This window comes from Mytilus edulis, chromosome 7, assembly GCF_963676685.1.
Source record: "Mytilus edulis chromosome 7, xbMytEdul2.2, whole genome shotgun sequence".
In the NCBI taxonomy this organism is placed as follows: Eukaryota; Metazoa; Mollusca; class Bivalvia; order Mytilida; family Mytilidae; genus Mytilus; species Mytilus edulis.
Window position 1 is genome coordinate 41,014,408 of NC_092350.1, and position 65,692 is coordinate 41,080,099.

The 65,692-nt window shown below is 32.0% G+C and overlaps 2 protein-coding genes across 2 annotated transcripts; one reads left to right on the plus strand and one right to left on the minus strand.

Moving 5' to 3' along the window:
- The first annotated feature begins 683 nt into the window (after positions 1–683).
- LOC139481477 (peroxidase-like protein) lies at positions 684–42,911 on the plus strand. Its single transcript, XM_071264844.1, has 13 exons — positions 684–697; positions 28,791–28,958; positions 29,581–29,794; positions 30,746–30,939; positions 31,241–31,429; positions 33,059–33,116; positions 35,711–35,811; positions 36,366–36,467; positions 37,013–37,099; positions 37,360–38,074; positions 40,513–40,682; positions 41,364–41,466; positions 42,765–42,911. Exons 2-13 carry the CDS (start codon positions 28,820–28,822, stop codon positions 42,892–42,894), a joined length of 2,202 nt encoding a protein of 733 aa, XP_071120945.1. The 5' UTR covers positions 684–697; positions 28,791–28,819; the 3' UTR covers positions 42,895–42,911.
- A 5,594-nt stretch (positions 42,912–48,505) lies between these two features.
- LOC139482879 (uncharacterized) lies at positions 48,506–55,832 on the minus strand. Its single transcript, XM_071266910.1, has 6 exons — positions 55,693–55,832; positions 54,384–54,540; positions 52,870–53,312; positions 51,386–51,490; positions 49,478–49,581; positions 48,506–48,810 (listed from the first exon to the last, which is right to left on the minus strand). Exons 1-6 carry the CDS (start codon positions 55,778–55,780, stop codon positions 48,619–48,621), a joined length of 1,089 nt encoding a protein of 362 aa, XP_071123011.1. The 5' UTR covers positions 55,781–55,832; the 3' UTR covers positions 48,506–48,618.
- Positions 55,833–65,692: the final 9,860 nt, after the last annotated feature.

The window sequence follows — 65,692 nt, forward strand, 5'->3', positions numbered from 1 at the left end:
TAATGTAAAGTGCTCCTGACGGTTATACTTATGTGTACAAACCCGGATACAAGACTAGTTCTGTAGGTCATATTAGTTAAAAGGGTTTGAGATTGTAGTTACGAAATAAGGAACATATCTCTCATCATATGTGAAACGGATATTCAATAACGGTCAACCAACTCGTGACGGCGTCCGTAAAGTTTACGAAGGGATTTCACCATTTGAAACACCTTTTTAGTAGCTTCCTTGTGAGCAGCAACCCTATGTTTTGGAAATAATGATGTTTATTAGTTTCTAATCACCACTGCTTTAGATATGATCCAATAGTGCAATAATAATTAAGAATTATTTGTAATTTTTAAAACATCGAATGAAATTTCCGACATTACAATTTACTAAAAGAGTAAAAAGTTCAATAAATCTTTTATGTAAAAGGGTAATAAGTTACATTTTTAATTTCAGAAATAAATTATTCGTTAATAAAACTCTTTATCAATATTTTGAGGGGCCATTTTTTATGATAAAAGAATAAGTGTATTGAAAAAGCGTGTATTTGATGTCTAAATATCAGAAAGTTCACTCAGAAATAGATGTATAAATTGTTTTATCGATACAATCACCTCCGTAAATGTTACAATGTAATTATGTATATATATGACAATACAATCATAGCTTGACATTTGATTAAGACTGTCAGGCAACATACAAGATACAGGTAAGGGAAGTAATTGTATTCCAAAACCTTGTTTCTGTGGAATCTTGTGAAAACGAAACGCTGCATACATAAAAATTTAAACTGGGTGTCGGTGATGAGTTCATTCAAATTGCATAAAGAAATTGAATTGAATTGTTTCAAATTTAAAGGTAAAAAAGATCACTTCCAAATTTTTACATAAATTATGTATCTTATCTTGTATGATATCTTCAAATCTAGAAAGCGAATAATTCTAATAGAACAAGCAAGCACTAAATCAAAAGCATATGAAAAGAGATAAATTAAGAAATACTGTTTTGAAGAAATGCAATTTAAAAAAAAAACTCCGAAAGTAACGACAATTGCTTTCTAAAACCGTAATATTTTTCGTGGATGAATATCTATATATTCCAAATTTATTATTTGATAGGTCGATCAATTCAATCTATAAGTTATGTATATATTCTTGGAACAACCTTCTATTGAGGCTTTTACAGTTACCAAAGCACCACCATCCGATCATAAGCATCAATATATGTTTGAAATATATGTTAAAGTTAACCACAACGATTGTGGTCTATGTCGAGAAGAAATTACGTCATCACAATTAACGAAGGAAAACTACAAGTGCTGCAAGCAATATTTATAGTATAACTAATCGCCGTATTTGAATATCAAAAATAAGACAACGCGTGACCGAACGACGCATGGATTAAACGAGTGCGCAGCACGAGTTTAATCCATAGCGGCGTTCGGTCACAAGTTGTCTTATTTTTGATATTCAAATACGGCGATTAGTTATTCTTTTTATTACATTGGCAAATGGCTTTTTTTTATGAAATTAATGTAGAAAATGTAAGGAACTATATCTTTTTCCTACGCATTGACAATTTGTTTTGATCCGACGTTATCGACGTCTTGACAACGCCTATTGTTGTATGACGTCAGAGAGTGAAATAACCACGTTTATTTCACATGTGAAATTATCGGTTTTTATCTAACTGGGAAATCAATGTAATTCATTTCAACCAATGTAATAATATACTTTAAATTTGTCGATATCTTTTTTTTTTCGTTTTGGAGCCATATTTGAATTAATACCTGACACTGCATCTTACATGTCTGAATCAATGGAGAAATTGAAACAGTTAATTTTCGTTCAGAAGTGCTTGATTGTCTTTTCAATTCACGGATGAACCAGATGAAATATTTCTGCTGTTTTTAGTTTAAAAAGTGTCAAACATGTAAAGAAGTTTTGTTTTTGTTTCAGTTCTAAATTATTTCTGTTTGCATTATACGCTTTAAATCACAAACCCTTGTTATGTTCACTTAATAATGCCCAAGATGAAATACTTTTCCTCACCACCAAAGATCAACCACAGTGCTAGATAATTTTAGCGTTAAGTTTCAGTGATGTATTGTGGACTGTCGATTTGTTATTCAACTTGTTGCTTTGGTAATGGTGGTATCATTGTAACATTCTGTCAGAATTTATTATTTAATAAGTACAGAAAGTAATATATATATATATATATATATATAAGTGAATATAAATAGCAGCACATGACATACAAATCTATGGGAGTGTGGATTAATCAGTACAGAGATTAATTCAATTACACAAATAAAATTATAGATTGCCTAACAATGTAATTTTTACACACTATTTAGTATGTAAATATAAGAATGTTTAAAATATTTACAAAATGATGAAAATAAACGCAATATTTCGCTAGACCAACTAGCTTTATCAAGCGTGCATCTATCCAGGTGAAATTGGATGTAGATGATAAGAAACTTTTGCAGCTCAACGTCTATGTAGCACTTGCTGCCTTTAAAATAAGAAAATTTTGCAGCTCAATGTCTATGAGCTTTTGAATTTAGCTGCTTTGAAAATAAGAAAATGTTGCAGCTCAATGTATATGTTGCACTTGAATTTAGCTACCTTAAAAATACATAATTGGTAGTTAGCAACGTCCATAGGCCAATATTACGGGATAAAAAGGACGATGCTTTGTTTTAAATTATTCTTTATCTTTCCTGTATCTTTTTTCGTCTTTTACGTTAAGACCATCAGGTTCTAAAGTGTGGAGTTGGTGGATCCAAAAGTTTTCTCTTCTCCTTCTCGCTGTGGTGTCCCACTCGGTGTTGACTTCTATAATTTGGAAAGTAACATTATCAAAAGGATGTTTCGTTGAACGAAGATGTCTTGTGAGAGGACAGTTTTTGTCGGTTTTGTACGATGAACGATGGTTATTGAGCCGAATATTAAATTTGTCCATTGTTTCTCCCACATACTGAATGCCACAAGTGTCACACGTTAATATATAACTTGAGTTCTCCGTTTTCCAGTTGGAATTGGAGTAGATGGTATAATTTTGTTTAGTAACGGAGCTGATGAAAGAACTGCTTGTATTGGCAGCTTTACAACACAAACAATTCCTTCGACCACATTGTTTGTAGCAACCGGGCGATGGATTAGGCTGCTTTGCTAATACAGATGTCACTAATTTGTCACGGATGTTTTTAGGTCTTCTGAAGGCCATGACTGGTGGTGATGAAAATACTCTTTTTAGATTTAAATCATTTTCAATAATTTGCCAATGCTAAAGTTCGATGGTTGTTTGTTTGCTTAAGTACGACGGTATATCACACTAAAGTGCGATTGACCAAAAGGGTAAGATTCGAGAGATTAAAACATCGAGGTTTAAAAAAGGTAATATGTTAAATCACTTCTGAACGAAAATTAAAGTGTCAAACATGTAAAGTGTCAAACATTTACTTTCAAATGAGAAAGGTAAATATGCTAGATATACTTACTGGAGGTGTGATGAGATGATTGAAGCTGTTAATTTTCTCCTTGATAATATTTATGTACGTTTCGGCAACAAAGTTTATCGACAGGTTGTAGGTATCCCCATGGGCCCTTATTGTGCCCCTTTAATAGCAGACTTGTTTTTGTACTGTTACGAATCACAGTTTATGACTAAACTCAGTAAAGACCAGTCGAAATTGCATTTAATTGATAAATTCAACAACACTTACCTTTATCTTGATAATATTTTTTCGTTAAATAATCAAGAATTTTCTCAATATACTGCTGAAATTTACCCCAGGGAACTTACTTTAAATAAATCAAATTTATTCGGTAATAACTGTCCATTCCTGGATTTAGATATTTCGATTTTAATCAGGAAACGCCACACTAAAATTTACGACAAAAGAGACGATTTTTCGTTACCCATTGTTAATTTTCCATTTTTAAATGGTGATGTTCCTTTGGCACCATCTTACGGTGTTTATGTTTCACAACTTGTTCGCTATGTCCGTGTCTATTGTGACGTTTTTGATTTTAACGAACGCAACCTATATATTACTGGTAAATTATTAGACCAGGGATATCGTTACTATAAATTACTAAAAACCTTTACTAAATTTTTCCATAGATATAAAGATTTGGTTTTGAAGTTATTTCAAACGTGATAGCACATCCTCATTTTTACGGAAATGTTGTTAACCGTTCCCGGACATTTAGAAATGATCCATGTAAACTTGTCGCTCCTTTAAATAAACTTATTCTAAAAGGCTACCTATTCAACACTGTTATAAGATCATTGAATATTGTTTTTATTGGTATAAATATTAATTTTATTATCAGTAAATTAAAAGCTAACTAAATGTTACTAGCATGTTATATACATATACATATTCATGGATCTACATTCTGTCGATACCTGTAACTTGGCATTTCACAGGTCATGTTTTTCTCTGGCTGTTTATGACGTCTTTACACTAAATCCATTGGATGTTGGATGTGTACGGATTGATAGTGTAGTCTTAGATGCATGATTTTTTTATTAGTTGTTAGTGGCTTTGAACTAGCTGTCAGATAACTGTGAGAACTCTCAGATCTGTTCATTGCTTCTTTTAGTGTCGGAATGTATAAGTACCCGGCTACGTCCACTTGTATTTTTGTCCATCTGATGAGTTAAGACTTTTTCAACTGATTTTTATAGTTCATTCTTATGTTGTACTGTTATACCACTGTCCCAGGTTAGGGGGAGGGTTGGGATCCCGCTTACATGTTTAACCCCGCCACATTATTTATGAATGTGCCTGTTCCAAGTCAGGAGTCTGTAATTCAGTGGTTGTCGTTTGTTTATGTGTTACATATTTCTTTTTCGTTCATTTTTTTTTACATAAATAAGGCCGTTAGTTTTCTCGTTTGAATTGTTTTACATTGTCTTATCGGGGCCTATTATAGCTGACTATGCAGTATGGGCTTTGCTCATATTGTTGAAGGCCGTACGGTGACCTATAGTTGTTAATGTCTGTGTCATTTTGGTCTTTTGTGGATAGTTGTCTCATTGGCAATCATACCACATCTTCTTTTTTATAAGGCTTTATAAATTACCGGTAGGCTTAAGAAATTGTTTCTAAATTGAGAAGAACGACCACGTAATAATTGCTAAAAGGGTAATTTATGTGTCGCAAAACATTATATTTCATGTAAAATGATTTTTTAACAATCCGGATCGGAGTTTATTGCATATTTGGATAATTAGTGTAGGTTGCTGTTCACATCAAAGTTACTACCTCCCTTACAGTCGTCCTTGAAAACAACAAATACAAAATTCGTTCATTGTCGGAATATGCAACATTTATCATTATAAGATTTAATAGAAATCATTTTAACGGGGATCGCAAAGTAAACTGTCATATAAACACCGATTGAAATATATTCGTTCGCTTCAAGTTGTAGCAGGATAAGTTTTCGTATACTGTTTTGTCATTATATAGTAATATGGTCGGCTGTAGGATACAAGTCATTCTTCCAGCATTCGAAAAACTATACATTGTCATACAGCCGACAAAGAACGATTAAGTTTAAATCAATTTCTAGTGAGTCATGGACATTTGGTGTAAAAGTTGTTAATCAAATATTCCTAATCTATTTTCCGGCATGTTCATTTTTGGTTTGTATGTACGACTGTTAACGTCATTATCAAACTACGTTTATAACGTCTATATTTTCGCGGAACATCGGACTTTAGCGTATGGAAGCATCGCACTTTAGCGAATGGATGCATCGCACTTGAGCGTAGACCATCGCACTTTAGCGTGACCATCGTACTTTAGCGTCCCCATCGCACTTTAGAGTCCTATAAATATACCAATGAATCGGTTTGTTTAATGTTTTACTGAAGAATAAAAAAAAACAATGTTCTCAGTGTCAGAATTCTTATCAATAAATTTAACACGTTTACACTATATTTACAATTGAAAGACATTCGTCTCCTAATATCTTGTATAAAACACACGTATTATATTCAAGTACATATAGTTCATATGTAAACATATAATGTATAACAGAACAATGAAAGGAAAGACTTTTCAAGGTCATTAGTCACTAACACTTGTTCGATACCTCTGCTGGTGGTCTGTTATAACCGGGTTATCACAAGCCTACAGATCAGTTCTTTGCTGCTTGTATATATATGCAATGCGAATATTGTTTTAACAACATTTATAAAAGTTTGAAAATCATTTTGTTTTAAAAAAGGTAATAATATTTCTTGTGCAAAGCTTCAGACCCATTGACAATACATGTGGTCCTTAGTTAGGTTAATCAGCTCATTGATGCTATACATGTAGTATTTTTTAGAAAAGAAAGGCGAACGATACCAAGGGCAACCTGACATTAAATCTCATAGGTACACAACAAAATGAACCGTTTTTGGTTGTTGCTGTAGAGTTTTCTCATGAACAATCCTACTGCATCTTATCATTGTTATATTTACAAGGGTATGGCAAATAAACAAAAAACGACAAACAGAAACATACCCGTAAACAACTCACGAAACTTACAAATGAGCAATGCGAAACCACTTTTAACTGGAGGGTTGATCACCTTAATCTTTATTGTCATAAAGAGAGGAACTGCCATAACTTTTATCTTATCATGAAATGTATATCATAGCGCCTTACCGCCATGCCACTTAGTTCCAATATATTTAGAAAATCAATTGAGGTTGAAAATCGGTTTAGTCTTTATTTATTTTTTGTAGTGTCTGTTGTACTTTCATTTGTCTGTTTGTCTTTTTATTTTTAACTATGGCGTTGTCAGTTTATTTTCAATCTATGAGTTTGACTGTCCCTCTGGTATCTTTCGTACCTCTTGAATTGATTGATTTAACGCTGAGTTGATCTTTAACAATATCCTAGCTAGTAACACACATATATATGGGGACGATTGTAATATTACTCATATTTTAAACCAGTATTCATCTCTCATTTAGATATAATACAGAATAGTTTGAAATGTTAAAAAATCTAATTGAATATTGATGTTCAACTTTTTTCATGTAGAATGATGACACTTAGAGTCGATTGCACCTATGACTCGAACTTACAAACTAAATTTTGAGATACTACTGATACGTCACCGAGCCCCCTTTTTAGTGTAATCATTGATTTTGAAATATGGAGTATAACCAGAAAGAAACAAGTTTGCATATAAGTGAATACGTGTCAAACAGTTGATTGGTTTTTAATTCAAAAATATGTAGTTGTGTACAAACACATGTTTTGCAGAGGCCGTGTGTACGTAATGTTTGGCTGTGAAATTTGTATTAAAGGGAATTATATCAATTTGTTTAGGTTATATATATATATATATCTTATATAATATCCTTAATTGTCGTTTTAATTGTAACTGAGACATGCATGTCTTCTTTGATACAACCGTCTGGTGGGTATGTGCGTCCTTCGATATGCAGGTGCAATTTAGTATGCACTAGTTCCTTGCAACCTTTAATGACAATCCTCAACATCGCATATTTACGTAATTCTATTGATTGATATCTATTCTTGATATACATGTTTTGTATGATATTGTACGCTAAACCACCAATCCATCATTATTATGACACTGAAAAATTGATGAGCTACGATCTATATTTATGTAAACTTACAGACGGATTTGTATATAATCTAATCATTGATACCTGCCATATAATGTGCATGTGTTAATTGTTGCCTTTTTAATGTTTTCCATCATTTCACATAAAAATCAGAGAATTATGAAGCTGTCCAATGCAAGTATATACACAATACCATTTCTAATTTGAGTTATAATTTCACAGATTCAAAGATACAGCGTATGCACTTATTTGATTTATCTTCATTGCCATAAAGAAAGACACTCCAACATCCATGAACACAAATGTACCTCCCTGTTCTATTGTTTTATCATATTTAAGGAGAAGATTGAGTTGATTGCTGAACGATCTAACAAATTATTCTAGATTATTCTTATTTCTTTATTGGAAATATATTTGTTACGTTTGGAGGACACGTTTTTCAACAGACCATCGGCATTCCAATGGGTACCTATTGTGCCTCTCTTCTTGTCGACTTTTCCCGCTATTATTATAAGGCTGACTTCATACAGGAACGTTTTATGAAAAAAGATAAGAAGTTAGCAATATCCGGTAACTTACGTTGCGCTATATGGATGATGTTCTCTCACTCAAAATCTGATGACTATGTTGAACGCATTTATCCTATCGAACTTGAGATAAAGGATAAATAGACACAGATAAGTGTGCCTCATATGTTGGCGTACATCAAGAAAAGGAAAATGTAGGTCAGTTGAAAACAAAACTTTAAGACAAAAGACTTCAGCTTCCAAATTGTGACCTTTCAATTTCTATGTGGCAAAATTGCAGCTGCGCCTGCATACGGAACATATATATCCCAATTGATACGATATCCCCGGGCTTGTATTTCCTATCATGATTTCCTTGATAGACTGTTGCTGCTAACAATAAGGCTATTAAACCATGAGTTCCAAATGGTGAAGCTGAAATCATTCCTTTGTAAATTTTACAGACGCCATTACGAGTTGGTTGAACGTTATGGAATAACCGTTTCACAGATGATATCGGATACTACAATCTCCTTTCCTTTTCACGAATGCAACCTACCGATTTAGACTATTTATCGGATTTGTTATAACATGAGCAACACAACGGGTGCCACATATGGACCAGGATAGTCTGACTCTTTCGGAGCACCTAAGACCACCCCTAGTTTTTTGGGTTCGTGTTGCTTAGTCTTTGGTTTTCTTTGTTTTTTCTTTTGTACTATTATTTGTCTGTTTGTCTTTGTCTCTTTTTTTCTTTTTTTTCCCATGGCGTTGTCAGTTTATTTTCGATCTGGGAGTTTGGCTGTCCCTCTTGTATATTTCGCCCCTCTTTTATAATAATATTTATCTTACCTCCTATAGATTTATAGAGATATGATTGGTTAAAGGACTACACGTGGTGACTATGTATATTTCATATAGGGTGTCCTAAAATATATAGGGTTAGTTACCATATGGAGTTAGTAAGGAGTTATTTCCCTTTCAAAACAAAAAAAAGATGCCACAATCCTTTATGAAAACACGGTGTTGAAGAAAATCTAAAAGAATTCACCAGACGAAGAAATTGATGATGAAATGTTAAAATTAGTTCATAAGCTTCGCTCTCGCCCCATATGGAATTTACTGACCCCATATATACCGTATTAGGTCACTAACACACCATGCAACTAATTGTATGCGTACATAATCACATGGTCCGGCCATGTGTGTATGGTCCAAATAATTATATTGTCAGTAGCATAACTAAAAATTTCAGCCAGTATTTATGTGACACTAAAATACAATGCAAAACAATTTGAAATGTAAAATCATCTAATTTAATATTCATCTTTACATCTAAATTTTATGACGATATATCTTCAATTTAACATGACAATTATTGTATAGTAAAATGGTCAAATAAGATGTCAAATAAACAAATCATTTACATATCATTAAAATCTGGTTATTAATTAGGTCAGTAAATTACAGATATGTTATGATTTATTTTTTCTATCCATCTACTTAAACTTAATTTTGTTATTTGATTTAGCTATGCAAATGTAAAACTACAAATTAAATGTAGTATGTTTTCTTTCTCGTAATTTATGTTACATATTTCCCACACAGATAAAATCAAGCATACTAATAAAGCCGACTTAATGCAGTTTGTTTTTGGTTGCAAATGCATTTAATAATTGGAATTACAAAAATAACGAACTCCGCTAAATGCTAAACGGAAAGTCATATAGTTAATATACATCATATAAGATTGGTTTGACAAGTTTCTTTGTTTGATTGTTGTGACTTTATTTAGTATTTTAATATGTTCTTAATTGATAGTGTTATTCAATTCTTTATATCAAAAATTAAAACTTTAATCCTGGTATATTTGATGAGTGGTTTTTAATGGTGTTATATTTATTTTCTTCATACAAAATAGTTTAATGATAATTAAAGTGAGTGTTTGTCATTAATTGATGAACATGCGAACATATTTTTAATGTACGATACTATTTTGGTGGACATGAAACCTGTTTCCGAAATAACCTTAGCTTTATCGGATATTTTCGAGATATAAAAAAAAAAACAGGAATGCCTAAGATATAGATATATATTTATATATAGTTTATTGAAATTAAAATTTACGAAATGGCCGTAAAGACAACAGACAAATCTTTCAACATTTAATTTACATTAAACAGTTGTCATTTCAATCATATCAATAACGAACCAATGGCTATTTTGTAGTTACCTAGATCTGGTTTAATTTTGTTGAAGAGTTTGGTGACATATGATTATGTTCAAATTATTTGATTTTACATGTTTTATGTTCGTTATTCAGCATCATAGTGATTGAGAATGAACACATTAGTCATGCGGTTTCACAAATTACATAATATCTGATATATTTGATAAACATATATTGTATTTAGTGAATACATTTACATAATATAATACTTCAATTATAGTATTTTAATTTTTGGAATCAACTGAACTTGAAAATAGTCGTACTTATGCCTTGATATACTTTAAACGCATTGCACGACTTTCATTGAGTGAAATAAGGTTGAAGAGGCATTATCTGTCAAATTCATGCTCAACGATTTTACTTTAATTATCATACTTGATTTAGAATATACTAAAACGTATATTGAAAATTAAAAAAAATGTCGAAAAGAAACAATTAACAACGCTTGGACATACTATAATGTGGATTTATTTAGTGACTATTTTAGACCTTATTTCACCTCATACTGCTTAGAATTAATATCAGAAGACTGTCAATGGTCATTTGAAACCATTCAATCACTAATATAGATATAAACGGACAGTCAATCACTTGCAATCGTACAATTACGATAGTTTTAATCGGCTTGATAAAATGTTATATCACAAGAAAATATATATACATCATCGTTTAACTGGTATAAGAATATTAGTTACATAGTGTGTTAGTGACCTAATACGGTATATATGGGGTCAGTAAATTCCATATGGGGTGAAAGCACACTATGTTACGAATTTATCTTACCGACTATCTTAACGTGTAAAATTTAGACTAGTGACCTATCAAAATGAGCAAGTTTTCAATACAGTTAGCATTAACATGATTAAGAAACTACTTCCTTTGATCCTACAAAAACAGATGCCAACAATGACAACTTGTTAGATTCAAATGTGTTATGTGAATTTATTTCACTTTATCATCATTTTCTTCGTCTGTTGAAACCTTTAAGATTTTTTCTCATTACTGTTTTGTTTTTCAAAAGGGACGTAACACCACTACTAACCGTGTATGAAATAAGCCCCACCTCCTTATTACCTTATATGGTATATAAAGGGACGTAAATCCACTACTAACAGTGTATGAAATAAGCCACGCCTCCCAACTAACCCAATATTAAATATACATGGTTTCCACGAGGACGCTTTTAACCAATCATATTCCTAGAAATGTATAGGAGGTAAGATAATATTTGACATTTAATTATTTATATAATTTGCAGCTAATCCAAGGCCGGCACTCGAGAAATTGGTCGGTTAATCTATATGAGTATGCGGCTATATCGGCGGTTGGTCTGTTAATCCGGTTGGCTAAAGTCTGTTAATCATTTGTTATCGAGAAAATCATTGCAAGTTCAGTATGTTTCATTGTATAACTTTTAAAATATATTTTTATCATAAAAATTATTCATGTCTGACAAAATAATTTAATGTACTGAATCCAGTGGTGTCATTTTTTTTTCTAGCTTCGATAAATAAACTCATCATAGATACCAGGACTAAATTTAGTATATACGCCAGACGCGCGTATAAACGATCTATGAAATGAAAAGGCGGGTTACTCATCAATATATATTTTTACACATTTTACACACACACATTGTACACAAAATGACACGTTGGTTGAATTTACTTGCATGCACTATTTTGAACATCGGAAAAAGACATGCATTATGTTTGTTAACCATATTAATATCATTGTGTGAAAAATCTACACGAAAATCTGAATTTTGGTGACATTAATCAATTTTTATTTAACACCAGGTCTGTTAATGGGTCGGGTGTATACAACCCGGTCTGTTAATTGGTCTGTTAAGAGTTATGAATGGCAATAAAAGTATAACTTTATTGCTATATGGGGTATTATCGGATCAAATGGATAGGCTCAAGACGAGCGGCTAAAATAAACGGAAACAACACATGGACAATGAACAATTTAGACAATGGAAATTGAAAATTGATAAAAATGGTTTCAAAAAGTGTAATATTAAAGTAATATTAATTTCATCCAAGAATGGTCGCATATATCATGTGGATTCTGTTTAGTTGTCAAGAATGACACCAATTTGTCATCTACATTGGTAACCAGTATATAAATCAGAGATAAACGTCGTAATGTAACTAAACATCAGGAAGTAAAATATATTGAGATGCTAGAATATAAGAAATAGAGAGAGAATAATGAGTTAGATAAATAAAATGTAGAGAAAAGTGGCATAACAATTTAAAGAATACAGAAATAAACAAAAAGCCCATTCCGGATCCTCATGGTATACACAAGAATCTGAATGGAGACGCAGAATATAGAATAAGAGATAAGGAGAGTAGAGAGTGATGCATTGCTTAAAAAAAAAGAGAAAACAATAATAACGGTTTAAGAATACAGACTTGAAACACCCCTGGGTGTTGAAACAGTAACGGATTGCGATGTACTCACATTAGTGACAAATGCTAGAAGTGTACATGCGGACAACTGCAGTTCTCCTCTGCGCTAATGAAGAAAGGAATTAAACTTAATAAAATGAATTATTACTTAAGATAACAAAATGTTGCTCCATTCGCTTTTTTCAATTTACTTCTTTATAATGATTCGTAAACAACATATGATTAAGTAATAGAAGAAAAGAACAAAGAAGATGATGCTGACGAATTAGGGTTTAACGTCCAGTAACAAATATCATGTGCATATGAGAACGACAACACGTTATATGTACCCTGTGTTGTGTTAGAAAGACACTTGCAGTCGGATTTTATAACATGCTACTTTGAACAGACACAAACATTAATGCCGATTGAAAACGTTAAAAATAAATACATGCATATTCCAGCGGCCAATCCATTTCACACTATATTGAAGTGACACACCCTTCAATAAAATGCAAAGAAGTCAAAATAAAAACTGGATAGATACTGTTGCACCGTATTGTTTTTTTTTTTACCTCAAGAACATCTCATTCTTAACTTTTTCAATGGGAAAATATAAAGGTAGCAAAACTATTGTCGTGGCTAAATAATTCTTTACTGACACAATTTTAATTGTCTAACTCATTAACAGACTTTATTCCCATAATTTTCACTAAAACGTGGTACTATTCATAAAAAAGAAGATGTGGTATGATTGCAAATGAGACAACCGTCCACAAGAGACCAAAATGACACATAAATTAACAACTATAGGTCACCGCACGGCCTTCAACAATGAGCAAAGCCTATATTGCATAGTCAGCTATAAAAGGCCCCGAAATGATAATGTAAAACAATTCAAACGAGAAAACTAACGGCCTTATTTATATAAAAAAAAAATGAACGAAAAACAAATATATATAACACATAAACAAACGACAACCACTGAATTACAAGCTCCTGACTTTGGACAACATATACATAAATAATGTGGCGGTGTTAAACATGTTAGCGGGATCCCAGTTCTCCCTTAACCTGGGACAGTGGTATAACAGTACAACATAAGAACAAACTATAAAAATTAGTTGAAAAAGGCTTAACTCATCATAAGGACAAAAATACAAGTGGACGTGGCCGGGTACTTATACATTCCGACAACACAAAGACACTAGGAACAGACATGAGAGTACTCGCAGCTATCTGACAGCTAGTTCAAAGCCACTAACAACTAATAAAAATATCATGCATTTAAGACTAAATTATCAATCCGTACACATCCAACATCCAATGTTATATAACAATTATGAAATATTACTAATGTCAATTTATTTTTTAGAACCAAAGTACTATTTTGTGTCCTTTAAATGATATCTAAAGTTGTTTGTTTAAAAAAAAAATCCTATGTGTATAAGCATAAATACTTCATACCTGCGCGACGCCTTTAAGTTTTGCTCAAAACTGCGCAGACTATGAAATGTTTTGACAGGTGGAAAATGTGCTATGATAGATTTTTTTCTTTGTTTGATTTGGTTATAATTATGTGCCAAAAATTTGTATACTTAACAAAGTTTGACATTAAATTGTGTGTTTTTACTCTTAACAGACGTAAAAACAACCCGACTAACAGACCAACCGCCCATATAACCGCATACTCAATATAGATTAACCGACCAATCTCTCGGATAGCCGAGTGTCGGCCGTGTAATCAGAGCATATATATCAACCAGAATATAAATGTTACAAATCATTCAATAGTATTTATCTTAGAGCATAACTCTATATTAGTGCATGATAAAACTTATCGAGAATATTTTCGTTAAAGCAATACATTTATTCACCATTTCCATTCTTAATTTTATACAAATGAAAAGTAAAATCACAAAGGCTTTTTGCGTTCACCTATATATTAGTAAACAAAGGCACCATTAAATCAAGTGTATATTGCTGTCATTTATATTAATACAAATCATCGTCTACTCTGCTACTATGTTTATTGACATCTAGTTTTATTTTAGGTTGATTTTTTTTATTGTGATAATTCAAAAACAGATTCCATGAAACCATTAGGGAAAACTTTCATATTTGAAGAAAAAGTACAATTATTAATCATTCAAACGAATATGTATGTTTTATTATTTTAAGATAATTAAATGTCTAATTGAAAGTTAATGTTTAACATCAATTTCTGTCTGACATACGATATTACAGTTATAAATAACTTCATTTTAACGTGACAATTTTGATGCAGTTAAAATGATCGAAAATGATAAGTGAAACGCGAAAGTATAAAGAAAATTGATAAATTAGTCATTTAATAAATCTTACTTCAAATGAGATAATGTAATAACACATGCACATAAGCATGTATAGGTCACCAATGCTCTTCAATTATGTACTTTATTTGTATCTTTAACTTATCTTATTCGAGCGTCTCTGATGATTTTTTTAAAGACAAAACGTGCGTCTGGCGTACACAATGACAGTTCGTTGATTTGTGATGGGTTTTTTTTTGTAAGCAATGGTTCAACGTTCAAATGCAACAGCGTTTGTAACGTTAATTTTGATTGGATATTCTAATGCAACAACGTTTGTAACGTTCATTTTGATTGGATAACGTCACTTTCTTACATGGCATCAATTGACAAGGCATCAATTGATAATTGATGCTATGGGACGTACGCGCAAGCGCAGACGGCATATGACAGATTTTAAATACATGTTTTAACGTTGTTTTCTGTCAGTTTCATTAGAATGGAGATAACAATATTGTATTTTAAGCTCCGACGGCATCAATTTTGGATTTGATGGTCGCAAATATCCGTTAACTGTCTCCACTAACGCGTCGCCAGTAAACTTAATTTGCGACCCTCAAATCCCCAATTGATGCCGTTGGAGCTTAAAATACAATACAGTTATCTCCTAATTAGAAGAAGCGTTAAATTTTCAAATCAATATTATAATCTATTCTGAGAAAGCATAACATTTTCAAATAAGATTTGCAATGAAACATCAAAATATGCATGTACTTGTTGCAGTAAAGATCATAAACCACTCCGATTAAACGTTTGGTGTTCGTATTATATCAATTTAATGCAGTCTTATCAATCAGAAAATCTAAATTTAAATAAGCTAAGATGATAAACAACAAAAAATGCATTAAACTTGTACGCCATCATAAAACATTTTGATGGAGCGTTGTATTCTCCTATTAAAACAATGTTATTATGCATGCTAATAAACCTTACTTCAGCAATTTTTGAACAAACATCATCCAAAAATCTATTATAAGGTTTCAAATTTTTCACGTAGGCGGACTCCTTCTAATTGAATTATGTTAACTTGTCACTGTTTGCTTATTTTTATTTAGTAAATGTAGAAACTCCAACGTTTACTTTAATACATGATATCATCTTCGCTAGCCAAGGGCCCCTAAGAGGGAACTCGGTCATAACTTTGACTATTTAGGTTTCAAACGACAATTCATGAGTGAACATTAAGCTTTAAGAATAGTAAACTTTCTTTTTGGCATTTACAAATAGTGAAAATGATGTGCATTGAATGCATGCTTTTCTTCATTATTGTTTTCATCAAATAGGAATAGATTGATAACAATACGATGTTGAATAATTACTTTTCAATTCAAAATGGAGATCAATGAAAAACAATTGTGGCGTATAGTTTTGTCCGAGTGTTTAAATCACATTTCATAAAACCGAAAAAGGACAGAAAAAGAATTGCAATCGAAATTTGAGTAGGGTTATATTACCACATTTTGCTTAAAAAATTGAAATAAGAATTTTTCTTTCAAATAATGTCAGATTCCTGGATAGATGTTAAAAAGACTGAAGACATTGTATTTGATAACAATATATACTGAGCGTTAACTAGTTATTCAACAATCATTCAATTATTAAGACGGATATTTTTTTTTCAGAAAGGTCAATTTACATATAAACCATGATGGTTTAAAGGGGCTAAACAAAATAATATATTAGGTTTTTTATATATCTCGTAGCTACTGCCCCTTTAAAGATTTATTAACAATTCTACATTTAATTCAATGTGTTTATTTGCGAGTCCATGTTCTCAATTCATACACATCCGACAGAATTATGGTCAAAACGTTCTATACATTTATTTCGAAATCGACATCAGGCCTGTATTGCCTTTTATAAAAGTTTTAATATTAGATGAATTTAAAGAACCAGCCCTTAGTCAAATCCGCGTTATAATATCAAATTTGAGACAACACGTCTCATTTCAAATTTAACTTGTTGTTTACCAAATAAAACGTCTTGAAAACAAAAAACAAAACACAAAAAGAACCTCAAAATCAATATTATATATAGGTCGACATGTTTCACTACTTAGAGTGGCGTCTTCGTAAAAAAATAAAAATTAGAAGGAACATTAATGTGGTGCATGTGAATTTCAAAAATTAGTTTAGAATTTTTACAGGAACAAAATTTAAGGTTTTTGGTATTAAACGAATATTTTCAAAGTTGAAGTTTTCATAAATATACTGTATAATTCTGTTTGTTCATTTTTTTCTTGTTCTCTTTTTTTTGTTGTTGGATCATGCATGTTTAATTAGACCTATATGGTTAGTTGGTTAGTTTACCAGAAACTCAAATTTATGTCATTTACCTATTATGTTGTTTGTTTTGTTAACACATTGTTGTCAATACAATGATTGTTTTTAAGACGGTCATATAAGTGAGAGGTTAAGCTATCTATAAAACCCGGTTTTATCCACCATTTTCTAGATTAGAAATATCTGTTACAAGTTAGGAATATGACATCTTATCCATTTGCTTGATGTATTTGAGCTTTTGATTTTTTCAACTTTGTACTTTATTTGGCCTTTTAAACATTTTTTATTCGAGCGTCACTGATGAGTCTTTTGTAGACGAAACGCGCGTCTGGCGTCAGTGTAAAAATTTAGTCCTGGTATCTATGATGAGTTTATATATGTCTGGCCACTATAATATCAGTAGGTTATGTATAACGCCGTTATTGAAAGTTTTACAATTCAAATCAATGTTCAAATACGTTTGTCTCAATAGTTAGTACGCATTGAACAATTTCGTGACAATTGAATGCTTTGAGATTTCGTCCTCATTTTCTTGTTAAATTTTAAAGTGATGTTTTGTTCAATTCGAAAAAAATATGGGAATCTAGATGAATTGAATAATTATTAGTAATAAATTCAACTGAATGGACTATAATTAGAAATAATAGAATTAAGAAAGGCACAAGTTAAAATGCTTTGAAAAGAAACTCTCCACGGAAAAGGTACAAAAGCAATAGAAAGAGAATATTGACATATAACTTGAGAATAGAAATTAAGTAGACTCAAATGCTTGTAAAAATTGAAAACAATGGCCTAATTAATTCAAGAAAAGGGAAATGACTTAAACAATTAGCAGAGACAGAAACGAAGACCCCCACCTCTCTGCTCATATCCTCCAGGGGAATACATTTTATTGCCAATAGTGTATGAAGACCCAACCTCTCTGCTCATATCGTCCCGGGGAATACATGTTATTGCCAATAGTGCATGACATGCCATTTCACACTAGTTCCCTACCGCCACATAGTAATCCCATTGAGGTTTTAAGTTTTTTTAATACCAATTTTTCCCTACATATGATGAAACTTGTTGTGAGTATTGCGTGCACATACTTATCATAATAGATATGCGTTCATATATTATCACATGTTTATATTCATTTCTGTTGTGTGATTATGTCATTTTATTTTAGATATGTGATGCATTTCCAAGGCAAAATTCAAGGTCTTTTGGATGTAGTTTTTATATAAAGATGGATGTATACATCAATTTTAATAGAATTCGTTTTCGTTACAATTGGTTGCTTTGACAACGTATATTCCATTATAGTATGATAAAGTACAGTATAATTGGCTGATAAAAGTTGACTTTTGTTTTAATTTAGCAGTAAACTAAATAAAAGGTCTTTAACAAGTTAGGGTTGAATTATGAAAGCCAACAGTTACCACTTATTATGTTATAATTTGATTTGTTTCGGAGACTATTAGGTAAGCCATTAATTAGATACATATAACTAAAATCATTTGATTTGAATTTACTGTGCACATATTTTTTTTGACTTCAAAAGAGAGTTTAGCGAATAAAGGATTAGTGTCATAAGGTAACATTATATAAATTGAAATACGAAATGATGCAAAAGCAATGGTGACTAGACAGATATACGCAGTAACAATGCTGAAATATCATATCGTGTTTCTTTTAAAATCCCCTAATGGCTTAGTTTTGGGGTATATTTTAGAATCTTGTTTTTGATTGTTAAAATCTAAATGTCGTACCAACCCTTGCTCTGATTCCAACACACGAAACAAATATATTTGAAATATTTAAAAAAATTTGGAGAAAAAAATACATAAAGGAAAGTCGAAAAAACAAGGTTGGATTACAACAGTTTCAAAATCATGGGCACCTGTTTGAAAGTCATACGTATTAAATTCAAAGTAGATCGCTACATTTAAAGGTCGTGCATAACAGAATATACATATTTACATGATTTTTACTAGCCAACGAATGGTTTTACAGCATATAAATCTGCAATTCTATTTCGTGAAGGACCATTAACATACAAAAGGAAACTCCAGTGATAATATTGTGTGAATGTGTTGTGTTATGATTGTGCATTGGATCATTGGATCATTGGACAACTTTTCTTTAATTTTGGGTCCTCAGTGCTCTTTAACTTTGTCTTGTTCGGCTTTATAAATACTGTGATCTGAACGTCACTGATAAATCTTATGTAGACGAAATGTGCGTCTGGCGTATCAAATTATAAGCCTGGTACCTTTCATAACTATTGTTGTTTGTCCATCTTGAAAATCCATGTGAATGTCATTATTTGAAAATGAAAATTCAATATTTTAGATATAAGTCTTTATATGACTAAAATTAAACAGACATTATTCTATTAAATGCACGACGATATATATAGTTTATGACCCAAGACGTTTGTCTTGAATCAGTACGTTTCATTTCAGAATTGAATTTGTATTGAACAAATATAAACATATAAAAAAATCAAATATTACCTCATAGGTATTTTTATATATAGGTCGAAACGTTTCACCACTTAGAATGTCGTCTTCTTGATGGGAACTTAACACTTAATACCATTCAATGTTGTTCATTTGATTTACAAAAGCTAGTTCATAAAATTCACAGGAAGAAAATTTGAGGACATATTTTTCAAGTACATTTTCTTGTAATGTTGTGTGGTTCTGGTTGTTTATTCTGTTGCTGGTTCCCTCTTTCTTGTCATTGAGTCATGCATATTTGTATACCAAAACCTTAAATCCCATCATATATCTCACAATATTCCCGCCGCAACTAGAAATAGAACCCCTTCCATATTGAGCCAATTAAAATTATGCAGAATGTTTTAAAATCATTGCGTATACTCAGTAAAATAATTTGTGAATTGGAATTTCATTCAAATTCGTTTGGAAAATGAACAATTAAAGGATGTGTTCTATTTTGTTCACGTCGTACTGGTATTTATTTAGTTACGTTGTGTTCATCGGACTGACAATTCTACTTAAACAAATATTCTATAAAAAAAAATCCAGACTAGAAAACAGAAATATTTCTTAGCACACACACAATTACAACACTCGGTAAAGACATTGTATTAAAAAAGATATATATGACTTCCATATATAACTTCAATCAGATTCAACTCAATTAAGTTCCCGTAATCATATACTATGTTCATTAAACATGTTCACCGTGCAACACCAAAAATAATAATCGATATTTTCCATTGGAACTAATTATAAATGACAGGAACAATAAGGAAAGACAAGAAATATAAAGTTTAACCCCTTCTCTCGATCTCTCGATTCAGAACCTTCTTGGAAGCAAAATATGTGGATATTAGTGCATGACATATCGATTCACACCAGTTCGCTTCACCACATATACCGTTCAATCCATTCCATAGAGGTTTAAGGTTTCATTCATACCGATTTTTTTTCACACATAAGATGAACCTTCTCGTGAGTATTGAGTGCAAATTGATCATAATAAATTATGCGTTCACTTATTCACCACCATGTTTATATATATTTTCTTTGTGTGGTTATTTTTTTAATCTAGATATATGAGATGTATTTACAAGGGAAGATTCACGTTTTTTTGTTGTTTAAATTGCATTATGTAAAACTAAATCAATGTAAAAGAATCGGTTTTTGTTACAATTGACTGCTTTGACGACAATAGTCAATTTTATGATAAACGAATTATAATGTAATTTGCTGATAATCGGCAAGACTTTTGTGTGCATTTTTTTGTAAATCGTTCTACATTTCTACATTGTCAGTATTGCGCCGAAATTTGCAAATCATTTGGACCACATAAAAAGTAATGAACATCATTTGAAAAGAATTGCAAACGCGTTTGAAAATCTGGCACACTGCTTTGAAAACAAGAGTACACCTTTTTAAAATTTGTGCAAACGAAAATATTATTTTTAATGGTACTGAATGGGGCCTATACCGCTAGGTCCCTTTATAATAAAAACATATTTGAAAACTGTGTATAACAGTTAGCATTAATAAATTGGGTTTTCTAAATGAGTATTTTATCATGTTTCATTGTAAAAATGACAAGGCTATGGATCAGACAACAGTTTTATGAAAAATATCCGTCTTCTTCAAAATAAGTTCATTGAAGGAAAAATTTTGAAGAACACTTAACATTATTTTCATGCTACAAGTGTAATAATAATAACTATTGTTTACCAGAACTGAATGTGCATTAAATAGGTTTGAATCAAGAGTTAAACCGAGAGTTAAAATCATTCCTCAGTAAAGGACCTAAATATCGTCCCCCGTCAATTATTAATTGGAATGAGTGTCGTAATATCATCCACGACTCACTCCATACTTACTGTATGAAATGGATAAAACGGGAAAAAGCTGACAAAAAATCTTTGGACTCTTTTTTTAATTCAGTAATGAAGATAGTTGATATACGTATTCAACATTTTAAAGAACATTTTACTATAAACAATAACCACAATAAACCTATTTCTCGTATCAAACATAAACTAAAAGAACTAGCCAAGGAATTTGTTTTTGTCCCGGCCGATAAAGCTGCTAATAATATTATTATTGTTTGACGTAAATTTTACATTGAGGTTCTGAAAAAGGAAATCAACAATTCACCAACATTCCAACTGACTCCATTTGCAGAAAACGAAATCTGTAACAAACATAAACTTTTAGCCACCGCTTTACAAGCAGAGCCGAATACAATGAAAGTCCGAACGATGTATTGGCTTCCGAAGCTACACAAAACCCCTTACAAATATAGATTTATTTCGTCTTCAAGCCATTGTTCAACTACTAAATTGTCTATTCTTCTTACCAGCACACTTGGTACAATTAAAAACCTGATAATAAATTGTTCTAATAAGGCCTTCGAAAATAGTGGAATAAATTACTTTTGGAGTGTCAAGAACTCGTTGGAAGTACTTGATAAATTGCATGCTTATATTGGTGATTTTGAATCTGTTCAAAGTTTTGATTTTTCTACCCTGTATACCACATTGCCTCACATTCTCATTAAGAAAAAATTCACACACCTAATTAAATGGGCATTCAAAAAATCAGAATGTGAATATATATGTTCAAACTCTTTTAGGTCATTTTTTAGTAGCGATAAACAAAAAAACTATGTTAATTGGACATGCTTTGATACTATATATGCCCTTGAATTTTTACTAGATAACATTTTTGTTCGCTTTGGGGATTCCGTATATCGTCAGATTATCGGAATTCCAATGGGGACTAACTGTGCACCACTTATTGCGGACCTGTTTTTGTATTGTTATGAGTTACAATTTATGACAAAAATAAGCAAAGACCCATCGAAACAACATCTGATAAACAAATTTAATAATACTTTTAGATATTTGGATGATATTTTGGCTCTCAATAATGACGACTTCAGCATGTATATTAATGAAATTTATCCTGTTGAACTTACTTTAAATAAAGCTAATACTAACAATGAACACTGCCCTTTTCTCGATCTTGATATATATATCACTAATGGAAAGCTGAATACTAAAATTTATGATAAAAGGGATGATTTTTCATTTCCTATCGTTAATTATCCGTTTTTAGATGGTGACGTTCCCTTGTCACCATCTTACGGTGTTTATATATCTCAACTTGTACGATTCGCTCGTGTATGTAACAATGTTTTAGATTTTAACGAGAGAAATTTATGTATTACTGAAAAATTATTACACCAGGGTTTTCGATATCACAAACTAGTCAAAACATTTACTAAATTTTATCATCGGTATAAAGACATCATTCGTAAATATAGCTCAACATGCAGACTTCTAATACGTTCAGGTATTTCACATCCAATTTTTTATGGAAATATTCTTTATAAAGCACAAAGGTGTCAGTATTCACCTCAGAAACTTACAAAACCTTTGAATAGACTTATTAAGAAAGGATATAATTACGATACTGTGGTCAAGTCATTAAAGATTGCATATTTTGGCGTTAATATTGAGTCACTGATAAGGTCTTTGCATCGGAACTAAACACATTTATTCTAAAAACAATTATTGGCATGACACGGGTTATGTTCTTCTCATATATGTTATGATGGTATGATACTAAACCCCTAACGGGAAGGATTGTGCCTGATGTTCATATGATGAAATCATAATCTTTCAGTCAGTTTAATTGAAGTCTGGAGCTGGCATGTCAGTTAACTGCTAGTAGTCTGTTGTTATTTATGTATTATTGTCATTTTGTTTATTTTCTTTGGTTACATCTTCTGACATCAGACTCGGACTTCTCTTGAACTGAATTTTAATGTGCGTATTGTTATGCGTTTACTTTTCTACATTGGTTAGAGGTATAGGGGGAGGGGGAGATCTCACAAACATGTTTAACCCCGCCGCATTTTTGCGCCTGTCCCTAGTCAGGAGCTTCTGGCCTTTGTTAGTCTTGTTTTATTTTAATTTTAGTTTCCTGTGTACAATTTGGAAATTAGTATGGCGTTCATTATCACTGGACTAGTATATATTTGTTTAGGGGCCAACTGAGGGACGCCTCCGGGTGCGGGAATTTCTCGCTAAATTGAAGACCTGTTGGTGACTCTCTGTTGTTGTTTTTTATTTGGTCGGGTTGTTGTCTCTTTGACACATTCCCCATTTCCATTCTCAATTTTATTGATAAGGTTCCGATTATTTGCATTCTATCTTTCATATAGATACGGAATTTGCCTCTGTTTGTCATGTTATAATTGAGTCAGACATAATCGAAAAAAGAAAATTGTCTATACAGACTATCCACCACTGTTCCTCTCGGGATTTGATTTTAGTCATATAAACAAATGCAATTTGAAAACATGATTGTGGTTATGTGGTATATTTGTTTTTGAAAAAAAAAACCAAGAACATGTGTTCGAAAACGACAGAATTACTTCTAGACATGACTTCCTTAGCGAGACTAACTTAACATTCTAACACGAAATTTGTATTTATGCAATACTTGTGTGAGATTCAATCGGAATAAAAAAACTTCTCACAAAGTATCTGACACTGTTCATGTCAATTTTTTTAAAAATTTGAATCATATTACCGAAAGCAACTTGAAGAGACAACCAGGGACGGTAGATTTAACTTTAGTTTTCAGCAGACTGTTTATGTCATTATTACAGTAATTAATGTGTATTTTATATTTGATGTAAAACCATGACATTTCGCTTGCTGTCAAGTTTTACATCTGAACGAAAGAAGTTATGCAATCGATCTTCCTGTATATATTGATCGAAAACGCTAGTATTACTTCTTGTCATTCCGTCCATTGCAATTTACATAAATTCTAATATGATATTCTCACATTTATATGATTACATGACTACTGACATAAGTTTGTTATCGTTTTTTTCATATGTGACTCTACTACCACGATATTTGACACGGTTGTAAAGTTATATCTCTTTCTGTACTTACGTTTTATTGAGCAAAATCATTCGAGTAGAAAAAAATTTACGGTCTTAACATAGTAAATGTATGAAGCTGTAATTTTTTTATTAGACTTACTTAATTTTTTTTTTTTTCAGATGAACATTTTTTTTTAAGTATTGTTATCTAAATTAAAGTTTTACAAAATTACAGCTTCATACATTTACCTTGGTGATCTAATGGTTCATTTTAGCTACCATTGTCCGAATTATAAATGCCAAAATTAAGCTCAAATTGATATGTTTTACAGATTTTAACATGCAGTGTTAATGAAAATTGGTATAAGAGGTATAATGGAGAATTGTAAATCAAATCAAATCAAATCAAAAAAAATTATTGGTGTAAATTCCTATACAGAAATGATACCAGCAGACATTTACAAAATACAAATACAAAAATAAACAAACAAACAAACAAAAAAAACAAAAACAAAAAAAACAACCAAACATATTTTCTCAATGATCATGATAAGAGATACATATTTTATATTTACATTGCGTGTAGGTGTTATTCATACAATATTATTAATTCAAGCTATTACAATCAGCTTTAATACTATAAAAGCTCTTAACAACATTATGTTTGCTTTAAATGAATGTTCAAATCATAAATATCGCTTATTCCAGCTACACTTACAATACTAATGTCCGTATCATTACTTTTCAAAATGAAACTAAACTTATCTTGCTCACACATATTAACAAAAGATGGAAGTATATCACTTAAATTACAAAAGAGTACATTTCTATTAAGTTCTAACACTTTACATTGAATGAGGAAATGGAACTCATTTTTGTTTCAATTCCATCCTGACAAATTGGACAAATTCTCTGTTCTAAAGGTTATTCTAGTATATCTACCATCTTCTATTAGTAATTAAATATTACTAAAGTCTTATTCTGATTTTTACCATTTTAGAAATAACACTTTTGTTAAGGTCCAGTAGAATTGTATAAAGGGTCATGTACAAACTTTAACAACGGTTACGTGTATGTAACTCAAGTTATTGTCTTTCAGAAACAGATTACTGCACTTTGGTTATAGATATCCGTCGACAAAAATAATGTACAAAAAACAGATATATATGCAAATTTGTTTTAACAGCAATATGTTACGCTAAAAAAACCCTGAATTTTCACGGCCGACACTCGGCTAACCGATAGATTGGTCTGTTAATCTATATTGAGTATGCGGCTATATCGGCGATTGGTCTGTTAATCGGGTTGGCTAAAGTCTGTTAATCAGGTGTAATCGAGAAAATCATTGAAAGTTCAGCATGTTTCATTGTATAACTTTTTAAATATATTGTTATCATAAAAATTATTCATGTCTAACAAAACAACTCAATGTACTGAATGCAGTGATGTAATTATAATTTTTCTAGCTTCGATGTACGATCTATAAAATGAAAAGGCGGGTTACTCATCAATAAATGTATACACATTTTACACACAAATAAAGTACACAAAATGACACGTTGGTTGAATTTACTTGCATGCAATAATTTGAACATCGAAAAAAGACAGGCATTATGTTTGTTAACCATATTGATATTATTATGTGAAAAATCTACACGAAAATCTGTATTTTGGTAACATAAATCAATATTTATTTAAAACCTGGTCTGTTAATGGGTCGAATGTATAAAACCCGGTCTGTTAATTGGTCTGTTAAGAGTTATGAATGGCAATAAAGTATAATTTTATTGCTATATTGGGTGTGATCAGATCAAATGGGTAGGCTCAAGACGAGCAGCTAAAATATACGGAAACAGCACATGGGCAATGAAACATAAAATATACGGAAACAACACATGAACAATGAACAATTTAGACAATGGAAATTGAAAATTGATAAAAATGGTTTCAAAAAGTGTTATATTGTAGTAATAGTAATTTTATCCAAGAATGGTCGCATATATCATGTGGATTCTGTTTAATTGTCATGAATGCCACCAATTTGTCATCTACATTGGTAACCAGAATTATAAATCAGAGATAAACGTCGTAATGTAACTCAACATCAGTAAGTAAAATATATTGGGATGCTAAAATATAAAGAATAATGAGTAAGATAAACAAAATGGAAAGAAAAGTGACATAACAATTTAAATATCACAGAAATAAACAACACCCCGATCCGGACCCTCGTGGTATACACGAAAATATGGATGGAGACGCAGAATATAGAATAACAGATAAGAACAATAGAGACTGATGCATTGCTAAAAAAAGAGAAAACAAATAAAAATTGTTTAAGAATACAGACATGAAACTCCTGAGTGTTGAAACAGTAACGGATTGCGATGTACTCATATTATTGACAAATACTAGAAGTTTACATGTGTAGTTCTCCTCTACACTTATATAGAAAGGAGCTAAATAGAATGAAATGAGTTAAAACTTAAGATAACCATTTGTAGCTGCATTCGCTCCTTTCCATTTACTTCTTTAGAATGATTTGTAAACAACATATGATTCAGTAATAGAAGAAAAGAATCAATTGGATGATTCTGACGAATAAGGATTTAACGTCCAGTGACAAATATCATGTGCATATGAGAACGACAACACATTATATGTACCCTGTGCTGTATTAGAAAGACACTTTCAGTCGGATTTAGGAACGTGCTACTCTGAACAGACACACACAGAAAAAGGTTGATTGAAAGCGTTAATAATAAATGCATGCATATTCCGGCGGCCAATCCATAGACACATCCTTCAATAAAATGCAAAGAAAGTCAAAATAAAAATGCTCTTACTAGAAGGATACTGTTGCCCCGTATTCAGTGTCAATTTCTTTTTACTCAAGAACATCTCATTCTTAACTTTTTCAATGGGAAAATATAAGGGTAGCAAAACTATTGTCGTGGCTGAATAACTCTTAACTGACACAATTTCAATTGTCCAACCCTTTAACAGACTTTATTCCCATAATTTTCACTAAAACGTGGTATTATTCACGTTATATTACAATTATGAAATATTTACTAATGTCAATTTATTTTTTAGAACCAAAGTACTATTTTGTGTCCTTTAAATGATATCTAAAATTGTTTGTTTCGCCTTTTATTAAAATAAATTGCTATGCGTATAAGCATAGATCAAACATACTTGCGCGACGCCTTTTCGTTTTACTGAAAACTGCGAAGACTACGAAATATTTTTACGGGTGGAAAATGTTCTATGATAGATATCATTTTGTCAGACACTTTTCTTTTTTTGATTTGGTTCTTATAATATGCCAAAAATCTGTATATTAAATAGAGTTTGACATTAAATTGTGCGTTTTACTCTTAACAGACGTATAACCAACCCGATTAACAGACCAATCGCCCATATAGCCACATATTCAATATAGATTAACCGACCAATATCTCGGTTAGCCGAGTGTCGGTCGTGATTTTATGGAATATTTTCGAATTAAAAAAAGTTTTGAAGTACTTTTCGTAGACTTCTTTATATTTCAAATTCCAGTACCTAGTTTAACAATTTTCTAATAGTTACCACTCTATTTATTAAAACAATAAGGAAACAAACATAACGAATCAGTATAACCATAGAGGTATGGCTATTATATCTATGGTATAGCACATAACATCATGTGAGTTTGATTAAACTTTTGCGGGAAATTAAAAAAAAATACTAATTGTAAATCATTTACCAATAAACAAGAAATCAATCTTTTCCTTTTTGTGGATTTAACCTTCTTGGAAAGTACCTTTCTATTCTACTTTGTAGATTTAACCTTTTTCGGAAAGTACTAATTGTTGACGAATAATATGACTGTATTTTTTTTACTTTTAACATTTGTTGTGATATGTCATATTTTTTGTTCGAATCGTTATTCATCGACATGTTTTGATGTGCATCTTGTGGTTACTGTGATGAATAGCAAGTATTTTACCTAAAAAGAAAAACCGACTTTGTTTTATTTTATGTCTATTTTACAGGAACTCTAGTCATTTCTTGGAAACTTGCAATGAATGGTCTCTGGTATGTTCTTCTATATGTTCTTGTGCATACGACACTATTCGCACGCGCGCAAGGTCCAGGAGACATTTCAGCAGCAATTGGTGATGCTGTAACGGAAGTGAGTGGCAGACGACCTGGTGTGGCTGGTAAATAAAATATTAATTATAAATTAGTTTTTTATGTAATTGGAAAGAATTCATTTTTGTATGTATTGGCTGATAGTGTTTTGTATATCAGCTATTTGGAATTAAATTATAAGGTTTGACTGTAGTATTTTTTCTGTCTTTTCGAAATAACATAGAAAATGAGGCGCAAACTGTAAAATTACACGCTACGCGGGTTATTCAGTGTGCACCACATTGTTGATGATATATCTTTATAGACACCAAATATATTCCTGTCATTCCTTAAACAAATAAATGCTTTTAATATAATAGTTTATGCAATACTACAATAATTCGTGTTCTCCTTTTAAATGTATAGAAGGTTAATTTCGAAGGTGTAAAATTTCGCTAATTTCATTGAACAAGGTAGACATAATTTTCGAAGTTCTTATTTTAGTGGATTCAAAACTTATACCAATACTGCATATATACTTTTAAATTGGCGGCATTTATTTCGGCGAATTTGATGTATCTCGGAAAATAAGCAAAAATTACAACCCGCGAAAAATTACCCGCTATATGGGTTTTTTCTAAAAGTACATTGTATATCCATAATATTTATTATTGCATCCATTCTTAACATTAACTTGCCATGTTAATTTAGGTGCCGGTCCTGCTGGAGGTTTTGCCGGCTTTGCTGGTGGACCGCCTGCTGGGGGACTTGGTGGAGTTGCCGCCCCAGGTGCAGGATCTGTAGCAGACAACCCAGTCTCTATTCATGCTTTGTTCAGTAGTAGAAGAGAAGCCCCTGCGGCAGTTGCAGCTTTAGGGGCGGCGGGAGATATATCAACTACTGCAACTTCTAACTTTGCTGCAAGGTTTTTATATGTTTGATTTAGATGTTCAGCTGTAACTTGTTAATTTCTCTATCAGTTAGTATCTTTTGGAGAGATGTTTCGTTATCGGTCATACCAAATCTTCTTAATTTCAAATTCAAGTCTCACGCTTAACAGTATTTGGCCCTTAGAAATTAAATCAATAGGTAAATTCTATTAAAAGATTTTGATTGAAACTGAATATGAGGGAGAGAGAAAAGACAGAGGATATCTGAATGTGAAAAAACTTTTCAACGAAAAAAATTACCAAAGCATATTTGTAAAAATTTCCATGACCAAAAAAATTCAATTAAAAAAAGAAATAATAATTGTACAGAGAAGTTCTATGTGCCATTTAACAACAAACAAAGTATTTTTTACACAACTATTGCATTGCTCCCAAGTAAGATTTGGGGCCTTTGTAGCCGATTTGTAGTAAATTAGTTCCATAACTGTATTTCTAGCCTGTCGACACTGAGGTTGTGAGTTCGAACCTAGTAGGTGGGAAGTGCTATCGACTTCTATGTCATTTTTCCTGTCGAAGATCGTTGGTTTTCTCCAGGCACTCCGGCTTCTTTAACCAATACATGATACGGACTGTCATGCTATAGATTATAGTGCTGACTACGGCGAAACTTGCATACTGTTGAACTGCAACATATTCCAACCATTCTCGCCTTCAAAAATTATTTAAACATTTCAAAAGTAAACGTGAAATTAAACCTTATATTACTTTTGTGCTGTTGAAAAAAACTCATGCAAGCTTTAAGAATAAGAACGAACTTTAGAGGACTCAACAAACCTCTCTAGGACAGAAACTTGATACCATCCTGAAAAGACATTACAAAACAGATATTTAGATATAACAAAGAAAGGTTAAGTCCTGCACCAAACTTCAAGCCCCCGCATTCTATATGTTTCCTACTGTTGCACATAAAATATATCTAATTACAGCACTGGAGGCGCTACACCTGACGCCGCTGAATTCAGCAGACAGATTGCTCCGTACTGTCCAGTTCGTGTCCCTGTGTGTAATCCTAACGACCGCTACCGAACAGCAGATGGTTCTTGCAACAACTTATTCAATACATTATGGGGAGCGTCTATAACAACTCAAGCGAGATTTCTTTCCCCTACATATGGAGATCGTAAGTTCATTATTTCAACTGTAACTTAAAATTAAAGGAAATAAAATAAGTGTGTAATATTCTATCGCTTATATATCAAATATGTATCAGTAATTTCTTATTCAGTATGGGTTCAGCTTTATGTTTTTTGAATTCATTTATACAATGTTTACTTTTCTGACTCCTGTTTTTAAAAAGGTTTAAAACGTGTATACATATACAAGATGGGTGAAAGATACAAAAGGGACATTCAAACGCATATGTTCATAATTTAGATTAATGTATTAATTGAATACAGTTTTGATAACATTTTTCATTGTAGAATTTAACACAGGTTCTATTCCACGTATACGCAGTGTGATTGCAGGACTTCTTCCCAGTCCACGTTACATATCTAACGCTATTCACAATGGTGGTGTATCACCCCCTAGAAGTCAAATTTACAGTGTATCCTTAACTCATTTTGGACAGTTTGTCGACCACGATTTTATATCAACACCTATACTTAAAGGTAATTTTTAGTATTACTTCTGTATAAAAGTCTTTTAAAAGACGAACAATATTAAAAACGAAACGATTTGCGCTATGACTTTATTTTCATATTGTTTTGGGTGTATAATTGGTGAATGATAGAAATATAGATTCCTACACTGCAACAAGTGTATTACAATATTTCTCCGTTCAAGACAGTTTAATTTTATTATTTAAAGCGCGAGGCTTGTCGAGCTCTTTAAATAACTAAAATTTAACTGTCGAGAGTGGATAAATATCTTAATACACGAGTTGTAGTGTCGGAATCTGTTTCTCTAATGATTTTTATTCATCTTTTTCAAAGATTTTCAGAAATTTTTGTTCTTTATATGCGTCGTTATCAGGCATGGTCGCCTTTTTTCATGACGTCACAATAGGAAAATTCAGAAGAAAACAAGACATTTAGACGTCATAATCAAATTTCGACTAACCGTTTGCCGAGAACAGATATTTCACTAGTGAGGAGAAATATTTTTCTCACACCGATCAAGAAATGTGAAAATAGCACAAAAAATAGAGAAATAATGATATGTGATACGAGTGCCAATGAGACAACTCTCCGTCCAAGTCACAAGATGTAATCAAAGATCTGAAGTACTGAACATCGGATGACCGCAAGTTCTTGTGGATGGTCCGACAAGCACTTGTCTCAGAAAAAAAATCACATCCCGATACCTGAAAGTGAGATTAATGTACAGATATTTTTTTTTCCTGAGACAAGTTCTTGAGTGGCTGATAAATTATTAATGACAGGGTATTCAACCGCACCCTAATGACTATTATAGTGTAGTGATACAAGTCAGTATGCTCTGGTTTATTGTTATATACTAATATTTGTATTTTTCAGTTACACGTATATATAATTTCACCTTCACTCTAACCTGAAACAGTAGTGTCATATTACAACACAGAAAGACACACTATAATATATCAATTGAAATGACTTTTAAACTTGATCAAAAAGTCATATTTTCAAATATCAAGTAAACATATTAAACTGAACGAATAAAATAGTTTTATGACAAAAGATAAATGCGATAAATTGGGAATGCGAAAAAATGTCAACACAACTCTAACCAGAGACAAATTGGCGTGAAATAAAATAATTTACACAGCTAAATTAAAATACGATCATCTTGTAGTTAGGGTTACGGCAATATTGTTTTTCAAAAATATAAATACATTTGTTGTTTATAGTGCGAGTACAAAAGTGAATATTTATCGTCATACTAAATACTTAAAATCAAAGGTAGTACATATTAGTCGAGATATAACACAAAATAAGTAATATATCGGATAACCACGTTTCTTATGTGATCTACATCTAGACCATTAGACATCATGAACATATCTTTCCGATAGCACTTCAACGTAAGGATGTAAAATTTCACGGTATTTTTTAGCAAATGTATAGCTAATCATTATGAACACTGAATGTAATCAAGCCGGTTGTTTACAATTACGATCAATATACTGCTACATCAAACTGATAAAAGCAACATGTATTCCTGATTTCACAAATGTGTATTCATGGCAAATGTTTAGGTTTTTTTCATGTATGACTATTGCTTATGTAATTAAGATTAACTTGTACTATATATTTTTGTAGATGGTGTAGATGGTAACATAGATATAGATTGCTGCCTTGGAAATGTTCCAGTTGTCAGGTAATTAAAGTATAATGCATGCATGTAACTAAACATTTGGTTTAGGTGAAAATCAATGAAATTAGCACCTAATTCTTTTTTTTTTTATTTTGCATGTTTTGTTTCAATTATATAAAAACATTTTTAATTCCCAATGTCGTTAACTCAGTCACCAAATTCATCTAACTATCAAATATATATTTTAGGTATGTGTTATTAAACTTAACTCGTGTACATGGAACGTGAATAAATAGTACACACTCAATATTTTAACATTAAACAATCAAATCTGAGTACATTTTTTAGTAGTCACGTATTTTGTTGTTGTCTTTGGTTTGTAGACCCGAGTGTTTCCCCTTAAGAACTCCGCTATGTAATTTCCAGGCAACTTGTATTCACATGTTTTTTTTTTGTCTGTTTTTTTTTATACCAGAGTGTTTCCCCTTACGAACTCCACAGGGTGATTTCCAGACAACTTGTATTCATGTTTATGTTTGGTCTCTGTTTTGTTGACCAAAGTGTTTCCCCTTAAGAAATCCACCATGTGATATCCAGGCAACTTGTATTCACATGTTTTTTTTTGGTCTGATTTTTAGCTCACCTGGCCCGAAGGGCCAAGTGAGCTTTTCCCATCACTTTGCGTCCGTCGTCCGTCGTCGTCGTCCGTCGTCCGTCGTCGTCGTCCGTCGTCTGTCGTCCGTCGTCGTCCGTCGTCCGTCGTCGTTAACTTTTACAAAAATCTTCTCCTCTGAAACTGCTGGGCCAAATAAAACCAAACTTGGCCACAATCATCATTGGGGTATCTAGTTTAAAAAATGTGTGGCTTGACCACGCCAACCAACCAAGATGGCCGATATGGCTAAAAATAGAACATAGGGGTAAAATGCAGTTTTTGGCTTATAACTCAAAAACCAAAGCATTTAGAGCAAATCTGACGGAAGTAAAATTGTTTATCAGGTCAAGATCTATCTGCCCTGAAATTTTCAGATGAACCAGACAACCCGTTGTTGGGTTGCTGCCCCTGAATATGTAATTTTAAGGAAATTTTGCTGTTTTTGGTTATTATCTTGAATATTATTATAGATAGAGATAAACTGTAAACAGCAATAATGTTCAGCGAAGTAAGATTTACAAATAAGTCAACATGACCGAAATGGTCAGTTGACCCCTTTAGGAGTTATTGCCCTTTATAGTCAATTTTTAACCATTTTTCGTAAATCTTAGTAATCTTTTACAAAAATCTTCTTCTTTGAAACTACTGGGCCAAATTAAACCAAACTTGGCCACAATCATCATTGGGGTATCTAGTTTAAAAAATGTGTGGCTTGACCTGGCCAACCAACCAAGATGGCCGCCACAGCTAAAAATAGTACATAGGGGTAAAATTCAGTTTTTGGCTTATAACTCAAAAACCAAAGCATTTAGAGCAAATCTGACGGAAGTAAAATTGATTATCAGGTCAAGATCTATCTGCCCTGAAATTTACAGATGAATCGGACAACCTGTTGTTGGGTTGCTGCCCCTGAATTGGTAATTTTAAGGAAATTTTGCTGTTTTTGGTTATTTATCTTGAATATTATTATAGATAGAGATAAACTGTAAACAGCAATAATGTTCAGCAAAGCAAGATTTACAAATAAATCAACATGACTGAAATGGTCAGTGGACCCCTTTAGGAGTTATTGCCCTTTATAGTCAATTTTGAACCATTTTTCGTAAATCTTAGTAATCTATTACAAAAATCTTCTCCTCTGAAACTACTGGGCCAAGTTCATTATAGATAGAGATAATTGTAAGCAGCAAGAATGTTCAGTAAAGTAAGATTTACAAACACATCACCATCACCAAAACACAATTTTGTCATGAATCCATCTGCGTCCTTTGTTTAATATTCACATAGACCAAGGTGAGCGACACAGGCTCTTTAGAGCCTCTAGTTTTTTTTATACCAGAGTGTTTCCTCTTACGAACTCCACTGGGTGATTTCCAGACAACTTGTATTCACATGTTTGTCTTTTGTCTTTTTTAGACCAGAGTGTTTCCCCTTTAGAAGTCCGACATGTGATATCTAGACAACTTGTATTCACATTTTTTTGTTTTGTCTGTTTTGTAGACCCGAGTGTTTCCCCTTAAGAACTCCGCCATGTGATTTCCAGACAACTTGTATTCACATGTTTTTTTTTGTCTGTTTTTTTATACCAGAGTGTTTCCCCTTACGAACCCATCTGGGTGATTACCAGACAACTTGTATTCATGTTTGTGTTATGTCTTTTTTTTAGACCAGAGTGTTTCCCCTTTAGAAGTCCGCCATGTGATATCTAGACAACTTGTATTCACATGTTTTTGTTTTGTCTGTTTTGTAGACCCGAGTGTTTCCCCTTAAGAACTCCGCCATGTGATTTCCAGACAACTTGTATTCACATGTTTTTTTTTTGTCTGTTTTTTTATACCAAAGTGTTTCCCCCTTACGAACTCCACTGGGTGATTTCCAGACGACTTGTATTCACATGTTTGTGTTTTGTCTTTTTTAGACCAGAGTATTTCCCCTTTAGAAGTCTGCCATGTGATATCTAGACAACTTGTATTCAAATGTTTTTGTTTTGTCTGTTTTGTAGACCCGAGTGTTTTCCCTTTAGAACTCCACCAGGTGATTTCCTGACAACATGTATGCACTTTGTAAGATCCGACTTTGGTTCCTCTCCAGGATGCCCTCCGGGTAAGGTTTTGTAAATGTCAAAGATCTGATTTTTAATTATAATAATCACATTAGATGTACGTTTCATTATTACGGTAAATTGATTGGCTGACAGCAATCTCGCGTAGTACTTTATTTCAAAATGAATTGCATGAATTGTAACATACATGATGGCACACGTTTCCATTATAAAGTGCACAGGTAAATAGAAGAAAAACTTGAAAGTAATCGTGTTTTCATTATCAAAGCCCCAAAAAATGAAGTTACAAATATTGAATGCTTCTATTAGTATTTCCATAGGGTTGTAAAGGCGTTGACCTCTTCTTCTTCTTCTTCTTCTTCTTCTTCTTCTTCTTCTTCTTCTTCTTCTTCTTCTTCTTCTTCTTCTTCTTCTTCTTCTTCTTCTTCTTCTTCTTCTTCTTCTTCTTCTTCTTCTTCTTCTTCTTCTTCTTCTTCTTCTTCTTCTTCTTCTTCTTCTTCTTCTTCTTCTAATACATCTGTTATGAATATGAATATGAAAGAAATGAAAGAAAACGCTAACTTTATATAAAATCTTTTTTTATATTTTTCACTAGAATCTAGAAATCAAATAAATCAGAGAACATCTTTTCTTGATCTTTCTGTGACGTATGGAAACACACTTGCTGGACAAGAGGACTTACGAGTATTGGGAACAGGTATTTACAGTACAATACTATTTTTATTTATATGTTTGAAAGCAATAAAATGTCAGACTTCAAACTACACGTATATTTTACATTGGACACATAAATGTAATATCTATAAAACCGCTTCTGATGAAAATTGCAATGTAATTAAAACATTTTATTTCACGACTTAAAAAAATTAATCAAAGCACATCATATAGTTTTTGCAGTCTCTGGTGCTAATTATTTTGTACAAATTTTACAACCTCTCTGTACATAATAAAAACATGCAAAATTCTTTTTCAACCGTTCATTATTATTATTATTTCGATCACAAATAAAAAGAACCCATTCTAAGATATTTTTTTATAAAATAGAGAGTATGCAGAGAAGTTTGAAGCAAGAGATAAATGGTGTTATACCAGATATAAACATTTGCTGTATTTTAAGCCATTACCAGTTATAAAAGTTTTAGCACTGTAAAAATTGTCTGAACTATTAGAAAAAGTAACATTGATATATTTTATGTTTGTATGACTGTATCATTTCTTTGCTTTTCGATAATGATTTTATAGGCAAACTTCAAGAAGGTCCTAACAGACTTCTTCCTACTGGTCCCCCTGGATCTGAATGTTTAGAAGGGGAAGAGTGTTTCAAATCTGGTGGGTATTGACTTATTTTCTACCTTTCTACCGGTATTCTGTGTCTTATAGTAAACTTATAATGTAAATCAATATATAATTAGATATGATCGTCTGATAAGAAGTTGATTATATTTGACATTTTCGGACGCTTGAAATTCTTGTCAACAACGATTAAATTGTAAAATCTGTGATGCCGTTACTGCTATTTACAATGAGGATGTGCCCTAGTCTGTCGTATGTACAATAAAGATTAATAATACTGTTTATTTCTTTTCTAGGGGACAGCAGACCAGCAGAGGTTCCAATGCTGACAGTCGTGCATACTGCATTTATGCGTGAGCATAACGATATTGTTGATGGGTTGATCGCACAGGGGTGGAATAATCCAGAGGATTTGTACCAAGAAGCAAAAAAGATTCTCACAGGAATTTATCAGCACATTATTTATACTGAATATCTTCCAATAATACTTGGGGCAGAAGGTATGATGATTTTTGGGCTACGAAGTAGACAATTTGGGTTTAATACAGTGTACAATCCTTCTGCAAATCCATCTACGAGAAATGCATTTGGAGCAGCAGCCTATAGATTTGGTCATTCCCTTGTTGGTTCTTTTGTTGGAGCGTCTAACATAGACTACACACTACGCGCCAGTGAACCTATGGAAGACCATTTCTTCAGTACTCGTTTGATACGTGACTTTGCTACATTTGGTCCAAGTGCCATAGCCAGATGGATGAATACACAGTTCAAGAGTAGAGCAGACCGTTTTCTGACTCCAGCAATTAGAAACAGACTATTTCAAACAATGCCAGGAAACGGGTTTGACCTTGGTTCACTAAACATTCAACGCGGTAGAGACCATGGCATCCCATCATATAATAGATGGCGACAGTTCTGTGGACTACAACCTGCTGTACATTTTGGAACAGGACCCCTAGGTTTGACCAATCATCATCCTTCGGCTGCAGGAGCATTAGCATCCGTCTACAGGTGAAATATATTGATTGTAAAATTTCCTTAATGTAATAATGGGAGTATAAAAAAAAATTAGATTTTTATACATCCAACTTTAACTTGAGATCAATAGATGTTACATTGGCAACCATTCACCATAACCCTTACCTTAACATCTGCTTTATGTTTAAATATCTTTTGTGGCCTAACATTTGCGAGATTTTCATCAATAGGCTCAGTGAAAAAACTCGTCTGATCTTATATTTTAAGTAGGGCCTCTACCATGTTTACCGAGTCATGTATATGACATTTGTTATCCATTCATTGATGTGTTTGAGCGATTGAGTTTGCCATTTGTTTAGGGACTTTCCGTTTTGAATTTCCTCAGATTTCGGCATTTTTGTTATTTTACATTTGGCAGTATTACGAAATTACTTTAAACGTAGATTCATGCGTGAATGCAAATCCTACAATCTTTAAATGTTATTAAATGCGTACATTTTTAAGGTTGTAAAATTCCAAACATCTCATTTTAATTCAAAACTGACAAAATTTGCGTAATCTTTTTTGATACTTGATTTTTGTTAGACTCATCCATCCTCAGACCTAGTGTGTACCATGTCAACGACATTGATTTGCAGTTCAAATAACGATGATATGAAATTCTCATACTTTTCTACGACTAACGATATAACAAACAGATAAAATTTAACAAAGATATATTCCAATTTTTAATCAAAGTTTTGACTAATAAAGGCTATCATATAAATGTGGAATAATAAAATTGAGAAAGGAAATGGGGGAATATGTCAAAGAGACAACAAACCTACCAAAGAACAAAAAACAACCGAAGGCCACCAATGGGTCGTCAACACAGAGATCATGCACCTGAAGGCGGGCTGTTGATGGCCCCTAAATATGAAAGTGTGCAAGTTCAGTAAAAGTGAGATGAAACTAGTTTAATAAAACTGGTTCAATGAATAATTTGCATCTTTTCGTTGGACACATGTTGGAATGAGTATAGTCACGCAAATGATGAGCAAATTTACTTCAAAGCACCTTTTTTCAAAAAGTTCTTTATGTTCATTTGGGATCCATAAGGACTATCGCTCATACAATACCTTTACATATGTATTAACTTTATCTAAAAGGTTTTTAGGTATTTGTACACTATAAGCAAATTATATAAATGTGATGTACTCAACGTATTTTCCCTTATATAAAAAATTTCGGCAAAAGTTAACATATTTGGTAATACATTGTTACTACATTCTCTGTTAATTTATCTATCTAGCTTAGCTATATGGACGTCATTCGATTTATTAAAGACCCATTTTGTGGATCTTATGTTTTATGAAGTTACATAGGAGAAAATTCCGTTGATCGAGTAGACTGCTGGTGTATTTTGGTAGGATTTTTAAAGACCTGCGTTAAACACTTAAAAGTAATAGCTATAGTGTTCCTTTACCAAAAAAAAAACAACACAGAACACAGAAACACATTAAACGATATGATTTCATGAAATTGCAAAAAGAATTCAACACTAGCCGTTGATTAAAAGAATAAATGTAACCCTGTCCGCTGAAATTTGTAACCATAAAACGTTATTGTTGGTATTAAGAGATAGTACAGAATAGGAAAAAACTATTTTTGTTTTGTTTATTAATATTTCTATTTTGTCCTTAGAAAGTTACAGGATGTTTAAGATTTAAATGATTTTGTTTGCATGTTATACCATAACTCGATTTTGCTGAATTGATTTATTTGAAATTTTTTTACATAATTGTTGGAACTTATGAAGATAACGCGATGTTCAACAAACTATAACATTCTAATATAACTTAATTTTGGATGTAACGAGTCTTCGGATTGGCTGACATCGTTTTTGTTTATCATACCATTGACACAATTTTGTCATGTGACCATGACGTTATCAACGTTTTTTCATGATTTACGGCGGTTTAAAATGGAATTTAGAATTAAATTATTAGAACTAACTGTAATATTTTGTCAGTCTATTCGAAATAATATAACAACTGTGGTGCACACTGTTAAATAACCCGCTACGCGCGCTATTCAGTGTGCACCACATTTTTTATGTTATTTCTTCATAGACAGAAAAAATATTACAGTCATTCCTTAAAGGTAATTCCAGAGTTATGGGCCTTTGACAGGCATTTGTAAATGCCATGCACGAGCTAGTAGATCAAATAACGACAGGTTTAACACTGTTATTGTGAATGGTCAATGTAGATTCGCTTATGAATTTGATAATTTATTGGTTTGTTTGACTTTTAATAGAATTAAATGCACTAGCGGTGTCCAAATCCTTACTGTGTCCAGCTTATATATTGGGCCGTATATATTACTGTGTCCACACGCTTTGCTTAAACACTTGCCTAATTGTACCGCGATTTCGCAGTCATCTTCTAGTATTATTAATCTGAATCGAAATCATGTTTTATACCTTTTAGCCATCCTGAAGATATTGATTTATTTGCTGGAGGATTGTCAGAGACACCAGTAGCAGGTGCTCTAGTGGGACCAACATTTAGATGTATAATTGGACTTCAGTTCAGGTTTTTTAAGATTGGTGACCGTTTTTTCTATGAGAACGATTTCCCTCTTACTGGTTTTACTGAACGTTAGTATATACATTTATTATTAATCACAATTTATGTATTATCATTATTTGTAAATACCATGTAACCTTTATATTGCAATCTCGTACAGCTGAGGATGATCTGTTTCTCCTACAGGAATGCTATACCAATACCATGTCAAAATTACATGAACATTATATGGTTTATTTGTTTTTTTTTAACAATATGATAATATTTAAACTAACGAATAACATTTCTGTAAGTTGATAGAATATTTTATTGTTTTATTTCTTAAATAAATGTATGTATATTACCCTGAAAGCAAAAACGGAGATTACTTAGTATTTAAATAAATGTTTAATCCTTTATATATACTAGAAAGTAATATTCAGGATTCTAGATAGAAGGACGGCTCCGGGTGCGGGAATTTCTCGCTACATTGAAGACCTGTTGGTGACCTTCTGCTTTTGTTATTTCTATGGTCGAGTTGTTGTCTCTTTGACACATTCCCCATTTCCATTCTCAATTTCATCCATTTAAACCAGGACATGTAATTTGATGCACAATACATGTATTGTTTCGTTTTTAATTTAAATTAACTTGCATTAATGCTTTACTTTTTACATAATGGCAATTGCTAAGTGTAAACAGTTAATCACGGTGAGCCAAATCCGTTTCAGGTATATACAAAATGATAAACATATCTTTTGCATTTATTTCAGCTCAATTGCGAGTGATTAAAAGACAGTCATTGTCGGCGCTTTATTGTAGGACTCTGGATGTTCGTTCAATGCCTGTAAATCCGTTTGTTTCTCCGTTAGCTGGGTAATACTAGATTTTAGTCTTTTGCTTATTCTAATGTATAGATTAGACCGTTGGTTTTCCCGTTGGAATGGTTTTACACTAGTAATTTTGGGACCCTTTATAGTTTGTTGTTCGGTGTGAGCCAAGGCTCCGTGTTGAACGCCGTACATTGACCTATAATGGTTTACTTTTATAAATTGTTATTTGAATGGAGAGTTGTTTCATTGGCACTCACGCTCATCCTCCTATATCTATATAGATAACTGTAAACGTCAGAAATAAAGACAACAGAAGTATACCACTATTCAAAAGTCATAATTGATTTAGAAAAAACAAAGCCAACCCAAAACTGAGGGAAACACATTGATTATAAGAGGAAAACAATGGAACAACAGAATCACTGTGCAACAAAAATTAATGACAATGGCAGGCACCATACATATTAATGAACTATTTGATAACTACTACCATATTCCTGACTTGGTACATGACCTATCTTTGAAGAAAAACAGAGAATTTTTTTAGAGTCCTGTTACTTTAGAATGACATTTGTTTTAGATAATATAAATAAGAAGGTCTTAAGTTTCGTGGAACACACAGCTGAATTCCAAGCAAAACGAACAGGGACAAAAAATCAAAAGGTAGACAATAGATTGAAGGATATACCGCACAAAAGTGGTTTATGCCATGAGTTCTGTATGCAAATATATCTAGACACATGTAATTACACTTAAATCAGTTTCATATATATGTTTTTTCTGTAGTAAAACATTAAACTTAATTTTTAACAATAGGACCAGTGACAAAAAAAATATTTCTCTTATAGTGCGTATTTATACTTGAAACAGATGCTTCTATGTGCACATGTACTACTTTACCTTTCCTTTAGATGCGTATGTTGATCGACATTGTTATGAGATCAACGCCAGTTATTTGCTCATTTTTTGGCCCATTATTGTCTTAGAAATTAGAAATAATATAACACGACATACACTACCTTCAATCCAAAGGTGAATAAGTAGAAACATATATAGAAGAACCGGGGATATGAGCCATCTTGTCCTTACTGCGAGGTTAAAGTTTTTACAGTGATTGAAGCGTCAATATGTCTTTGAATTAAGACCAGCTATTTATTTGATTTGTGCATATCCGGTTCGAAATATACCGTCTTTGGGAAATTTATCGTCATAAGTGTCTTACCTACAATCACATCCTCGGTTTAAGACTACATTTTATTTTGTTATTACATTACTTTTAGAGACAATTTTTGTTTTCATATTATATTTGACAATATCATTTCATTAAATATATCTTTTTAGAGCCCCACGTTTACCTTGTCAAAATTTTCCAAGATTGGATTTAAGACCATGGAGTAGAATAAACTATAACGGGTATCCAAGAGGGAATGGTGGAGGAAGCAGAAGATTGAAGAAAAAGAATTCATATTAAAGGGTGTCAAAATATAACTTGCTTGTTTCCATTTAGTTTTTTATTCTTATCTAATGACTGAAACGAATATTTATAAAATAAACTCAACACCTCTTTATCCGGATCGTTTCCAAAGTTCCTGTCTCGATAAGCAACATCTCTGTAAAAATGAGGATGTGCTTATCTATTTGAAATAACCAAATTTTAAAACCAAATCTTTATATCAATGGAAGAACTTAGCAAATTACTGGCTTAATAATTTATCAGTAATACATATGTCGATGAAGGTAATAAGCACAATATACAATAAAACGATTTTCATGTAGTCAGATACAAATAATGCAGCACAATAAAGATTCAATGCATAAACACATTCTTCATCATGTAAATTTTACATAACATGAGATTTAATATTTTGTCGGTTGGGAGAATGGGAAATCTTAACTGCACCAAAAGCAAACCTCATAAAATGAACCACATAAACCATAACACCAGGTATCGAATTTACCTTATTCAAATATCGCAGATTTCGATTGTTAATTTTATCATTGTCATTTTAAGTCTAACCAATGATATAGATTGAAGTATTACATACACGTGTATCAATGTAACAAATGTATATTGTAAAGTTTACATAACTTAAGTAGATTAATATACTTTTATCAAAACATAAATTTCGAGAAATTCCTTTTTGTGCTTAGTTTACTACGTAAATTTATATAAAAGTATCATACGTCATATCGTAGTGTAAGAAAGTCAATATGGATTACATTTGTAACACTGAATTTTGTTAAAATGATCTTCAGAATTTCTTTTGATGAACGCAAAATCTTCAACGGTTTGAAACGGCCGCGTTCATTCCACATATGCCAACATTGCAAAATATGATAGGTTTAACGTATAATAACAAAAATAAAGAACTCCGAGAAACATTTAAAACAAAAAAGCCATACTGAAATAGCACAGTACAAAGCTCAAACACATGAAACGAACAGAAAACTACTGTCATATTAAAGACTTAGTACATGCATTTTCTTATGTAGAAAATGATGGAATACACTTGGTACTATTGCTAAACTTTTCTCTAACTTGCATGATAGTCGCATTAAATTTCCTTATATTGAAAACAATGTGTGAACAACCTAAAATAGATTCATTTGAAACTTATACCAGTACAGATCGTCACAAAAACACGAGGAGGGTGCTTGGATTTTAAGCTGATATCTTTTTGATATATCGGAGTAACATGATTACTCATCAAAAGGGAAATTTAAGAAATCCACAATGCAATTTGAAAGTCATATCACTACAAACTCCTCAGAGTCTGAATTGACCAGTTTTTGTGCTCGACCAGTAAAATCGAGCACACATTTTACTCGACTAGTCTCGACATTGTCTCGACTGTACTTAACTGTACTTAAGTGTACTCGACTAGGTCTCGACTTTACTTAATTAGTCTGATTCAGTACTTGATGATCTTTGTGTAGTCTGAAATGGTCTTGACCAAGGCTCGACCTGTCTCGACCTGTCTTGACTAGTCTCGACCTGTCTCGACTAGTCTCGACTCAGTCTCAACCAGTCTCGACCTGTCTCGACTAGTCTTGACCTTCAAATTTAGTTTTGACTGGTGTAAATCAGCCCGTCTAACTAAATTAAATATTGATCTTACAAAATTCAAGCTTATTAGGTAGTTTGATTTATTGCTGTGAAATGAAAGAATTTAATTTTACAATATGTAAAAAAAAAATTATTATATAAAAATTCAGATAGGCATCTTTAATTTTTTTTATAACTTTTTCAAATCAACTTGGATTTTCATCAAACTATGCAGCTATCTTACATATATATCAAGCTTACTGAATCCCATTTCATTTAGTTTTTTGTTGTATTGCTGTAAAATTTAAGAATTAAAGTAATCTTGGAATAAAAAGCTAGGATTTGCAATTCGGACAAAATAGAGATAGAACACTTTAATTTTTTTAATAACTTTTTCAAATCAACTTGAATTTTCATCAAACTATGCAGCTATCTTACATATATATCAAGCTTACTAAATCCCATTTCATTTAGTTTTTTGTTGTATTGCTGTAAAATTTAAGAATTAAAGTAATCTTGGTATAAAAAGCTAGGATTTGCAATTCGGACAAAATAGAGATAGTACACTTTAATTTTTTTAATAACTTTTTCAAATCAACTTGGATTTTCATCAAACTATGCAGCTATCTTACATATATATCAAGCTTACTGAATCCCATTTCATTTAGTTTTTTGTTGTATTGCTGTAAAATTTAAGAATTAAAGTAATCTTGGAATAAAAAGCTAGGATTTGCAATTCGGACAAAATAGAGATAGAACACTTTAACTTTTTTAATAACTTTTTCAAATCAACTTGAATTTTCATCAAACTATGCAGCTATCTTACATATATATCAAGCTTACTAAATCCCATTTCATTTAGTTTTTTGTTGTATTGCTGTAAAATTTAAGAATTAAAGTAATCTTGGTATAAAAAGCTAGGATTTGCAATTCGGACAAAATAGAGATAGTACACTTTAATTTTTTTAATAACTTTTTCAAATCAACTTGGATTTGCATCAAACTATGCAGCTATCTTACATATATATCAAGCTTACTGAATCCCATTTCATTTAGTTTTTTGTTGTATTGCTTTAAAATTTAAGAATTAAAGTAATCTTGGTATAAAAAGCTAGAATTTGCAATTCGGACAAAATAGAGATAGTACACTTTAATTTTTTTAATAACTTTTTCAAATCAACTTGGATTTGCATCAAACTATGCAGCTATCTTACATATATATCAAGCTTACTGAATCCCATTTCATTTAGTTTTTTGTTGTATTGCTGTAAAATTTAAGAATTAAAATAATCTTGTTATAAAAAGCTAGGATTTGTAATTCGGACAAAATAGAGATACATGTAGTACACTTTAATTTTTTTAATAACTTTTTCAAATCAACTTGGATTTTCATCAAACTATGCAGCTATCTTAAATGTATACTAAGCTTACTAAATCCCAGGTCATTTTGTTTTTTGTTGTATTGCTGTCAAATTTAAGAATCAAATTAATCTAGGTCAAAAAAGCTAGAATTTGCAGTTCGAACAAAATAGAGATAGTACACTTTAATTTTTTTTATAACTTTTTAAATTCAACTTGGATTTTATTGAAACTATATAGCTATCTTGGTGATGTATTCTTCTTACTGAATCCCAGGTTGTTATAAAGTTTGTTGTATTGCTGTCAAATTTAAGAATTAATTTAATGTAGGTAAAAAAAAAGCTAGGATTTGCAGTTTTGACAAAATAGAGATGGTACACTTTAATTTTTTTCATAACTTTTTCAAATCAACTTAGATTTTCATCAAACTTGACAAATATCTTTGCAATATATTGATCTTACTGAATCATAGGTTGTTATTTTGTTTGGTGTATTTCTGTCAAATTTAAGAATTTAATTAACCTAGGTCAAAAAGCTACGATATTAGAAATATATCTTTTCTCATAATTTGGGAAAAAGTATATATAAAATATTAATATAATTCCTTTAATGTTTTATTCCTTTTGATATACACTATATAAATATATCAAAAAGGGATGAAACATTAGAAATTATTAAAATAGTTCTTCTGATTTGTGGTGATTTATAAAGCAATACCTTCTGCTTGGGGCAAATTTATTAAAAAGATCACATCTACCAGAGAGTTTTAAATTCTAAATAACATTTATTCAAAGTTGCAACATCCTGTTAAATCTAAATCGCAGGGCTTTTAATTCACTAGATAAGTAATACACGAGTTTAAGAAAAGTAGGGCTTTCTTTTTACCTGTAAAACTCACGTGTACTGATGTAATTAAATCATGTATAGTATCATGTCATTAAATTTGACAAAAAAATATTTTAAAACTTTATAAAAACCTGGGATTTAGTAAGATCACCAAGGTAGTTTTAATAAAATCAAAGTTGATTTGAAAAAGTTATTAAAAAGCTTAAAGTGTACTATCTCTATTTTGTTCGAACTGCAAATTCTAGCTTTTTTTACCTAGATTAATTTAATTCTTAAATTTGACAGCAATACAACAAAAAACTTAATGAAATGGGATTCAGTAAGCTTGATATATATGTAAGATAACTGCATAGTTTGATGCAAATCCAAGTTGATTTGAAAAAGTTATTAAAAAACTTAAAGTGTACTATCTCTATTTTGTGTGAATTGCAAATCCTAACTTTTTATACCAAGATTACTTTAATTCTTAAATTTTACAGCAATACAACAAAAAACTAAATGAAATGGGATTCAGTAAGCTTGATATATATGTAAGATAGCTGCATAGTTTGATGCAAATCCAAGTTGATTTGAAAAAGTTATTAAAAAAATTAAAGTGTACTATCTTTATTTTGTCTGAATTGCAAATTCTAGCTTTTTATACCAAGATTACTTTAATTCTTAAATTTTAAAGCAATACAACAAAAAACTAAATGAAATGGGATTCAGTAAGTTTGATATATATGTAAGATAGCTGCATAGTTTGATGAAAATCCAAGTTGATTTGAAAAAGTTATTAAAAAAATTAAAGTGTACTATCTCTATTTTGTCCGAATTGCAAATCCTAGCCTTTTTTTTACCAAAATTACTTTAATTCTTAAATTTTACAGCAATACAACATAAAAACTGAATGAAATGGAATTCAATAAGCTTGATATATATCTAAGATATCTGCATAGTTTGATGAAAATCCAAGTTGATTTGAAAAAGTTATAAAAAAAATTAAAGATGCCTATCTGAATTTTTATATAATAGTTTTTTTTTTACATATTGTAAAATTAAATTCTTTCATTTCACAGCAATAAATCAAACTACCTAATAAGCTTGAATTTTGTAAGATCAATATTTAAATTAGTTAGATGGGCTGATTTACACCAGTCAAAACTAAATTTGAAGGTCAAGACTAGTCGAGACAGGTCGAGACTGGTTGAGACTGAGTCAAGACTAGTCGAGACAGGTCGAGACTTAGTCAAGACAGGTCGAGACAGGTCGAGCCTTGGTCAAGACCATTTCAGACTACACAAAGATCATCAAGTACTGAATCAGACTAATTAAGTAAAGTCGAGACCTAGTCGAGTACACTTAAGTACAGTTAAGTACAGTCGAGACAATGTCGAGACTAGTCGAGTAAAATGTGTGCTTGATTTTACTGGTCGAGCACAAAAACTGGTCAATTCAGACTCTGAGGAGTTTGTAGTGTATGATATACGACGAAAACATTTATTGACAACGATATTTTTGTCCTTAATAAAATTGAAATTGAAATGCGGAATTCTTCAAAGAGAGAAAAACACTATTAAAAAAAAAGAAAACTATCCAAGGCCACCAATGGGTCTTCTATACAGCGAGAAATCCCGCACCTGGAGACGGGCCCCTGACCAGAAAACGGACGTCACACTAAACCCCAAACATATAAATGAACCGAAATTAAATTAATCATACAGTACTAACCATGGTCAGAGGTTCCTGGCTTTGGACATGAGCAAAAATGCGGCTGAGTTGATATGTTTTGTGCGATTTCAACCCTCCTCAAGATTACAAGATGTGGGCATGAAATCATACAACGAAGACAATCAGTGACTATTTTTATTGCATCTAGTTAAAATGTCATTACTGAAGAAAAAGATAAAGTTCCGAAAATAATTATATGAAATATCTGCTTCTAATCATTTCTAATTGAAAGGATTAACTCCTGCTACGTGCATCAAATATTTTTGTGAAATATTCGGTGGCCATTCCAATTCCTGTTTCGGTGTTGTTACCAATGTTAAGGATCTGTCCGTACTTCTTTCTGTCTCCATCAGCTGTTTCATAATGTGAAGTACTAAATACGACTGCTCCATTGACGAACTGAACTGATGTTGTATCGTAGTCAACCTATGTGGGGCGAATAGATAAAATTAAATCAACGGGTTAGAAGTCAATGAGGCACAAGAAGAAAGAAATGAAAAGAAATGTAATGACAATATCATCAGATTAAATAGGAGAGCAACCTAAAGTTTAAACAAAACGAACTAGATTCATGGTATAATTGTCCTTCTCATGGATTATCTTAATTTCATAGTTATTTATTGCTTTTTTTCTCTTTCATTTACCATTCTCTTTTTTTGCACGATGTCGTATAAATGTTCGAAATGATAACTGTTGATTGTGTCCTAGACCTAGTTATCTTTTAAATGCCAACTTTGGACAATATAATTTAATATAAAGATTCACTGAACAAGTAACTATTGCATTTCAGTTTTGAGTGTCTTTCTATAGTTTCCGGCTTTTTTTTGTGTATAGTGTATTCCAACTAATAATATGGAGGGAAAAAGCATGAAAATGTCAACTAAGTGTCAATCAAAGTTGAAGAAAACTAACAATTTCACGGCCAAAATATAGATAGAAAAATTAGGAAAAGAAAATCAAACATCTTTGAAACTCTAAATAGAGAACCAGTCTGAGCAACAGGTACCCCACAAAAAATGTGTGAATTTCTAGTGCTCGGACGTGTTAGTCCTGTATCACGTATGTATAGACATAGAGCTAAATCAAATATTACCTTTGTAACGATAGAATTATCAATTGTATCATTAAATGTAGTTTTAAGCCATGAAATATCAGAAATGGCAGTATTCTGGCTAGCCACAGTTGTTTGCCCGCAAACTATAAATAAAACAATATAAATTTAAATAAGTTACTAACTAAATTATTTCATAAGTTTGTCATTAGAAATCTTACAAGAGGGTCAAGAGATGGGTACTTTCATTCTTTTTAATATTTAAGGTAAGGTTAATTATTTAGAATTCTCATGAAAATAAGTTAACTGCTAGTTTATCTTTTTTTCAACTTCAAATATTGTATTGCACTACAGCTTGTGAATATTTCCCTTAGCGCTAAAACAATGACACCATTAAGGCTCCTCCCTGTGTTATTAATTGCTAAAGTAAAATATAATTAGTTAATCTAAAATAACATGATTTTGTTTTATTCTATACGTGGTTTATTTCTGTATTTAGCATATTTTAATCGTATTCTTTTATTTCAATAGATTTGCGACCAATTAAACTCTATTCTGTATTTTTAATCTATTTCGGTTCATTTTGTGACATTTTTTACCAAAATTTTATATTCTGTGAACACCATACAGATCCCCACTTGTATATGCGTAGATATAAGGAGATGGGATATAAGTGCCAATTAGACAACTTTCAATCCGAGTCGCAATTTGTAAAAGTAAACCATTATACGTTTTCAACAAGGAGCATTGGCTCACACCAAACAACAAGCTATATATAAGGGGGCACAAAACGACTAGTGTAAAACAATTCAAACAGAAAAACCAACGGTGTAATCTAAATAAAAAAAACGAGAAACGCTTATGAACCAAATACACAAACGACAACCACTGAACAACAGTTTCCTGATTCTAACCTGAAACAATAGTGTAACATCATAAAATAGAAAGACACATTATAAAAAATACCAATTGAAATGGCTAAACTCAATCAAACGATACAATTTTGTTTATTAACAAAAACAATTAAGCATAAACTGAACGAATAGTTTGTATTTATGACACAATGTAAAAACAAAATTATGTAAAACAAAATCAGAGACACAACTGTGACATTGAATAAAATGCTGTTAATACTGTATGATTTTGGATATAAGAAAACAAATTCGCAGTTTTTAAAAGAAAATAATTAGAAGAACTTGTTTAGATTTGAAAATCAGAACTGATAGTTGAATTATTTTTAGGTTTATTAAATATTGAAAAAGTCATATTTTCCTCAACCAATTTTATTGTTTTTTGTGTTTGTGGAAAAATATCTCCATTCAGAACTGTTTTCGAAACAGATATTGCTTTCTCTCGTTCATCCTCGTCTTTTTTTATATTTTTGTCACTCTACAACGTGAATCATTTTAGATAAGATTACGAGAAAAATGGAAATCATATAGAATATTACCTTGTTCAAAGTAACTGAAAAAACGTTTGGTGTTAAGCCATCTCATTCGTAATAATACAATTAAAAACATACAATTTTTTATAATCCTCCTGAACTGCTAAGAACAATTTCAGCTTATGTCAGGTTGTAATATTTTTACATTTCCAATTGCAGGGTAGTACACAATATTTGAAAACCACCCGTAAACATATGCAGTGCATAAATACACCGAAGCCATCATGTAAATAAATGGTACATGATAACGCAAACATAATGCCAATAGGTAATACAAAATATGAGATAACCGTGAAAAGGGACATTGAGTAGGGTGCAGAAACGATTAAAACTAAGTTCCGTACATCAACAAATTTCGACAGAACGACGCATAGAGGTGTGTCCTTATGTGTATAAGATAGGAAGTAAACATCAACTGTAAGTGTCCATACAAGACGAAAACGCCCACCACAAAGTCAACATGTGGTTTTAGGTAGCTAATTATGAAACTTTTTCAAGTAACTTACTCATTGTTGTCATTTGTTCAACAGTATATTTGTCCTTGTCGAGTTTGTCACACTTAGGGCAGCTAGATACGCATCTTTTTTCCAGTAACATTCTTCTTCGTCTTCCTTAAGTATAAACAGGTAAATGTTTTAACGTAAAAATGAGTAGATGTACTATGATTGCCAATAAGATAACTTTTTACAAATACCAAAATATAGTGGTAGTCAGCATTTATATGCCAATATAAGGCTTTCATCAATGAGACCATTTTTCTTGTTATCTTTTTCACCCTTCAAAATTTCCATTGTCAGATGCCTAGTTCTAAACCTGATTTGATATATATTTCGTTCCCGAGGGTATCACCAGCCAAGTAGTCAACACTACGGTGTTGACATGAATATCAATAATGTGGTCATTTTATAAAAATTTCCTGTTTACAAAACTTTTAATTTTTCGAAAAAACTAAGGATTTTCTTATCCCAGACATAGATTACCTTAGCCGTATTTGGCACAACTTTTTGGAATTTTGTATCCTTAATGCTCTTCAACTTTTTACTTGTTTGGCTTAATAAATGTTTTGATATGAGCGTCACTGATGAGTCTTATGTAGACGAAACGCGCGTCTGGCGTATTAAATTATAATCCTGGTACCTTTGATAACTATTGACCAAAGCACAAAAAATTAAATAGAACTTTTTAAATTTGGTTTTGCAGACGTGCTTTTTTGTACACTGTACGCAAGCTCGATATAAGTTGTTTTGAACTGTTTAATATTTTCTACAAATGCTTCCCATCTGAAACTGTTATCAGATGGTGTCTAAGTGACTACTACTTCACCACAGTTGTTAGAGCAGTCACTTACTGTAATAGGGGTCCCAGTTTCATTGTTGTAAATATACTGCAATTTTCTGCGACATCATACAAGTGAGAGGTTTAACAAGCTATAAAACCAGGTTTAATTAATCCACCATTTTTTTTCGTAAGAAAATTATGTACCAAGTCAGGAATATGACAATTGTTTTCAAATAGTATGACGTGTTTGAGCTTTGATTTTGCCTTTTAATCGAAGAATTTCCGTTTTCAATTTTCCTTGGAGTTCGGTCTTTTGTTTGTTTTTGTTTTACTTTTTTCTTTACACATTGTTACAGTAGGTCCAGTAGTAATTTTTTAAGGGAAATTAATCGCTGCTATTACAGTTTCTTTAATACTTTGTGAAAATTATACAAATACTAAATACATTTATTATATTACCCACCGTTTTAATCTCAAAATGCCCTGTACCAAGTCAGGGAAATGGCCAGTGTTATATTATAGTTCGTTTCTGTGTGCGTTACATTTTAGCGTTGTGTTTCTGTTGTGTCGTCTTTTTATACGTGTGCATGTAAAACGAATTTCGTTGTAGAAGGGTCTATATACAGCACAAACAACAATATATATACATTATCAGAGTTATATTTTTCTACTATTGCAATAATTAATAAAAAGTGAAAACACATACACATACCTGTAAATATGTTTTTGATAGAATTTCCCCAGGATTTCATGGTGTTAACAAAATTATTCAAAAGGTTATTAACTCCAGATAAGGCAGTTCCGATGTAATTGTCGAGATTTGCGATACCCTTTCCAAGATTCATAAATCCTCCCAAAGGATTTGCTAGGGCCTTATTTATTTTATCGCCAACATTTTTAAAATCTTGTCCTAGATTTTTAAATCCGGCGCTCAGTTTGTTCAACTCTGCTTGTCCTGACCTTTCTAACTGATCAGCAATGGTATTTGCAAGGTTTGAGAGTTTATTTGCAAATATCCCTGCTTGATCTCCCATCCAATCACCAGAGTTTTTGAACCATTCACCAGCGTCCTCTAAAGCCGTTCCCGCGAATGCTATTGCTGTATTAGCACCCGTGGACAACATTAGTAACACTACTTTATCTACTGATGGTGTACTGAAACATTTGGTAAAATCTATATATAACACTTGGCAACTAAGATTCAATAATGAATTTATCCCCTCGCTCGCACATTTCTTTTCTCTATTTTTTTTTTTATAAAAATTATTTTAGACATAATGGTTTCTTCGGAATAATCAAGCTGGTAACAATTTTGAAGTTAGTCTTTTAGGCAAGTGAACTTTCTCAATTCAATGGAAAATACCTTGATCTAAAATTGCCAAAATTTACAACATCAGTTCGTTTTTGATATTTGTTACGAAAATTATACCCATTTTCGTCACGAAAATTTTAGGAAACAATGTTGTAATTTTGGTGGAATATATATGGATATGGATTGCAAGACTATTTTTCAAGTATCAAATAATGACACGTGCAATGCCACATATTATAATTTGGTTAATACAAATTTACAATTTATCAGGTATCTACCATGACACTCGAGTATGAGACAATAAATGATGGTTTGAATGGGGTTTACAGAAAAAAGAACAATTGACATAATGTACAGAATTAAGATCAACATTTTGTGAAGATTAGAGAAAAATTGCTGAACAAAATTAAAAAGTACATAATTGAATCTTGTTTGAAAAGATTGAAATTATATGAACGTACGATTAAAATTAGTTTTAAAAGTAAAATCTCTTAGACAGTTAGTGGGACTGATGTTTAATGGTACCAAAATTTACAGTGTTATATCTAAAAAATTGAGAACAACACGTTTAATAATTTCTTACATCCGAAGCGCTTTTCTGGATTTACCTTCATCAGGAACAGTCAAATCCAAACATTTGAAATCCGAAGATATATAAGTACCGAAACCGTTGAAGAGCTATATGTCAAAATTACCTAAAATAAATAGCTAAATTCATCTAAAGCCAACTTTGCCTGAGGGAGTTGAAACCTTAGTTTCTTAATGATTTCAATATTTATGAACGGAAAATTTTAGTAAAGTTTGTTAAATCATGTCAGTACTGAGCTGATGCTACCCTCGGGGACTGATAGTCCACCAGCAGAGATATTGATCCAGTGATGTAAAAAATTGAGAACAACACGTTTAATACTTACATTTGGCATAGATTTTGCCGACATGTGTTACATTCGTCCACAGTATTGTTAATTTTTTCTTCACATCCATCAATAAGAGACCTTTGTTCCAAAGCTATTGAATTCAATTTGTCAACGATTTTACCAAGGACTTCTCTTCTTGTCTCAATGTCGACATCTATAACAAATTTCAATATAAAGCCTTTAATGTGTATTTCAATTGTTGTACATGCATGGAATACAATAGTTATTAAAGGTACCAGGATTATAATTTAGTACGCCTGACGCGCGTTTCGTCTACATGAGAAAACAGTAAATCAAGGACAGGTCTATCAAAAATTGTTTAACGTAACATCATTTTTGAAAAATTGAATATTCTCCTATTGTGGTAAGCATGGTACATTGGGTGTAACGACCAGTATTTAGCGAAAATAAAATTCTAAAACGATTATTTGATTGATTAATTGGTGTTTCACGCCACTTTATAATTATCTTTATTATGTCAAACCTTTGCAATTACAATGGTATACAGAAACTAGATGACATCAATAAATACAGACATAACTACCTGAAAACACAGAGCAAAATATGTACACTATTCAAAATTATACTAATAGTATTTAGCCAGGAGGGCACACTTTCGGACATCACTTGCAGTCGGTCTGTATTTGCAGAGAAAACCGGAGTGCAGGTAGATAATCACCGATATTGAGAAGAAAAACTGACAATTCGAAAAAAGAATAAGACAATAACAATCAAAACCAAGGAGTAAACAAAGACTAAAACAATCAAAGGACATTTACATCAACAGTTATAAACAATAAATTAGATACAACACGAACTCCACTAAAAGCCGGGAGTCTGTTTGTGTTGATGTCATCTAGTTTCTGTATACCACATATATCACATTATTATTCCATTAAAACAAAGTCATATTTAACTGTGCTATGCTGACTGATGAAATGAGAACTGCGATTAATTTAAAAACAGTTATTTAATATTTGATACTGTTTTGTACAGAAGAATAGCAAGCTAAAAGATATATAATGACAGAAAGTAATTGATATGAAGTTTTTGAGACAAAACTGTAGGAACCTGTTAATACCAAAAAAAGAAGAAACAACGCTGATTTACTGTTATATATGTTGAGTTTATTGATGAATGAGCGTCAACAGAGAGCAAAAGTACCCTTAACTTGTAGAAATGTTAAGAAGAACTAAACATTTTTTTCCGCCAAATTTTCCTGCCCTAAGTAATTAATCTACACGAAAATCCGGTTGTTCTTAATCTTATAAGAATATAAAGACATAAGATGAAAAGAATAACCTACCTTTTAAACCGGCATCATTCATGACTTGGACACCACACATCACAAGTGGTGTGACTGTTAGTAGAATCAATGCTGCAATCATTGTCATTTCTTTTTCACAGGGTATGACTTTTTCTAGAATGAAGGCCACTATTTATACTGAAAACAGAAAAACATGTTGTTTGAAAAAGTAATTAATAATCAAAAGTTTCCAAACATGGAGGTCGGTGATTTATTGCAAAGTTTAGCCTCAAAGCAGTTTGGTCAGCTTATTTTAAATATGTTATGCAAATATAATCAATGATGACTAGCCTGAGGAAAACGTGTGTTTGGGGGTTGATTTTTTTCAAAACATGTTTTCTATATATGAATATTTATTCTGCTTTTTTGTTGTTGTTGATTTCTGATTTACGCATGCTAAAAGTACATTTTGTATGTCGAATTCAGTTATAATTAGACAGACCTATTTCAGTGAAAGGACATTATATTATTCCATATGCTACATCAGACAATAAACACAATTTCATCAATACAAACAAATATACCCTGATAAGTTTTATGTAGACAAATCACGCGTCTGGCGTATCAAATTATAAGCCTGGTACATTTGATAACTATTTATACCACTGGATCGATGCCACTGGTGGTGGACGTTTCGTCTCACAGGGTATCACCAGCCCAGTAGTCAGCACTTCGGTGTTTACATGAATATCAATGTTATGGGCATTTTTTATAAATTAACTGTTTGCAAAATTATGAACTAATCAAAATATTGATGATTTTCTTATACTAAGCAAAGCCGTATTTGGCACACCTTTGTGGAATGTTGGGTCCTTAATTAATGCTCTTCAACTTTATACTGTTTGGTTTTTTAATAGTGTTGATCTGAGCGTCACCGATGAGTCTTAGGTAGAGGACACGCGCGTCTGGCGAATCAAATTATAAACCTCATAACTATATGCAACATGAATGAAAGTTCTCATGAATATAAAACAGATTGTATCAGTAAAAACTTATTTCAGACGGAATAGAACATTATAGGTTTTACAGTGATGTTGTTTACAGAGCCCGGAAATGTATACTAGTATGTGCGATCCGGGAAAATTTTTCGATCATTTAAATAAGATTTAACTAAAAGGTTACCTATTCAACAAAGTTTAATTAGATCTTTGAATATTGTGTTATTGATTTAAATATTGATTTTGTAATTTCATTCATATTGACAGACGTTACAGGTTGACTTTTAGTTCCGTTTAAGTCAGCTGTTTTTTTTGTTTGTTCTTGAATTTTTGTCCTTGAACATATACAAAATATACAAAAAAAATGCTGCAGAATTTATACGCTGCATTTCTGTAGTACCTTTATCAATTGATAAGATATTTGGTATTCAAAGGTTCTATTCGGGTTTAATCCACCATTTTCTACATGAGAAAATGTCTGTACCAAATCAAGAATATGACAATTGTTATACATTCGTTTGATTTGTTGAGCTTTTGATTATACAATTTGATTACGGACTTTCCGTTTTGAATTTTCCTCGGAATTTGGTATCTTAGTTATTTTACTTTTCATTATAAACCACTGGTCGGTTCCGACTTTCGCTCCCTTAGAGCGATTTGTGTTCCTTTCATATAGAAAACTATTTTTAATTATAAGCTTAAAGAGTAAATCCCTGGATGCTTTAGGAATTGGATTATCAGCACCTGTTGATAATAACGCGCGTCTGGCGTATAAAATTATAATCCTGGTACTTTTGATAACTATTAATAGATATTCAGACCAAAATAATGATTTAAGATCATGGAAATGTTACTTAAAGAATATCAATAACAATTGGTATGCTTGTTTAATATAAGTGTAAACTCGTGCATTGTAAACTTTACAACTGGTAGGGAAAATGTATTACATATACAAAACCAATAGAATGCCTTCTTCTGTAATGCGTTTCTATGCATTCACGCTGTGGCTCAAATTCTCTTGTTTTTACAATATTTTGACTCAAAAGAATGCGTTCATAACATATGACATTGAACTACTTACGTTTTTGGAAAGTTTTCTCTGCTTATAACCCGTTTTTGTTCAAATCACTAGAGAAATTACTGTCGACTAACCCATGGCTGCGACATAGAATACTTGCCTTAGGAGCCCAAAAATTTACCCTGAGAAATTATACATTAACATAACTACGGAACTTTTGAGGAGGCATTATAAATAGATTCCAAACCACTTGATTTAAAAGAGCACCTATAGTTTGTATCTTTTTTGCACAATCCTGGTGTTCTACAGTATATAAACTCATCAATAATTCTAGACTTATAATTCTTACTACAGACGGGCGTTTTGTCTACAAAAGAATTATCAGACATGTTTGCTCATGTTGTAAGTCAATTATGCTCAAACCAAAATATAGTCCGATTACATTATGCGCTGTAATGTGAACAAACACGAGCATTTAAGAGAATCTGTTGGGCTCTTACTTCTGAGTACATAATAATAATTGAGAATGGAAACGGAGAATGTGTAAAAGAGACAACAACCCGAACCGATGTCCAAAGGGCAGAAAATATCTAAAGGGCACCAATGGGTCTTCAAGTCAGCGAGAAAATCACACACTTAAGCTGGTCCATAAACAATCAGGTATACTAGTTCAGCAACATGGAAGCCACAAAAACTCAGAAACATATAAATAAACCAGATTTAAAAATAGAACAACATACAAGACTAACAGAGGTTCCTTACTTGTACATGCGAAAACATGTTTTGTGAGATCTCAACCCTCCCCGAGACCTCTAGCAAATGTGGAATAAACAGATCTACAACAATTCGCACAGTAAAACTCGTTTCAACGATATTAGAATAGGAACAGAATAAACTACGCATAATAACAATGTTCAACATAAAACATAAACTACTTCACTACAAAATATGTATTGTAAGTTTTTTCTTACTTCAAAAGATTTAAAAAAAATCTTTACATTGATATTAAAGTTTTTAGTCTCACTGGACATCAACCAAATTGAATTGCATTGTTTAGTTTTGTTTTGTCCCATGATATTCGTAAGCATAAAATATATATCCTTTTCCTTTTTTCATAAATTTCTAAGCTACCAAGTTCAAATTTCATAATATTATCATTTTGCAAACCGGAAACTGAATTTTAAAAATCACTGTTAGCAAATTAACAGTATTTTTCCTTTATATATATGCAGGGTAAAACATATATACACATCATTCTATAACGTGCTAGTACTTCACTCAAAAATTACAAGTCATGAATTTGTACTAAAAGCTGTTTCTGAATAAATATCTCAATTAGAAATTAATCTTATGTCAGGAAGACTGTCGAACGTCCTTATCATGTGTTCCTAAAGGTGATAGTATTATGTTAAAATCAATCACTCTAGGACAGGTTTATGTCATGTAATTTTTCTTAATTTCTTAATTAAAAGTTTATATGCATGCATGGTGGTCTTGTATAGGTTCTAGAACTATTGAAACGTGCTTCAATAATACACGAAGGAATATTTGGAAGAAAATCATGGATCTTAATTTATGTATTTCATCTGACTTTTTTTATGACAACAACATTACATATTATTAAGATACAGTCTCGGGTTTCAGTTTTGCTGATAACACACTTTCAAAAAGACACAATATAGAAAATTAAAGACTAATTAGCAACACGAACCACACCAGAAACTGGGGGTGATCTCAGATGCTCCGGAAGCTTAAGGGTAAGCAGACATGTTGTACTTCGTGTTGATCATGTTATTACAAACCCAGTGAGTAGTCTAATTTTGAAGGTCACATTCGTAAAAAAGGAACGGAATTGTAGTTTAGACATAAGGAACATTGCCGATATCATCTGTAAAACGGATATCTTCATGACAGTCAACCAACTCGTGATAGCGTCCGTAAAATTCACGAAGGGATGATTTCAACTTCACAGTTTGGAACTCTTGGTTTAATAGCATCCTTGTGAACAGCGACCATCTTTCAAGGAAATCATGATAGGAAATACAAGCTCGGGAATATCGTATGAATTGGGAAATAGAACTCAGTATACAGTCTTATGTAGGCGCTGCTGGAATGTTGCCACATAGAAATGGAATGTTCACAATTGGGAAGCTGAAATCATTTCTTTTGTCGTAACGTTTCGTTTTCAACCGACCATTTTGTAAATTTCTAGATATAAGTCAAGATATGATGCATATGTAACTGTGTCTGTCGTATCCTTTATCTCTAGTTCGATGGGATAGATGAGTTCAACATAGTCACCAAATTTTGAATTATTTAGTGAGAGAACATCATCTATATAGCAGAAAGTAAAGTTAAAGAAAATTTCTAACTTCTTTTCTTTCTTCCTAAAGAGTTCCTGTATGAAGTCAACCTTATAAGAATAAAGGATCAAGTCGACAAGAAGAGAGGCACAATTGGTTCCCATGGGAATACCGATAGTTTTTTACAAAGTAGTATTACCCCTCTTTTCCAACAGTTCTGAATCTTATTCGGAAAAACATGTTTGTCTTTTTTTTTTTTTACTAATCATACATAAAATTGTCAATACTGTCTATTAAGATTGTGGTGTATACTTATCTGTAAACGTTTTTGTGAGACTGAATGTTCACATAAACACAATTATGTTCCTAGAACCTAAAACATATTAATATGACATATAGATACTGTTAATTATAGTTAATAATGAAATTATTTATATAGAAATGTGCCTGGTGTGAGGTATATTCAAGTCAAATGAATTGGTCCTACATTTTTATTCATTACTCTCGACACATTGTTCAAACAGCAGTTTACGATTAAAGACTGTATTTTTATATCTGTATGTTGGGTTGGTTGCTGTCTCATAGATAAATATAGTCTCATTTTAATTTGTATGTGATCATATCCGTATGATTGTAAAAGAATGAGACAAGTCTATGATATGCTTGATGTTTCTTTTGAGTCTGACTGTATGTTGTCTGTATAATTTTTTTTTATTAAGTTTAAACATGTTTTATAGTACTGACTAAAAATAAACACCAAACATAATTTCAACTCTGTGTACTCCGTGACTTGTAAAATAATATTCCACTTTTGTTCAGGCGATTATATTTATCATCTCTCGTTTATCAATAATAAATACATTATGAATAATGCATTCATTATTTGTGATTCTGGAGCCTGTGGAATGTTCGTGACATCATAGACAATATTCTGTGTATATCAATCATCGACGACAAAAACAGGCAGCTGTGAATCATTAAAAACAATCAAATGACAGCTCCAATCATTCCAACCCTGGCATACACTGATGCAGTATCCTCATTGTCTCGGAATGGTATAAACAATGTAATGCCTAGTTTTCCTCCAAAACAAAAACCTATTAAATCAACTGCTGTTTCTTCAAGTTTTTCTTAATATAGGGCAGACGTATAAGGCTATATGTACATTGTGCATGTAGGGTATACGTAGGAACTATAGATTGTTGTCATTGATTCTATTTTACTTTCGGCTTCTGATGTCTAATAAATGGAATTTCAACATCGATGTTTGAATCAAAGAATGTCTTTATTTAAACATTTGAGCTTTTTCTATAGTACATCTGTCTCTTCAGACTTTTGCCCTCTGCATTCTGTGTGTTCTGTAACCTGGTTTATAGAGTTAAAGATATTTAAATAACGGAAACGAATTTCTATGATCTTCCACGTTTGTCTTTTTCTCGAATACTTATGTTTCTGTTGAGGTATGTTTGTCAGTTGTACCAGAGAAATATATACTAAAGAGCTGTATATATATGTCTCTGGTTGTACACGTTTGGAAAATGAAACATTATTAAAACTGAAGTCATATTGTCAAATTTTAAAAGTTAGCTAATATCCAGACCACAGCACATTTAGAGATAAATATAAAGCTAGTATGAATTATGAAAATATTCGTGACCTTAAGAAAGGATTTTGTATAACTCCTAGAATGAATCTTCTGATTACAGTGATACATAAAGGAAAGAAACAAACTTAACCATCATAACTTAATACTGACCAATGAACCATGAAAATGAGGTCAATGTCAGATGACACCTGCCAGTTGGACATGTTCACCTTCAGATCATTCCATACACCAAATATAGTAGATATTGCTAACAGTGTTAATCTGAGAATAGAACTTGACCAAGAAAACCTAACAGTGTTCACTGATTCATAAAATGAAGTTGAGGTCAGATAAAAAATGTCTGACAGGACAGGCATGAGGAAATTGCATATACTAAAATTAATATAATTATCCCATTTATACTCATAGCAAGAGAGAAACTAACATTAAGAAAAGATCTAATTCTTTTTTCAAGTAGTCCCTGAACAATGAAATTGAGGTCAAACAAGGGAAATATGACAGACAGGCACTTCATAACATAAGGTATCGATTAACAAAGTATAAACCATCCTCTAAAATGCTTAGCTTTGAAGTAGCTAAATAACACTGCAATCACCACATCACTAAAATTATCCTCATCCTTATGTTGAGCTTTCCGTGACAAAAGTCACAATTGAAAAAAACAATTGTCGCAGATTGGACAAAAAAAACTAAAATAAGTATATAAACTGTTGACACAGAAATATTTCTTGCCTGTTGGCAGAAAATTCGAAGATCATATGAGGGAGAGCAGCACTGCTTATCAATTTTAATCAATAGCTCATGACCTAGTGGGCAGGGCTTTGAAAAAGTTGTCAAAACTGATTTGAAAGTTGGTATTGCAACTTTATAGAAAACCTCATTTATCTATCACTACATATATATATATATATATATATAAGCAGAAAAACTTAACACTGAAAATGACTTATGAATTCAAAGATAATTGACCAAGACATAAGAGACCAGGCCTCAAAATATTCAATCAAACTGATATTCACTGATAGAAATGCAACTTTGTACCTTATGTCATTGATCTATCTTAATTCTTGCTATCAAACTGACTTAATGCCACAAATCCTACCAGAAAAGCATCAACTATATCTCAATGTTTGTGATCTTCTGAAATTTTTTCACAGGAGAAATCAAATCTCACCTACCAGCAAATAACACCTTATGTTTATTAAGTAGGTAGACTTCGACATTCTTCAAATTTATGGCAATGTCAGATCTCTTTATTTATTATTTAGGGGCCTTGGTGGGTGAGTGGTCTAAGTAGTTACTACTGTAATCAAAAGCCAGTCAACACTTTGGTGCACTTGACTACAATCTTAATTGACAAGGATTGTCACTTTTCGTATTGAAGGTAGTGGTTTTTCCAGGCACTCCTGCTTCTTCCACCAATAAAGACTGGCCACCACGAAATAGCCCAAAAGCAGTGCTAAAGATTGGCGTTAAAAACACCAAAAAAAATCAATCCTTTGTTTATTACAGTTTCAAATTTGACAATAAATGCATATTACCCTTTGTTCTCGTGGGATTTTGTCTGATGCTTGGTCCGTTTCTGTGTGTGTTACATTGTAGTGTTGTGTCGTTTTTCTCCTCTTATATTTAATGCGCTTCCCTCAGTTTTAGTTTGTTACCCCGATTTTGTTTTTGTCCATGGATTTATGGAGTTTGAACAGCGGTATACTACTGTTGCCTTTATTTAGCCATGGCAGCCATGTTTTGGGGAAGTAAAAGTTTGAACTAGATACATAATGATCATCTACAGAACTTTGGCTAAAATTTGTTCAGTAGTTTCATATGCGAAGATCTTTGAAAAAGTTAAAGACGATGGACAATGACAAATGCAAAAGTAAGGGCAATAGCTCAAATGGCCCTTTGGGTGAAAAAGCAACCTTTCTGTTATATCGCTTTCAATTGCTTTGTTCTCAATAAGAAAAATCAAAGCGCTGTAAGCACTGTAGGCAGTTAACCAAAAACCAAGGCAAACATAATTATGAAAACTGTGGCAATGTTGCTTCAACTTTTTTTTAAAGATTTAAAAGAACAAACATTAAACAATCATATATAATTGTACATGTATGTTCATTTAATGAATTAATCATTAAGGCAAATAATTCATATTTTATCAAGGTTTTCAATAGCAACGCACATGACCCCGAATGGTCATGAGTCTTTCATGAGTCAGCAGTGGTACAAATTTGCAATGATTGCAGTTCTTCTAGTTGATCGTTATTGTTCGTATTAGTTAACTGTTAGTAGTTCAAGTTGACTTTTATAGTACGAGCTTGTAAAAGTATGAATGGACTTGCTTCCCTGGAAAGAAAACTGAGTTTGTGTTGTACAGTACAAAAGTTATGAGACACAAATCAGACAAATGTTTACTACTACAGGGATCAATGGTGAGGTCTGACTGACCTGTCCATAGTAAATGTAAATGACTCCTACCTTCACCCCAAGTCCATGATGTCTAAGTTTGGAATAAAATGACAGATGTTAGGGTCTAGCAAAGTGATATGCATATGTGTCACCTATGAGATTGACCTTGTATGTCATTCAATCTTTTTTGAAATGACAAACAGGAATGAATATGGTTGAGGCGTTGGTATCTCAATCTTTTACAAGTTCTCAAAACACAAGAGGGTGTGGGGTGACCCTAGGGACTACCCCTATTTTTCATTTGATTTTTTATATTGTCCCATACATGAATATATATGGTTTATGAGTGGGGATTTCGACCGTTATCAAGTTTTCAAACAGGAGGGGGTGGGGGACCCCAGTGATTCCCCTATATTTCATTTGATTTGTTATATTGTCCAATACATGAATATATATGGTTGAGGGGTGGGGATCTCATCTGTTTCTAAGTTATCAAACAGGAGTGGGTAGGGTGACCCTAAGGACTCTCCCTATATTTCATTTGATTAGTTATCATACATGAATATTCATTCCAATTTCTCAATCAGGTGACTGCAGGGACTCCTCCTATATTTCATTTAATTTAGAGTTGGGGATCCCAACTGTTTCAAAGTTCTTAAACATGAGTGGAAGTGTGACCGCAGGGACTTCCCCTATATTTCATTTGATTTGTTATATACTCTTATACATGAGTATATATGGTTAAGGGGTTCTCAAACAGGAGGGTGTACAGTGACCATAGGGACCCCCTTATAATTCATTTGATTTGTAATATTGTCTCATACATAAATATATATTGTTTAAGATTGTGGATCTCGACCGTTTTAAATTCTCAAACAGAAAGGGGTAGAGTGGCCCCACGAACTCCACCTATATATCATGTGATTTGTTATATTGTCCCATACATGAATGTATATGGTTTAGGGGTGGGGATCCTGACCGTTACCAAGTTTTGTTCATTTTGGTCTCTTGTGGATAGTTGTCTCATTGGCAATCATACCTCTTCTTTTTTTATATAAGAAACTTCCAGCTATTTTAACTGACCTATCAAAATTGAGAAGAAAAAAATATCCCTTTAAATTGCAGTAATATGTTAAACTTGAAAAGCATTTAACATGCATTACCAACATTTATCACTGATAAAAAAAAATTATACTGTTACCAGGAACATATATATTGTTAATAGATAAACTGTTCCCAGCTGTCACATTGTATTGGATTTTGACATTAAAATTGGTGTACAAAATATTTTCTGCTTTTTCTTTCTTTTATATATATCTTTTGGTTTTCAATTCTAGTGTTTATATTTATTTATTTACCATGCATAGATGTATTTTGTCACCTGTCTGGATTTTTTTTAGTTAATAGCCAAAACCTGGGATTACCCTTATCCGCTTCCGGAATCGAATCCGATATTGTAATCTCGCGGCAGCCATTTTGTTTTCAATGTTGTTGGAGATACGATTTTACTCGGATTTACACAGTACTTATCGGCGATTTTCTGTATAAAGCTAGCGGTTGAACAAATTGAACATCGCTGTCATGAATATGATGAAAATAAGTTTGAGATCGTTTATTAGGAAACTTTGGTAAAAATGTTTGCAAAGTATTTTTTTTTATTTTCTTTGAAGGTCCGTCGGGCATGTCGGGCGTAGCTAGTAACCAAGTAGAAAGTCCGACTGCAAAAGTGGAA

What these genes read in the sequence shown, in the direction of transcription:
- LOC139481477 (XM_071264844.1), top strand. Translation starts at nt 28,820, where the DNA reads ATGAATGGTCTCTGGTATGTTCTTCTATATGTTCTTGTGCATACGACA. An exon ending in GGAAATGTTCCAGTTGTCAG is followed by an intron (nt 33,117 to 35,710) that starts GTAATTAAAGTA and finishes TCTGTTTTGTAG; the next exon opens with ACCCGAGTGTTTTCCCTTTA. An exon ending in TCTTACTGGTTTTACTGAAC is followed by an intron (nt 40,683 to 41,363) that starts GTTAGTATATAC and finishes CATTTATTTCAG; the next exon opens with CTCAATTGCGAGTGATTAAA.
- LOC139482879 (XM_071266910.1), bottom strand. Translation starts at nt 55,780, where the DNA reads ATGACAATGATTGCAGCATTGATTCTACTAACAGTCACACCACTTGTG. An exon ending in GAATGATGCCGGTTTAAAAG is followed by an intron (nt 54,541 to 55,692) that starts GTAGGTTATTCT and finishes AATTTGTTATAG; the next exon opens with ATGTCGACATTGAGACAAGA. An exon ending in TATCAAAAACATATTTACAG is followed by an intron (nt 51,491 to 52,869) that starts GTATGTGTATGT and finishes TTTATACTTAAG; the next exon opens with GAAGACGAAGAAGAATGTTA.